Source organism: Sardina pilchardus, chromosome 23, assembly GCF_963854185.1.
Source record: "Sardina pilchardus chromosome 23, fSarPil1.1, whole genome shotgun sequence".
Lineage (NCBI taxonomy): Eukaryota > Metazoa > Chordata > Actinopteri > Clupeiformes > Clupeidae > Sardina > Sardina pilchardus.
Window position 1 is genome coordinate 5,052,644 of NC_085016.1, and position 62,662 is coordinate 5,115,305.

A 62,662-nucleotide genomic window follows, 5' to 3' on the forward strand; every position below is an offset into this window, starting at 1 on the left:
AATTCACAGATGGGATAAATGCAGAAACCAAATTCCTTGTCTACGCAAATATACATGGCCAATAAGACTGATTTGATTTGATTTGATTTGAGTACAGGTATGCTGATGGAGGAGACTTCTGAGGAAGTCAGAGTTCAGTGGTTCAGTGGTTCAGAGTTCAGAGTTCAGTGGTTCTCTATGAGATAGGACACAAACACTGACACATTTCCCTTTTCACTCTCATTCACAGATGAGTGAAAATCCACAGATCTTCATCGGGACTGAACTCTTTTTGGATCCGTTTTTACGGGAGATGTTAACGGACCTGAGAGCACAGTGGGTCAGAGAGACTCCAGAGTCCGTTTGACACAATAAAGAATTTCAGCATCATCTCTGTGTTTTTAATTCTTGCGTATTCATTGGGCTGCCACTTTGATCCACTACGACTAACATACAGTACATCAATCACTACAAGGGTCATGTTAGTATGTCCTTTATTTAAATTATTCAACAAAATGTCTCAGGTACAATATTTTGGACAATAACAAATTATCTGTTTAAGATGGGTTATTGACTATGTACTACACTTCACGGTTGACTCTACAGTGTGTGCTTACTCTTCATTTAGTTAAGCAGATGTGAATTTGTTAATCATGTTTGTACACTCCACCATATTCAGACTCCCGTTTCCATCCACGTCGCTATTTTCAAACAACTCTGCTGTTTCAATGTTGTTCTGTAGAGGGAGACAGAATTAGAGTTTTAGAATCCTCGGGCTGATTGGTTCATCTCAATCGGAAAACATAAACCTACTACCAGTCATAAAGGATTGAGATGGGTATACACCACCATGGCTAAACTGGTGGACACACACACACACACACACACACACACACACACACACACACACACACACACACACACACACACACACACACACACATACCAGCGTCATCTGCGAACTTCTCCTGGAGCAAGGAGACAAAGTCTGCCAATTCCATTTGGCCGTTTGTTGAATATTGATCACACAATGGTGTATTGGCCTCTAAAGGAAGAGAGAAAGAGTGAGATTATTTTTGAATAATTTCTCTTTTTTTTCTAAGTATATTTTTTGGGGCTTTTTATGCCTTTAATTGGATGGGATGGTAGAGAGAGAGACAGGAAGTAAGTGGGAGAGAGAGTCGGGGTGGGATGTGGAAAGGACCACGGGGCGGGAATCGGACCCGGGTCGCCGGCATGTGGTGCAGGTGCCCCAGCCAGTCACACCACGGCTGGTGCCATAATTTCTCTTTCTAAGAGCTTATTTAGATGTCATAATTTGTCAAGTACATTTTATGTGAACAAAAATATGTAGCATGACAACAGTAACGTTGTCAGAATGTATAGAAACCTATACCTGTGCAGTACAGCAGACAGAACAGGCTCAACACTGCCACCAAGGGTCCGTAGCCAGCCATTGCACGCATGTCTCGGCCAATGTTGTATTCACACACACACCTGCCCAAAACACAAAATGATTATTCGTTAGTGGTCTAATTAACCCATGAAACACTTGTTAGGGAGACCCAAAATCTTTTTCAGCAAAGACTGGGCAGCGAAGTTTATAGCCTCGGGCGTGGATGGCCAAACTTTCACCTACATAAGTTCCTCAGGTGTGCTACATGTCTGGACAGAGAACACCACTACCTGTGTGTGTGTGTGTGTGTGTGTGTGTGTGTGTGTGTGTGTGTGTGTGTGTGTGTGTGTGTGTGTGTGTGTGTGTGCGTGTGTGTGTGTGTGTGTGTGTGTGTGTGTGTTGAACATTGCCATCATTACTTGCAGTTCCATATTAGCTCTGTATGGGTCATTTCAAGTCAAATCAACAGGCAGGTGCCTCACAAATGTCACACATCACATTTTCATCACTCACTGATATCTGTAAAGACAGCAATCTTATTGGCCACCCCAGAAGAACAGATTGCAGAATTGTTCTTCAGATATTTAGGCCATCAATCATCATGACAAGTGTCAATGCCAGGTGTCAGTCCATAATGTGGATTGTTTGCATTCTGACTGAATACTGCCCGAGGCCAAAGTACTTGGTACTGAGATGAGCTAGTCTGAAAAAGGAGAAATCCAGGAGAAATCCAATCTTAACACGGAGCTCAGTTGATCGTGATCATACTGTCGTCGGTTACAAATATGTGACGGTATAACCTAGCTGTCTGGCTGGGCTTACAATGAAATGCAATGTCCGGAAACGCGAGCAAATGGCTTGTCAGCTACCTGAAAACTTTATTTAAGCTAACATCTACACTGGTCTGTTTGATGGTGTGTTGGACCTGAATAAGTTTGTGAAACCACAATCATAATATTTGAGGCTTTCACCTATGGTAACACTGACATTATTATGAATTCATTATGAGTTCAGTATGAACACATTAGGAATTCATCATTAATAACATAGGAAAACACACTGATAACGCCTGCTAAGTGAGACTATTAATAGGAGAAGCACATTGGTTAATCCTGAAGAAATGAGAATCATGTTTTGACATAAGACCTCTAAGTTTGTTTTTTTAGGTAGTAGAAAACGTATTTATAGTTATTGCTTTCATGTAGCTGTTGAAGATAACTATCAATTAAGACGCCAAGATTTTTGACATTATCCTTTGCTTTAAGCTCATTCATGCCTTCATTTCATCCCGTATTGACTACTGTAATGCTCTGTTCTTTTCACTCAACAAATCTGTACTCCACCGTTTGCAATCCATTCAGAATGCAGCTGCCAGACTCCTCACCAGGTCAAACAGACGCACCCATGTCACCCCTCTCCTTCATTCCCTTCACTGGCTCCCTGTGGCTTACAGGATACAATTAAAAATTTTAACAATGGCATATAGAGCCCTCCATGGTCAGTCTCCTGCTTACCTCCCCAACCTCATTCACCCTCACTCTGCTCCCCTCTCCCTCCGATCCAACAACCACAACCTGCTTGCCATACCCCGCACTCGCCTTAAGACCTGTGGCTATAGGGCGTTTACTGCTGCAGCCCCTAAACTGTGGAATGCACTTCCAATGGAGGTTAGGTCTGCGGGCAGTACTGACCTTTTTAAAGGGAGGTTAAAAACCCACCTCTTCAGGATGGCCTTTTTAAACCTGTGACACTACCTTTTTAATTTCTTATTTTACTTATGGCCTTTTCTTTTATTATTTCTGTCTCTTTTTTATTCTCTTTAAAACTGTGTATTTTATGCCTGACTTTTATTCTTGTTTGTGTATTTTATTATGTACTGTAAAGCACTTTGTGATCTTATCTGTGAAAAGCGCTATACAAATAAAATACGTACTTACTTACTTACTTAAGCCTGTTTTTGCCAGGAAGAGTCCAATCCAATCCAATCTACTTTATATAGCGCAATTTAAACAAACACAAGGTTTCCAAAGTGCTGTACACCACAACAATAACGGACAACAACAGTAGGATAAAAGTGATCAAATAAAATCAAAAAGTAAAAGTATACAAGTAATGAAGAGTGGCAATCCTAAGTCCTTCCTCTTGCAAAATAAATCAGCTTTTTCTTTGTTTAGCTAAAAAATATGACATTAACAACTGGAGGTCTTAATATAAATAATGGGAGGGAATTGGAGAGAGAGGAGAGCTGGCGTGTCTTACCTGGAGCAAGTGGAAGGATGCGCTGCTTTCTCTGACAAAGTCAACAGTGATGGCGAGGAGGGTGGAATGGAGGGATATTTATACCTCCCAGATAGGGAGGGTCAGAGGGTGAGACCGTGTGTGTGTGTGTGTGTGTGTGTGTGTGTTTGAGTGGGTTGGAACCCCTTGGGGTAACATTACTGAAGAATCCTGCAAAACTATTACAAAGAAAGGTTAAAATCGCAACAGGCTGTGCAGGTTCAGAAAAGATCCTCAAGTATGTCTCATGTCTGGACAAAGAACACTGGTGATCACACCACACCACACCAAGTGTGTGTGTGTGTGTGTGCGTCTGCTGAACATTGGGGGTGTGTGAGCAGCATTACTTGCAGTTCCATATTAGCTCGGTATGTGTCATTTCCAAGGCAGATCAATTGGTGCCTCACACTTTTCCCATCATATTTTTCATTACTCACTGATATCTGTAAAGACACCAATCTTTACGATACGATACGATATATGATTCGATACGATACGATACGAATATGATACAACTTTATTTTGCGCTGAAATTCTTTTTGCATCCCTGAGTAACTCATTTAAGGATTGGAGGACAGAAACAATACGAGGATGAGGATGCTGGGGTTCAATACCCAGTTGTGCAACTGGGTGCTCAGTTTCCTCACAAATCGCCCCCAAGTGGTCAGAGTGGGGGGTGGAGCTACTTCAGGGAAGCTGACACTCAATATAGGCTCTCCCCAGGGGTGTGTCTTAAGCCCGCTGCTGTATAACATCTACACACATGACTGTACAGCCACCAACAGTTCAAACACCATCATCAAGTTTGCAGATGACACTCTGGTGCTGGGTCTCATTTCAAATAACAATGAACAGGCCTACCTGAAGGAGGTGGCTGACCTAGCACTATGGTGCCAGTCCAATAACCTGGCCCTGAACGTCAGGAAGACAAAATAAATGGTGGTGGACTTCAGGAAGGTGTCCAGCAACAAACACACCCCAGTTAACATCAGTGCTTCTACCCACAGGCAGTGAGACTGCGTCTGAATTCAGCCCCCCCCCCCCCCCCCCCCCTCCAGTGTGTCAGTGCATAATGTGGACGGTTTGCATTCTGACTGAATACCGCCCGAGGCAAAAAAAAAGTACTTACTGAGATGAGCTAGTCTGAAATTACTGAAATGGCATAAAGGAGAATTCCGGCCAATTTGAACAGGTGTGCTACATGTCTGGACTAAGGTGACCAGATGTCCAGTTTTTCTGTATTTTGCCAGGACAGGCAACCAAAAACACAGACTGTCCCCTGAATCCAGGGATGTCTGGTCACCCTAATCTAGACAGAGCACACTGGTGACCACACCACACGTCAACACTTGTGCCGACCTGAACTAGCACATGAGAACCTCCATGACAGGTGAATGCAGTCCACTGTTCAGACAATAGCAAACAGGTCTGTCCACAATATGGAGCATATAACAGGGCTCAACAGAACCTGTTCTGTGCTGCTTTGCATATACAGCCAGGGCTGTACGCTTAGATTTTTCACTAGGAGCACAGGTGCTTCTAAATGAAAAAAAATTAGGAGCACTATGGCTATATGATACAGCGCACATTTCCAATGAAAATGTTCCGCCTTTTTTAAGCAGGTGTAGCCTACACCGAATCGTGGTTAAATCCATCCTTTAGACAACAGAATCAGTAGGATACCATTTTTGTTTCATAGAAGTCTACCAGGCCTATGTCAAATGCAGACTTGGGTGAAGCTGAGAGGAATTTAACACACGGTTTCCACACCGTGTTTATCAACCGTGATAATAGTAGGCCTAGCCTAATATTTGAAATGAACACGGTCATTGTTATAGTCAACATTTTTATCATGGTTTACCGTTTCACCGGTAATCTCTACAGTCACCAACGGATAACGAACAGATTGAAGAAAAAGAATGATGGATTTGGAGTGACATTTCTTGCGTGTGTGTGAGAGCGCGAGGTTGACTCTGAAAGCGTGAGTGTCCAGCCAGGTGCGTAAGAGTTGTCAACTCTGAAATTTGTATACAGGTGCGCGAAATTGGCTACAGGCTACTTTGATCCACTTGGTGTGGATTCATTTTAGGAGCAAAATGCGAATAAAAGGGTTGAAATCAGTAGGCCTACTCGCACGTGTGCACGCATTTTAATTTTTCTACTCACACTAATGTATGTCTTGCTCGCACTGTACAGCCCTGTATACAGCCAATGAACACCACTCATAACAGCCGTTGTCCTGGGGGTTGACATGCAACCCCCGCTTCTTAGATCCTGTTCTGAATTACTTGATGAAGGGTCTGCATGGGGGAAAAGCCTCTCGCTTTAGCCAAAGCCGTCCTCAACATCTGCTGTGTGCCGTGACCACAGCACAGCCTGCTGGATATATGACCATCATCAAATGGTCAAAGGGTCATAAGGGCAGTTGCATCATCAAACTAGAAAAGCACTCAGAGAGCGCAGCTACCTCCGCCTGCATTGTTCCTCCTAGGTTGTCATACATTTGAACCTAAACTACTCAGATTGCCACCACGTGGCCATACCATGCCATTACACCACTAAGCGAAATGCATAAACGCCTCTGGAATCCCGACAGAATTACGGATCAGTCCCAAAATGTAATAGTTTCTTCCTTAGGTCATGTCCGACCTTCCCTGAAAATGTCATCGAAATCCATCCATCACTTTTTGAGTTATAACAGACAGACAGACAGACAGACAAACGCCGGTCCCCAATGAAAACATATACCTCCTTGGCGGAGGTAAATAAATGATCAAAAGGTCACATGGGCAGTTGGTTGACCAGGTTTGTTGTGATCAAAGGCTGGGGTCGTGACTAAAGCAAATTATGAAATATTTCTACTACAGCAGCCAAAGCCAACCACAACATCTGTTCTGTGTGCCGTGAACACAAGACCCAGCACTTCCAGGGCCTGCTGGATATAGCGTGTGCACTCCACACCTCAGCCCTGTCCTCAGATGCTGCTGTTGGCCTACCACCTTAGTATTAGCCTGACTCCCTCTAGAGAAAATTGCTGTTTGCCTTCCTAAAACCAACAACAGGGCATGAACTAACCAATGTTCTAAAGATCCTACAATCTATCAGCCTGTCTAGCGACTATACCACTTCTCAAATGAGACGTGGTCTGGTAACCAAACATTAATTTTCTTGTATTTGAAAAAATGCCCAGATCCATTCATTGGGCACCACGGATGTCTATTCATTGATTTCCTAGATTAATTAGAAATGCATACTGTAGGAGCGCACGCTGAACTATAACGTGTTCAGTTCACGTGTGTATTGAAAGTGAAACTGTGTTTGTATCTTGTTCAGTGTTCAGTAAAGGACGGAGCGAACACACTGTTTTCTACCATCGTTAACAGCAAACACACGTAGAGACTCATTCTTTCCGTCTGGAAGTGGTTAAATGAATTAATAGTTTAAGAAATAACAAGGAGGGAACTTTAGCCACTACACTTTGCGCGTAGCCTACCTGCACTCCGCCTTTTGTCAATACAGAATAACAAACAAACAAACTGTTGTTGACATTACACCAAAGATCCTCGATTAAAGCAACTCTAAAGCACTTTTCCTCTGTTGCACGCACGCTATTTGTTTATCCACCAAATAACGATGTCCACAGACAAGGTAGAGCATGTTTTACATTGCGACATCGAAGCAAGTCAAATGTTTGGTTTCTTAGGTCTCATTTAATCGAACCACAGGTACTGTACGCTATACCCAATCTGGTAAAGATACATAGTGCGGTTATAGCCGATAGAGGGCCGCAAAGTGAATGCAGAACTGCCATTCACTCTGTTGCAAGTTGAGGAACCACAGAAATGATTTTGAAAACATTATGTTAAGGTACAAAAAACTCTTTATTGTTGCTTTAAGCTCCGCTTTAACCCTCTCTGGTTACATCCTGAATCAACAGTGTGTGAGTGTGTGTGTGTGTGTACGCTCAAAGAGGTTTCATCCGTACCCTTCCCTTTCTCTTCACACCCATGTGTTTCCTGACTTGGGAATGACTGTGAAAAGGAAAAGCTATTTATACCGAGGCCAAGGCATCACGCAGACCCACAACTGCTTTTCTAAAATTATACCTGCTATTTATAAATCAACTGCTCAGCAAAGCAAAAAAAGACACCAAAGCAAGAATTGATGCTTGCAAGAAAACTCTGCACCATTCACTACAAAAAGACTGCATTCCACTGCGCAAAGCAAACACACTTAAATTCAATCATATCGAAGGAAATTAAGTTTAGTTTAGTTTATTGAGTTTCATTGCAGGTTCATAAGGACCTGATCAATCAAGACCTGATATGTGATTATACAACGTACTTAACTGCTTTTAACACAAGGAACAATAACAAACCCTCGTATAGGCTATACAACTTCAACCTTATACTAATGTATCACTCCTACTTTCAGTACTTTTCAGAGTTTTACATGACTAATTGCCATGAACCAAATTGTTATCTTTCAATCATTATTATACATTAGATAAAAAAATGATAAACAGACCAAAATTATTTTAAATAGGTTAATTTTGTACATTTTTAAACAAATGCCTTACACTGATAGTAAGCCCCCTATACATCGAGGCAATAAACCCCCAAGTGGTTATTTTCCATTGTGTACAAAGGTGAACATGACCATGGATGTGTAAGCATTTTACTTGGCTGTAGGTGTCGCGTTCTCTACACCATCCACCAAGACCAGTCAAGATAGTCAGCATTCAGTAACTGCGTCTCCCAGTAGAGGGCGCTGTAGACACGCTAGCGTCCACTGTGTACAAATAGCACATGGTGCCCCCGCTGAGCTCTGTGGCACATCACCCCCCCCCCACACACACACACACACACACACACACACACACACACCACCCGCACTGACCCATTTTTGGAGGGTCAGCTGCTGCATTCCATCAGCCAGAGTTCCATTCTATTGGGGGATTCTGTTGGGGAGAGGGGAGAGGAGACATCACATCACTGGAGCATCACCTCAGTGCTGACATGGAAATACTAAGAGACATGGAGCCAGAGCAAAAAGAGACCAAGAATGACACACTGGCAGAGACAAACGGTAAGGGACGGTTGCTCGCATAAATGATTTGAACTTACTCACAAATGTAGCCAGTTAAAGTGGGGAATTAAGGGGCCACACAAGTCAACACAGAAATACAGAGATGTTCCATTGATGTAAATATGGCACATAAGTTATATGTGTTTTGGAGTATTAAAAAGGGGTTTTTTATTCCCCAAATGTAATACTTTCCAATACTCTCACTGACGTATTTTCTTTTAAAGATGGTGCGTTATAAAAGATCTGCAGTTTGACTGCACTGCTTGTGTTATCTGTCACTATCTAGGATGCTAAGATGCAGTAGTACTGCTACACATAAGATTCAATACTAGATGTAAGACTCTGGCCAAGGAAACTGATTATTATATCAGATTTCAATGGCTTTGGCAAAACTTTCCAATGCAGTTAGAACAACAATCTACAGTAAACTTCATACTCAACTGTATTTTGCTGCTTGGCATGGCTTGGCTCTGCAGGCAAGGATCCCTGTCAAGGATACAATGTCAAATACACACTTACAACTGTAAATATAACATATTAAATGTTCTATTGTACATAATGTTGGTGCACTACTTAGTAGATAGGATGTCAGGATCTAAAAAGTAGCTTTAGCCTGTACTGCCAGATGCATTTTAGACATTTAGTATTGCGCAATATGTGTTGGTGCGTTTGATTCGTGGAATGAGCTGCACAGTTAATTTTAGACCAGTGCTTTGCAATGAACACCTTGAGTCACCAGAGGACAGGAGGAAGGAGATCAGCCAGTTATCTGCTCCCAGTCCCAGGAGGAGCTACACACACAGTCCTCCCTCTATGGGCGAATAAGGAGGCGAGTCCGTTATCTGTTCCTAGGAGGAGCTACACTCTCTCCTACAGCCCTCCCTCCCTCCCTCTATGTAACCCCCCCTGCTCTTTCCCCACACCTAGAAATGCAACCTGACCATACAGGATTGAGTAACGTATGGACTTGAGTAGCTCATGGACTTCAGTAACCACTGTAGGCTTGAGTAACTTATGGACATCAGTAACTTATAGGCTTGAGTAACTTATGGACTTCAGTAACTTATACTGTGGGCTTAAGTAACTTATGGACTTCAGTAACTTTAATGGAGCTTGTTTCACGTTCAGGCATTCATATATCAGGAATATATCATTATGAGCTACACACAGAGTCTTAAATCCCCCTGCTCCCTTTCCAGACCTAGAAATGTGACCATATGTACTTGAGTAACTTATGGTCTTCAGTAACTTATGGGCTTGCGTAACTATTGGACTTCAGTAACTTATGGGCTTGAGTAACGTATGGACTTGAGTAACTCATGGTCTTCAGTAACTTATGGGCTTGAGTAACTTATGGTCTTCAGTAACTTATGGGCTTGAGTAACTAATGGACTTGAGTAACTTATGGACTTGAGTAACTCATGAACTTCAGTAACTTATGGCCTTGAGTAACTTACAGTATGGTCTTCAGTAACTTATGGGCTTGAGTAACTAATGGACTTGAGTAACTTACGGTCTTCAGTAACTTTTGGTCTTGAGCAACTTATGGACTTGAATAACTTATGGGCTTGAGCACTTATGGACTTGAGTAACTTACGGTCTTCAGTAACTTATGGTCAAATATCCCTCACATATCACATATAACACACACACACACACACACACACACACACACACACACACACACACACACACACACACACACACACACACACACACACACAAACACTATCTATGATCCATGGTGTTGAATGGGCTGAATGTAACCCAATTCAAAATGGGAATGACTTATTATCAGGTTAAACATAGTTGCCACCTTGAGGGGCCCATTGTACATTTATACAACTGTCACTATTTCCCCCCCAACTTCCTGGAAGGTGTGAGGTTAAACAGTCTGTGTAAGGGAAATACTTTTTCCAGTTGTAGTCCCAATTCTAAGAACGCTTCATCTATTATTCAACCAGCAGTGAAGAGTTTTTGTCAAGAAGTAAAAGCCAACAGAAAGTCGAAAAACGCTGACACTAAAGAAAGAGAGTCAAAGCCAGCACTAATAATAATAATAATTAAAACAAAACAAAAAAAACAAGAAAAGAGGCAAGCTAACTTACGCGCAAATTACATATTTATGTGGTACTGGTGCATTTGGGGATATGTAGTGTGACATATTTTACTCCAGCCCAATTGAACACACCTGTGTACCTTAAAACTTGGTCCCCATATGAACACACTGATTGATACTCTGTGGGCACTTTGCTTCAAAATCCATTTGAATCCATATAGTAAATTCTAGTTCTATTTCTAGTAGTTTCTATTTCTAGTTCTAAATTCTATAGTAAAAGTAAATTCTGCCTTTCTTTTGCATCGATATTATCAGAGACAATGCTACATTTTGAGGACCAGTGTGTTGCTCTTAGGCGCTTGGCTAGTGTGTGTTGCGCTTTGAGATACAGTAGGATTTGTCCACCAGAATTATTTCAGACTTCAAGATTCAAGATTGTTCCTGCTTGGTATACCTCCGTTGATAAAATGGATGACTTTGTTGTATATTCTTTTGTGAAACCAGTTCACCGTTGTTTAATGGCTAAGGCTTAACTGCGGTGATGTTGTGCCCAGGTGCTGTTAAGGATGCAGAGTTGGCAAAAGCCATCATGGAGAGGCACTTCCGGCCATCTCTCATCACCACAGAGGCCTGGGAGGGCTACAACTTTGCTGGCCTGGAAATCCGCATCAAAGAGTCCACAGATCTCTATGGTGCCATGCTCTGGCCTTCAGTAAGTGTACACACACACACACACACACACGCACACACGCACGCACACACTGGGAGGGCTCATTTGTCACTCCAAAATCCAGAAGTTTATTCTCAATATGGCTTGTATATGTTCAGAGTTAGTTTGTATCATTTTCATCCATTATCATTTTTAGATGGTGATGTGTGAGACTGTTGGTCCACCAACAAGTGCAGTATCCAAGCTTTGTGTCCATTTCCTCATGGCAGTTATTCAAATGTTCACAAAATTTTACTTCATTCAGGATTCAGCCCTTCCTTTGCTAGATTCTTTACTGTATGTTATTGTCGTCACTAACTAACTGAAGCACAATCTAATAATAATAATAATAATAATAATAATAATAATATGCAACATTATTTCTATTTTTCATTTCATTTCTACACTGTCTATACAAATATCTGCCTGTTAATAGCTGGTACATTGTCTGCTGTGAACAAACAATCTATTTGTTGTCAATTGTTTGAAGGCCATAGTGTTATGTCATTTTCTGGATTGTCATCGTGAAACGTACGACCTGATGGACAAGAATATCATTGAATTAGGGGCTGGGACAGGTCTCGTCACCGTGGTAACCAGTCTCTTAGGTAAGGATGAGTAAGGCCTTCATTTTAATAGAGTGAAATTCCTTTCAGTTTCAGGTTGGAGATGATCACATGTAGTATATTGCTAAAAAGCATTGGGTCACCTACAGTATGAACACGTATGAACTTAAGTGACATCCCATTCTTAATCTATAGGGTTTAATATGACGTTGGTCCATCCTTTGCAGATATAACGGCTTCAACTCATCTGAGAAGGCTTTTGTCAAGGAAAGAGCCATCCCCAAACTAGACTTGGCCCCTTAGTTCCAATGAAAGGAACTCTGAATGCTTCAGCAGTAACCAAGAGATTTTGAACAATTTCATGCTCCAAACTTTGGAACAGTTTGAGAACAAAGCAAGGTCCACAAAGACATGGATGACATGGATGAGTTTAGTGTGGATGAAGAGACTGAGAGCCTCGTCCAACATCAGTGTGTGACCTGACAAAATAAGCTTCTGGAAGAATGGTCAAAAATCCCCATGAACACACTCCTAAACCTTGTGGAAAGCCTTCTCAGAACAGTTGAAGCTGTTATAGTTGCAAAGGGTGGACCAACATCATATTAAACCCTTAAGTTTTAATAATTTAGGTTCATATGCGAGTCAAGGTAAGTGACCCAATACTTTTGGCTATATAGTGCATATTTGTATAGGCTATACATATAGGCTGTCCGTATGGTACTGACATTAAGTTAAGATACTTCAATGGCCCTGAAGAACATTTAAGTATGCACCCAGTGACTGAGAACTGGACTGTTCTGGACGGCATTTAGTTACTCTCACAGCTAAACAGCTGCTGACCTAAATCACATTGCCCTGTCTGAACTTCCAGCGAATTTGGATTTCGCCCAGCAGATCAAGCTGGAAACCTGTACATCTATCTAGTCTGTTCCCTGCCAGAACCTTTGGCTCCAATCAGAAACTAGCTTATCCAAAAGACGCACCGGATCGTTGGTCTGATTGGTTGAAGGACTATCCAAGCGTACAGTGTCATTTGAACAATGCTCATTGATCAAGCCTCTTGTGCAGAAGAAACAAAGCGCAGCCTCCCCATACTAATCTTAAAAGATTGAGCTTAGTATGGTGATAGCCAGACTAGATGGAAACTAGCCTACATCCAGGAAATTTTGACAATATCATACAAATGGATTGTTTGTGTCATGCCATTATATGAATTCATCCAAATCTACTGGAAAGGGGCCAGAGTGATTTCTACATCAGATGTCACTCTCTGTTGGATGGTGATCATGTGCTCATACAGTGTCATCTGGCGGGGACCCCAATGACCATATATGGATTTCCAAACACATGTGGTTATATTGGTCTGAGTATTTTAGATGACTTTAAATCTGTTTCACTACAAGATTCAAACTTATACTGTAAACTATGTGACAGATGGCAGATTGATTGATTGATTGATTGATTTATTGATGTCAGACACCTTCATGTAGAGTCCGGGAAAATCATACGTTCTCAAGATATACAAAGAAATCTTGCAGTGACACCTCCCGGGGTATTTTACCAGCTAACAAATATAAGTAACCCATGCCTAATAATCACATTGATCTTACATTAGTTCCATATATTGTTTTACACACACACACGCACACGCACACACACACACACACACACACACACACACACACACACACACACACACACACACACACACACACACACACACACCATCCAGTTTTTGCGACGTTTTGTTATCGACAAACAGAATATGCGTGACAAAAATTGTGCGATATTTGCTGTCTCCAGCCTATTTCCATCCAACTGGCTTTCTGTCGATAAAATGCTGTGCGTGATGACGTCACACACCCCTAAAACGAACTGTCGCATAAGTCTTGGTGTATCGCCAAAAAAAATCTGCCTTTGAGCCGTTTCCATACAGAATTTTGGGTATGTCGCAAATTAGCTACCTTTTAATTTCCACGTGACATCCCCTTCCACCTGCTTCCACCCCCTTCCACAAACACACAAAAATGGAGAGATTAGTCAGACAGTTTTTAAATTTGCCAGCTAACAGTAATTTCAGTGTCACAAATGTTGTAGCATTCCTTTGCCGTTTTCTATCAAAAATAGCTGTCAATTAAATTGAGGAAATACCGGCAGGTCTTCTCATCTGTCCATGCGAACCGCTCGCGATATTTGTGTTATTTCAACGTGATGATAATGTATCATGGGATACATGAATGTGCGATAAAGCCTTTTTTCCCGACAAAAAATGTTTCCAATCTAATTTTTGCGACATTTGAAGAGTCGATATGGTGTTAATGCGCTAAAGTTAAACGGAAAAATATTCTGTCGACATTTGCAAAATTCTATCGATAATAGCGTTTCCATCAGCTATATCGGTAAAAAATAAAAGCGCTAACATATTTTCTCGCAAAAACGCCTTGGATGGAAACCTGACTACACGCACGCAACTTGTCTGACTTTTTCAAAGGGGTGTAATATCTTTCAATTCACTACACAAACCTACATACACTAAGCGCACACACACACACACACACACAGTTATTCGGTTTTTAAGTCCGACGTCACGGACCCAACAGCTATTTTGTGAAAAGACGTTTATTAGCGCAGCCAGACGTTTTTTGCTACTTGTAAACTTTGTCATCACCACCTTCGTTTTAGCGGTTTTAAAATAAAATCGCTAAACTCTCTTGCTCTCTCCCCATGTGAACTAGGAGCACAGGTGACTTCCACTGACCTGCCAGACATCTTGGGGAACCTTCAGTACAACGTCAACCGCAACACCAGAGGGCGATGTCGCCACCCACCACATGTGACGGAGTTGACGTGGGGCAAGGACATAGAAAAGCGATTCCCCCGCGCCTCCTGTAATTTCGACTACATCATGGCAGCTGACGTAGTCTACGCACACCCATTCCTGAACGAACTGATGGAGACGTTTGACCACCTGTGTCAGGACCACACGGTGATCTTGTGGGCTATGCGCTTCCGACTGGACCCGGAGAATAGCTTTGTAGGCCGCTTTCAGAAGCTCTTCGACATCGAGGAGCTCTACGACCTGCCCAGCCTCCAGATCAAGCTCTACCGTGCCACCAGAAGATTCCCTTGGTCACCCAGAGCCAAAGACACAACCTGATCAACACACACACACACACACACACCTACAGTAATACACAGTAGTCACAAAGACTCAGTAGCCACGACATGAACTTCAAACTTGTCCTGGTGAATGTGTGTATCTGTCACTGAATTTCCGTCTTTGTTTGTCTGGTTTACATCTACTGTGACTATATTTCTGTGACTGATTTTGTGGCGTACATACTGTATCTGGGACTACTGTTGAGATAGACAGCTACAATTATATTAACAAAGGTTTGATATATGCATTGCACTGACAAAATCTATGAATTTCTTTTGAGCTGGGTTTTTTGGAACAGTCAAACCAGTTGGTCAAAAGTTCCAGTATTTTATATCATTTGAAATGTACACAATTCAGGTACTTTGGTATTTTTTCCACTAAGAACACATAAAATGTGTTAAGGTCACAATTTATGTTGACTGAATGACAATAACATACAGCATGTATAATACATGCTGGTGTATCTGTCCAGAATTTTTGGTGTTACAATAAACTTTTGGTGATGTTGGACACTGTTTTGGACCGTTAGTTCTGTGATATCCAAAATGTAATTTTGTCCAATTCCTCCTTTAATCATTTTGCGGTGATGATGCTGGACATGCTATTTCATCAACCAAAATGAAACATTGTGCCCTTACATACATTAGCAAATCCTTGTTATTCGTTAATCGTTAATTCATTCAATGACTACATGACTACGTAAGGGGTTTGTTAGTTAGATAGATAGATAGATAGATAGATAGATACTGTAGATACTTTATTGAGCTAGCTGCAGAGAGACTCCTGATGTAACCTTATGGTCACACTCTACAAGATTCAGTCAGTTTGTTTTACAGCTAATTGACATAAACACTTTATATTAGCACACACATATTCAGCAGTAATTAGCTGCTTACTAACATGTATATTAGTAGCATACTAGCCATTTGTTAGTCATTATAAGTCACTAATTAATACCTTATTCAGCAAGACCTTATTCTACCCTTACTAGACCCTTAATTAAGAATGTCCCCTATGTAAGCTCCTAATTACCCCTTATTCATAGTTATTAAATAAGTTGCTGCATATGAATTATGACCTAAATATGCATGGCTCAGTATGGGGCTTGTAAGGTGGTAGTACCACAAGAACAGTTATTCGCACCGAATAGTACTTATCAAAGATGGTCTATTCAAATGGAACTAGACACTAAACCACCAGTGCTAATCGTGTACAAATAACTAATAATTAAGTCTTTGTAATGCCAAATATGTTCCCTATTCTAAAGTTGTGTCTTTGTTCACATTTAATTCACAATTCATTTGGCACTTATTAACCCCCATGTGTTCCCTAAACTAAAGTTGCCTCCTATTCACACTTATTAACTGTATTACAGCACATAGTAGGCTACACAAGAAGCAGACAGCTAAGTTAGCACAAATACAAAATATATAATGAATACGAGATAGCGAGAAAGGCGAACCTGGATATATTTGTATGCTAACTTTCTTGGCTCCTGAGTACTCAAAAGTCTCAAACTCAAAACTATTTTTTTAAGTGTGAAGGGTCACATAAATAAGACTTCCGGTGTGAATAAGTTGTGGGTTTGCTATTTGGTCTACTGTATGTTGTATCAAATTCTCTGTTCTTTTCCTTACGGACAGCATCTTATTCTTCTCAAACAGCAGAGCTAAGGATTGAATCACACCAGATTTCTCCTTTAGTATGAGGCAGTATACATACATGGGGGTTAATAGTGCCAAATTATTTGTGAATTAATAGTGAACAAAGATCCAACTTTAGAATAGGGAACATATTTGGCATTACAAAGACTTAATTATTAGTTGTTTGTACACTATTAGCACATGTGGTTTAGTGTCTAGTTCAGTTTGAATAGACTATCTTTGATAAGTATTATTAGGGGTGAATAACTGTTCTTGTTGTACTACCACCTTACAAGCCCCATACTGAGCCATGTATATTTAAGTCATAATTCATATGCAACAACTTATTTCATAACTATGAATAAGGGGTAATTAGGAGCTTACATAGGGGAAATTCTTAATTAAGGGTCTAGTAAGGGTAGAATAAGGTCTTGCTGAATAAGGTATTAATTAGTGACTTATAATGACTAACAAATGGCTAGTATGCTACTAATATACATGTTAGTAAGCAGCTAATTACTGGTGAATATGTGTGTGCTAATATAAAGTGTTACCATATATAAGTCGCTTTGCATAAAAGCGTCTGCTAAATTAATAAAATATTGCTTCAAGGCCTAGCCTAGACGCCAGCCTGTATTTAACCCCTCCCACAAAATTTGAGGTGGGGAAGTTCGGTCTGGACTTGCCCCATTGAAAAGCAACTATGCCCAAACCAGAGGAGTTTGAAGCGAACACACCAATCAAATTGTCTGGGCGGGCTATATCCAATGATGGACAGGTGAGCAATAGTGGCTGGTCTATCACTTCAACTTAGCGTATAGTGACTTATTGACAAAAAGCCTATCACTAGAGAAGCTAGACTTTTTATTTCACTATCGCATCTGTTATACAAGACATTAATAGCGCAATAATAAAAATTAAAAAATTAAAAACCATCAGAAAACAGTGTCAAGGAATTTGTCGAGAAGAAGGGTGTTTTGGCTGTTTCCCCTACAGGATTAACGGTAGGCTATTTCCTTACTCTGTTTGGTAAAGGTCTATCCAATTGATTGCAGTCAACAAAAACAACAACAAAAAGGTTAAGAAGGAAAAAGAAAAATGATGAAAACACAACCCCATGACAGCACAACAGACACCACAACATGCTTAACCCACATTGTACAGATAAAAAAAAGGACGAAAATATGATGACATAACTCTACGATAACATAACCGACACCACAACATGCTTAACCCACATTGTGGACAGATAATGTTTCCTGACATGTGGCAAAATACTCGGTAATGGATCCGGTCAGATGTCATCTAGGTCACATCAGAGTTTGCTTAATTTAGAGGAAATAAATAGCATAGGCCAGGGCATATGTCATATTTGAAGTGCCAGAGAAGTAATGATTTAAGTATGATACCTGAGTATGTTGGGACTTGGCTGTGTTGCTGAGACGGTGTGTAAGAGCCAGTGTGAGATGGCAATGTCATATTGGAACTCAAATGGGAGTGGACTACATGGCAAGAGGAGTGCACAGAATACACACACACACACACACACACACACACACACACACTCTCAGGTATGCACACACGCATGCACACACACACACACACACACACACACACACACACTCACACATGCACATCTATGCACACTGGCACACACACTTGCGCACACACACACACACAAGCGCACAAATATGTAGGAGAGTGAATTAAGTAAAAAACAGAAAGCAATACATAAAAATGTAAGTCGCTTTGAATGTGGTGCGATTGAACAAAAGTTGTTCCTGGAAATAACAGTGATTCTAGACGTTCCTGTAATTTTTCCTTATTCAAGTGGAGCCGCAGTGCATGTGGCAGCATTGTGACCATGCTTGCAAGTTCCCACAGGGACAGGGGTTCAATTCCCACGCGAGGTCAACCCAGACCCCATCCCCAATCCCCTCCCTTTCTCCCACTCACATCCTGTCAGTCTCTGCTGTCATCTTAAATAAAGACAAAAAGCCACAAACAAGTTATATTACAAACTAATAAGGTTATCCCCACACCCAGTACTATGTTTGAGAGTGGAGGGTGTCACAATTATTGGCATCCTTCGAAAATTTTACAGCAATATTAAACTGGACCATTTGGACTTTTCTTTTGCTGTTGTTGCTGTAGATATTCTTCCATATCTACAGTACAACAACAATTAAGAAGTTCCAGCTGACTGGTGGAAACAACTTCCGTCTGTCCTAACCTTCTCCAATGTCTTTGTTTACTCTCTGAGCAGATTTTGGCTCCTGAGCAGACTGCACTCAGCTCGCTCTATGTGAATGCTCGTCTTTGGAAGTATTTGGGTGCGTACGTGTTTGCTCCGGGGTGTCCCTTGGTGCTACAACCCCCCCCCCGCCCCCCCCCCCCAACCCACACACACACACACACATATTTCACCCCCTACAGCTCTTACTGTTTACCCCCCCCCCCCCCCCCCCATGCACTTTAATGCTTTTTGCACTTATCCTGCCCCTCCCTACTACCCCCCACCCCCACCCCCCACCCCAATATGCACAATAGGCGATGGAACTGACAATTTCACAGCATTCTTTACATTAGTAATCACATGCATGTGACAAATAAACATCCTTGTGTCCTTGTATCCTTGTGTTTCTGGGGGTCTCATCAGTCAGTGGCTATAAATACACTCTGAACTGCTCTGGGTGTGTCTTGTCCAGATGGATGATGTTGGATTACTCTCCAACCGTATTTGCATGAAGTCTCATGGAACACTTTTAACACACAAATTCACAACAAGACTTTCACTGGGCAATTTGAAAGCGGGAAAAAAAAGAAGAAAAGGTGCAGGACCATGAGGATGTGAAGGTAGAATGTAATCAGAGGCTGGACTTGCACTGGAAGGAAATCCGAGCTAAGGTTAGTTATGAAGTTAAATAATTATGCTAAAATGAATTGATATGGCAAAGCAATATTTCATAAAAGCTCTGTAATAGTAACGATAATTGTATCATTTCTATAATATTTTTTTAAGCAATGGAAATATATGGTAATCAGAATATGCATTTCTCTTAATTGCATGCACTAGCTTTATGAGTATACTAACAGGATAATGCTTAGACCATTAATTAGGTCTAAGCATTAAGCCAATTAGAAAAAAAAAGGATAAGCAAGTTTTTCAGAAATGTCTTTCTTTAACAAAAAGGTAAACATTCAAGACCTCTCTGGTGCAGATGAACGAGTGTCAGCCACAGCCCTGCCAGAGACACTTGAGAAGCAGAGATGCGATTTGTTAAGGCACACCAGGGGGTGCTGTGAGAACTCCTCCAAGCAGCGCGGGGAGGAAAGATCTGGAAACAACATTTGCCCAAGCCATTCATCATCCTAATTATAAGGTAGCCGTTTGAGTTGTGTACCACCATGTCTATGCGGAAAAGCTACCGGCCATCATGCTCAGTTTCTTACTGCCAAGTTCCACCCTGATCTGGGCAAAGGCAGACAGCTGGGCAGAGAGACGGTCACGGAACTCAGAACACTCAACGCTCACCAGACAGTTGGGCAGAGAGACGGAACTTAGAACACTCACCGCTCATCAAACAGTTGGGCACAGAGGCGGAACTTAGAACATTCACCGCTCATCTGATCTGTCATTTATATAGAAAGTCGACAAAGACATTAAAAGCTCACTTCTGGTTGAGCAAGATGTGATCCCCAAAGTCACACAGGACAAAAACACAACCATCTGATATACCCCAGGAACATATGAACACAAACAGAATATTTTGAAAGCAAGAGTGTGAATAAAAAGAGTAGGCTAATACAAGACATTTAAATAGGAGATGGTCAACAACGATATGAATCACATCAAGGACACTAATGAACAGACACTTAAGGACATGTTGAGACAGAAACTGAAGGTAGACTTAAACACAAATCTATCATGTCCAAATGGAGACTGTTTGGCAAAAAACTTGCAATGCGACGAGGACACTAACAACACAGTGAGGGATGTTTGCGGCGAGGATGGTGTGTATGAAGCAGAGCAAGTAAACGATGATGGAGATGATGGCAAAGAACAGATAAGTCAGGAGAAGGACACCATGACAACTTCAGGTGAGTATCATGTATCATAGCATAATTTCCACATATTCCAGTCCCTTTTCTGATTATATACCATTTATATTATTAACGTTTTGTAGGCCTATTCTATTATCATAATATACATACATTTACACACACACACACACATACACTGCACATGTATGTTATATAAATAGTGTGTGTATACTGTATATATATATATATATACATATACAGTATATATGGCCTTTTTTTTTATAACATGCTAAAGTCTCAAGTGGCACTCACCAGCATCTCTTTCCTCACCCAAAGCAGAGAATCCTGACACAAAAGCGCCATGGAAAAGTGTATGGTCACCGAGTGTCTTCTACAGGCCAGAGAAAGAAACGTTCAACTTTGCTGGTTATGAGATCTGCATTTATGAATCCGTGGGTTCTTACGGTTCCATGATCTGGCCAGGGGTGAGCTCTGAGACTTTGCAGACACAAGGACAAAAGGCCATTTTTAATTTATTGTGATGGTAAAAATGTTACTTAAACAACTGTAAAAGTTATTTACAATCACAACGTCGACAAAAATCTCACAGACACCTCCACGGCTCCATACTATTCTATATTCACGATATAAAAATAAGTTCACCATCTGGCTGACAGCAAAATTAAGGTAAATGTGTTTGACCAATGTTATTTAAACAACTGTAAAAGTAATGATCTCTGAAACCCGCAGGCGGTCGCTCTGTGTACGTACCTGGACACACCAGCAGGCCGACAGCAGGTTAATCTACTGGAAAAATCAGCCATTGAGATTGGAGCAGGGACTGGACTATTAGCAATTGTGGCTACTCTCCTTGGTAGGTATACACTTATTAAGTGTATAACAGGCTTGAAAGAAAAAAAGGCAAATCTGTTTCATTTCATAAACGGGTTAAAGGTAGAGTGAGTGATACTGGATGATGTTGAATGTCTAAAGCAGTTTAGATTATTTGAACCAAATTCCAGACAAAACACACCACCCACTCCTCCGGTTAGCGCTCCTAGAAAAACTCCACACAGTCAGAATGGAGCCAGCGGATCTTTAAGAGATATTTGCAGAATTTTACGAAAAGTGCCTTTAAAATGAGCTAATGTTCCGTAGGTGCCAAGGTAACGGCTACTGACCTGCCAGAGGTTCTGGGGAATCTGAGATTTAACCTGTCACGGAACACCAAGCAGCACTGCCGGCACCCAGCCCAAGTCGCAGCTCTCTCCTGGGGAGTGGACTTGGAGAACAGCTTCCCCCGCTCCACTCATCAGTATGATTTCGTGCTGGCAGCTGATGTGGTCTACCACCACGACTACTTGAACGAACTGTTGGTCACCATGCGCCATTTCTGCCAAGCAGGAACCACCCTCGTTTGGTCCAACAAGATTCGCTTTAAAACCGACTTGACTTTTATCGAGCGCTTCAAAGAGGCCTTCCACGCCACGCTGCTGGCTGAAAACGATGAGATACGGATATACATGGCCACTGCACGGGAGGCACAAGCAGATTCTGGCCAAACCATGCAGACCGTGGGGCAGGAGGAGGAGAAAGAGCAAACTGTGAAAGAGGAGATAGATGTGTGTCCTGTCGAGGACGTGTCGACACACACCGAGATAGAAGCACTTGAGGAAGAGAAAAGGCACAGATGTTCAGAGATAGAAGCATTTGAGGAAGAGAAAACGCAGGGATGTTCAGAGATAGAAGCACTTGAGGAAGAGAAAAGGCAGAGATGTTCAGAGATAGAAGCATTTGAGGAAGAGAAAAGGCAGAGATGTTCAGAGATAGAAGCATTTGAGGAAGAGAAAATGCAGAGATGTTCAGAGATAGAAGCAGTTGAGGAAGAGAAAAGGCAGAGATGTTCAGATGATGAAGTGGAAGGTAGAGTGCAGCAGGACAGAAATGCAGAAAATAAACATGCGGACAAAAATATCCATGAGAATGCAGAGAGGAGAGGAAGTGAGAAAACAAAAATAGATGAATCTGATGGTCAGCAGGGAGATGTTCTGGGAACAGAAGGGTATTGTACACCAGAGGTGAGCTATGACGGAAATCATGACCTGAAGGAGACGGTTTGTGGAGATAAGGACTCAGACAAACGTGAAGAACGACCAAGTGGAGATGAAGGTGATCGCAACAGCTCAGCACAGCAAGTAGAAGAAGAAAACATTTTGACAACCTCTGGTGAGTAACAAGTACCAGTGATATAGTTATAATGTCCTCACTGAACATGACATGATGTGTTAAGACCTCAAGTATCAAACACCATCACTTTCTCTCTCCATCTTACACAGAGAACGCTGATACAAAAACGGCCTCTAACAGCGTATGGTCACCGAGTGTCTTCTACAGGCCAGAGAAAGAAACGTTCAACTTTGCTGGTTATGAGATCTGCATTTATGAATCCGTGGGTTCTTACGGTTCCATGATCTGGCCAGGGGTGAGCTCTGAGACTTTGCAGACACAAGGACAAAAGGCCATTTTGTAATTTATTGTGATGGTAAAAATGTTACTCAAACAACTGTAAAAGTTATATACAATCACAACGGCGACAAAAATCTCACAGACACCTCCACGGCTCCATACTACTCTATATTCACGATATAAAAATAAGTTCACCATCCGGCTGACAGCAAAATTAAGGTAAATGTGTTTGACCAATGTTATTCAAACAACTGTAAAAGTACTGATCTCTGAAACCCGCAGGCGGTCGCTCTGTGTAGGTACCTGGACACAGCAGCAGGCCAACAGCAGGTTAATCTACTGGATAAATCAGCCATTGAGATTGGAGCAGGGACTGGACTATTATCAATTGTGGCTACTCTCCTTGGTAGGTATACACTTATTAAGTGTATAACAGGCTTGAAAGAAAAAAAGGCAAATCTGTGTCATTTTATAAACGGGTTAAAGGTAGAGTGAGTGATACTGGATGATGTTGAATGTCTAAAGCAGTTTAGATTATTATTTGAACCAAATTCCAAACAAAACACACCACCCACTACTGCGGTTAGCGCTCCTAGAAAAACTCCACACAGGCAGAATGGAGCCAGCGGATCTTGAAGAGATATTCACAGAATTAAAAAAAAAAAAACCTGTTACTAACTTTCACCTTTAAAATGAGCTAATGTTCTGTAGGTGCCAAGGTGACGGCAACTGACCTGCCAGAGGTTCTGGGGAATCTGAGATTTAACCTGTCACGGAACACCAAGCAGCACTGCCGGCACCCAGCCCAAGTCGCAGCTCTCTCCTGGGGAGTGGACTTGGAGAACAGCTTCCCCCGCTCCACTCATCAGTATGATTTCGTGCTGGCAGCTGATGTGGTCTACCACCACGACCACTTGAACGAACTGTTGGTCACCATGCGCCATTTCTGCCAAGCAGGAACCACCCTTGTTTGGTCCAACAAGATCCGTTTTGAAACCGACTTGACTTTCATAGAGCGCTTCAAGGAGGCCTTCCACACCACGCTGCTGGCTGAAAACGATGAGATACGGATCTACATGGCCACTGCACGGGAGGCAGAAGCAGATTCTGGCCAAACCACGCAGGCTGTGGAGCAGGAGGAGGAGAAAGAGCAAACTGTAAAAGAGGAGATAGATGTGTGTCCTGTGGAGGACGTGTCGACACACACCGAGATAGAAGCACTTGAGGAAGAGAAAACGCAGAGATGTTCAGAGATAGAAGCACTTAAGGAAGAGAAAAGGCAGAGATGTTCAGAGATAGAAGCAGTTGAGGAAGAGAAAAGGCAGAGATGTTCAGAGATAGAAGCACTTGAGGAAGAGAAAGGGCAGAGATGCTCAGAGATAGAAGCACTTGAGGAAGAGAAAACGCAGAGATGTTCAGAGATAGAAGCACTTGAGGAAGAGAAAAGGCAGAGATGTTCAGAGATAGAAGCATTTGAGGAAGAGAAAAGGCAGAGATGTTCAGAGATAGAAGCACTTGAGGAAGAGAAAACACAGAGATGTTCAGAGATAGAAGCATTTGAGGAAGAGAAAACGCAGAGATGTTCAGAGATAGAAGCACTTGAGGAAGAGAAAACGCAGAGATGTTCAGAGATAGAAGCACTTGAGGAAGAGAAAAGGCAGAGATGTTCAGAGATAGAAGCATTTGAGGACGAGAAAAGGCAGAGATGTTCAGATGATGAAGTGGAAGGTAGAGAGCAGGACATAAATGAAGAAAATAAACATGCGGACAAAAATATCAATGAGAATGGAGAGAGGAGAGGAAGTGAGAAAACAAAAATAGATGAATCTGATGGTCAGAAGGTAGATGTTCTGGGAACAGAAGGGTATTGTACACCAGAAGTGAGCTATGACGGAAATCATGACCTGAAGGAGACGGTTTGTGGAGATAAGGACTCAGACAAACGTGAAGAACGACCAAGTGGAGATGAAGGTGATCGCAACAGCTCAGCACAGCAAGAAGAAGAAAAAAGCATTTTGACAACCTCTGGTGAGTAACAAGTACCAGTGATATAGTTATAATATCCTCACTGAATATGACATGATGTGTTAAGACCTCAAGTATCAGACACCATCTCTCTCCATCTAACACAGAGAACGCTGATACAAAAACGGCCTCTAACAGTGTATGGTCACCGAGTGTCTTCTACAGGCCAGAGAAAGATCGCAACAGCACAGCACAGCAAGAAGAAGACAAAGACATCAACGCAAACATATCCAGTGGACTGAGGGAAGGGGAGCATCACTTGGAAAAGGATGACAAGAAATATGAGAACAAAGTGGATACATCGCCAATACCATATTGTAGAACAAGTGAAAAGAGTGGATTAAACTGTAAGTATTTTCGTCTGTTATGGTTGTGAAAATGTCAAAATTCTGTCAGTTAAATGCAATTGAAAATGTCATTGACAGTCTACGTAATCAGGCATTATTTCATGTTGAATACATTTCTGGAGCTCAGCTTTTCATCACTGGTCTTAACATAATATTGAATTTATTATTATTCTTTTCCTTTTCAGTGGAAGCTCAGAGTAAACAGGCAAATGATGAAGAGATGACTCACAGGTCCCCTGTCCATTTAGACTCTGAAACGGAGATCCATCATTTCCTTGGATATGAAATAACTGTACATCGCCTCCTCAGCTGGAATGGGGGAAAACAAGGGCCTGCTGTGAGAACTATTTTAAAAATATATAATTCTATAAGAGAGAGTATGTATTACTACAAATAATTATTTGCTCTTGGTCTGTTCCTTGTTCCGTTTCAGACATCGGTTCTCTGTAAATTCCTAGAGAAGACGCAGCAGATCAGTTTACGAGGAAAGTCAGTGCTGGAACTGGGAGCTGGTACTGGCCTGGTGTCTATTGTGGCCAGTCTTCTTGGTAAGTAGTCTACTCAAAAACATGCCTGAGATTGAGTCTTATCATTTCACACTACAGTCATACAGTACATGAGAACACTTGATAGATGGTAATGAAAGGCAGTATAGTAAGGGAGTAATATGGAATATGTAGTAGGTACTGTAGTTATGTAAACAGTAATACATACCGTAGTAACATACTGTATACAGTACAGCTCTGGAAAAATTATGTCATCCTACGGTTGCTGAGTGGCATTTGAATGAGTTGACGGTCAAATACTGTATGTGGTGGTCTCTACATTTTTTCCAAATAATAATAATAATCCAAATAATTAAATATTAATTAGAAAATGGGCACATTTCCAATCTGAGTTAGGGTTAGGGTTAGGATCAGGTGCCTTTAAGTCGATGGTGGCAGGGCTGCAACACCATTGAGCCATGGAAATGTGTCACTCAAATAATGAAGACATTCTTAGAACTGATCATTACACTGGTCAACCCTAAAGGTGGCTGGGTAACCGCGACTGACCTGCCAGAGGTGTTGGAAAACCTGACTGAGAATCTAGACGCCAACACCAAAGGGCGCTCGAAATACGCACCGCAAGTGGAAGTTCTCCAGTGGGGCCGCAACCTCGCCCGGTCCTTCCCGCTGTCCATTTATCATTACGACTTCGTCCTCGCAGCGGACGTCGTGCACGGCGGTCACGGCTGCCTGCACGAGCTGCTGGACACCATGTGCCACTTCTGCCACCGTGGCACCACTACTCTCCTGTGGGCACACGAGTTCCGCCGCAAGACCGACCTGGCATTCAAAGCCCAGCTCAAGAGGGCCCTCCACACCAAGCTGCTCCTGGAGAAAGGGGATGTGAGGATCTACATGGGGTGGGGTAAGAGAACAAAGAGACCATCTCACTGGACCTTTTGACTGTGCTGACACTGTTACAGACACGCTTACAGTCATTTCCTGTGTATAGGATAGTGTTTTATGCAAGTGAAAAGAAACAAAACCATATTAATACCACATTAACTCCCCCTGTGTATTAACCTCATACTGTAGCTGAAGAAATGCATTGTAAAATCAATGTATAAGCCACAGCTAATAGTTGGGAAATGACGGTAGGTTTCACAACTGGTGTGTCAATATGTCTGGAAAAACAAAGGGTTTCGGCCATTTCAGAGCATGGATCACACACAGCGATCCATACTGTGAAATGTGTGAAAAGTGATCTGTTCCTTTTTCAGAAACTGTCTGCTTTCCACTCCTTGTCTGATAAACAAATCATTGTGTTGAATTGATTGATCATGTTTCCTCCCTCAACATACGTTAATAGAAATGGTCTACTAAAGATCTAGATATTACATACATCCAAGGCTTAAAACGCTGTCTCTTTTCAATTTCATCAACAATCAATCAACCAATCTTGTGTGCTAATGTTTTAATATTTCTTCCTGGTGTGTGAATGTTTCAGCTTCCTTCTGAATCTTTCATCTCATCATCAGTTCTTTTCCAACTGCAGCACCCCCGCCAAGCTCATGGACTCTCATTATGGGTCCCCATTTGCTATTTTTAAAGGCTTCTTCCTGTTCAAAGGGACTAGTGCCATCGTCACTTGTTAATGCTTGCTCTACGGAGTAGACTCCCTAAAGCCCAATTCACACCAAAGATTCCTGACGTGACGAGACGGAGTTTCAGCAGTGTGAATTAGAAGTTGCACGTAGTTGCAAGCCGTCGCAGAGCATTCAACATGTTGAGTCGCAGTTGCAAGGTTTTAGAACGTCCCGGCTCGTCGGGAATCTTTGGTCTGAACCCTACTTAAAGAAAAGCTTCTTGAGATTTTTTATTGTATTAGTCATGCATAAATAAAGAAAACTAAAGCTGAATTTAATTTACTCCGATCAAATACTGGACAGTCACAAGATGATATTTTGTGTGATATTTTGTCTGTTTTATTTTCACTTTGAAATAATTTTCTTCTGAATATTTAACATGACATAATTCTACACATTCAGTGAGATAACAAAAGAGTATGACTCATTTTCCGAGTTCATAGGAAACAAAAAAAGTAAAGTAACACTGGTACATTTACAACTAAAATGTATGCATGGACTAGGTTTTATTTTATACTTTATAGATACAATGCTTTAATAAATATTTATGAGGTCATGAACATCAAACCTGTATGTGATATGAAACCTGTGACTGAAGTCAGATGAGGACGTCCGAGTCAAAGTGTGAATATTAAGGCATTCGTAAAAGGACCTGCTGTAAACAGTAAAGTCAGCAAAACCGTAAAACCCTGAACAACAGCAACAACAACGACAACAACAACAACAACATGATTTGTTTAGAAGATACTGGTGAGGGGAACCAAAACCTTCCTCACACCCAGTACCTGACAATCCAATGCTGGAGCTTCACTGGGCTGCACAATAGGATATCTCATATACTGTATATACTGTAGTAGGAGTCTATATGGTAACTTTGGCATTGGTGGTAATGCATACAAATTCTATCTGACACACTAAAAATGTATGGCTACATGAAATGTGTGTGTGTGTGTGTGTGTGTGTGTGTGTGTGTGTGTGTGTGTGTGTGTGTGTGTGTGTGTGTGTGTGTATATTTTTTTTAATTAAACAACACAATTAAGGGAGAACAGAACATTCACACATGGCATGCACACACACACACACACACACACACACACACACACAGTCACACGCATGCACACACACACACACACACACAAACACACTCACAGTCACAGTCACACATACCACATACACACACGGTCACACGCATGCGCGTGCGCACACACACACACACACAAACACACATTTAGGCACAAACATATGGAAACTGATAATGCATCACTCTTGATTAAGTACAAGACTGAACCTGGCCTTTCTCAGCTGTGTGAATAAAAAGCCCAGTCATATTTATTCTGAATTTACAAAAAAACAAAACAAAAAAAAAACTGTTACAAAACATGCATACATTTTACATAAATGTCAGAAAATAATAAGGATTAATTACATTTGATATTGCCTTGGTAACTGTTTGTGATAATTCACAACTACAGATATTTTAACAGAGAATGGGCTGACGTTTCAATTGTGGCCTCCATGTTGGGATTGGTTAAACCACGTCATGACATATACCATAAACCAGCCAATAGTCATTACGATAGTCGATCTGAATGAGACGGTATCATGGTGCCATTCTTAGAAATTGCTCTCACAGCGTGCAATGCTATGCTATTCATGATGTGAAATATTTTGAGAGCTGTCATGACAAAACACAGACAACGATAACTAGGCATTGTTTTATTACGGGCCATGGACGTTTATGACACGTGTGGATAAGCCATGACAGGTTTATAACATGTTTATGTTGATGTTGCGATGAAAGGTTTATGTGAGGCGTCATTGACAACTGTTCCTGACTGTCCCACAGGCACACTCAGCCTCCCCCACACAGTCTAAATGGCTATCCCTCGTAAATGGTTCGCATATACAGAGAGAACACCACACCACACCACAGCTGAGAGTGCCGGGTTTTTTTTATTCTTTTTTTTGGCTAAATTCAGAAAGACATTTTTCTCAGCATTACAGAGAAAAAATAGTCTAGTCTTTTGAAATGACAGTGAAATGTGCCCACTGCCTCTATCTTTAAATGTGCTCGAGCATTTAATAATCGTTTCGTAAAAAAAACACAGTGCAGTGCGCTGAGGGGTGCACATACTGTGAGGAGTAATTAGATCATTCTGTGTGTGTTCCGTAAAAGAACTTAGGAACTCAAGTTCCATTCCAACTTGGTATTTCTACTGCATTTATCAGGGTGAGAGGTCTGCCTGTTTGTCTTCAAATGTGTCTGTGCATTCTGCATATTGAACATGTAAGCAGTCAGTCTATAGGCAGCCAGTTAAAACGACACATTTATCGTAGGCCCCTTAAAAGGGTGTGTACTCGGAAGGGTACATGATGGGAAGCCAGCTGTCAGTAAAGTTGGCACAATGCATCCAATCCAATGACCGCATCAGCTGCAGGAAACAGAGATAGATAGTTTCATTAGTTTGTTTTAATGAAAAAGGTCTATGACAAGACACCAAGTGACAGCATCAGTGTATCTGAAGGAAGTACAAATGTCGGTGGTGTTTTGCAGGTGTGGGTGCATTTGTAATTTCTACATTTTAGAATGAAATGTCACATTAACATAGCCTTTAAATCCTAACAGGCCAAGTCATTCTCACTTATTCCTTTGATCAGGATTTTGATTACAACTGATTTCTTGCTGTGGGGCCTGGTTTGCTGCTCTACATGTGGCTACCGTGGAAACCACACAATGACAACAAACATTGTCGAAATACCATGGAAACCACACAATGAGATTAAACATTGTCAAAAATGTATTGACATGTTGTGCGGCATAATAGCAGAAATTAGTTAGGTAATTTGTAGTGCTTTTATTTAACTAGAGAAACATGACAGAGGTTGACTTGAGGGAGTTTGTGAGTTTATTGTTAATGATTGTTTTCAAGTTTCAAGAAAACCAGGTCACTTTAAACAAATTCACGTGCTGAGAACTTCCTCATATCTGCACTGATTCACCGGTGTTTGTGTGTAGTGTGGTGTTGCATGGTTTTAAGTTACCAAAATATTTTGCCCAGTGAATTTAACCAGCAAAGGTTTGTGTGAGTCAGTATTACCACACTTGTGCACTGCATCTCATTCAAATGTGTGTCAATGTAGAAAACCATTTTGCTTCAAGAACAAATCATGTGACCTACCTGAGCACAGTTCTTCCAGTTGTCTTTGCTGGGTCTGTCCTCGACGATCTTAGATGCGTACTTCAAAGCCCTCCCATACATCTTGTTCACAAGTGCATGCTTGTAAGAAAAGCTTAAAACCTGCGAGTAAAACAAGACAGGTTCAAGGACAGCTCTTGCATGGTTAACATGCTAATGTTTGATAGTAGGTAAGAGACAGACAAGTACGCAACACTTGATTTCCACATTTCCATCAGAGGACGCGTCATGATCTGGCTCAGGATCCTGAGATCCTGTCCATGTTTACCCCGTGTTCTGCTGTGTGCTGTTGTGTTCTATTGCGTTCTATTGTGTTCTGCTGTGATCTGTTGTGTTCTGCTGTGTGCTGTTGTGTTCTATTGTGTTCGTAGTGTTCTGTAGCGTTCTGTTGTGATCTGTAGTGATCTGTTGTGTTCTATTGTGTCCTGTTGTGTTCTATTGTGTTCTGTTGTGTTCTGTTGTGTTCTGTAGTGTTCTGTAGTGTTCTGTTGAATTTGATTGTGTGCTGTTGTGTTCTGTTGTGATCTGTTGTGTTCTGTAGTGTTCTGTTGAGTTTGATTGTGTGCTGTTGTGTTCTGTTGTGATCTGTTGTGTGCTGTGGTGTTCTGCTGTGTTCTGCTGTGTGCTGTTGTGTTCTATTGTGTTCTATTGTGTTCTGTTGTGTTCTGTTGTGTTCTGTTGTGTTCTGTTGAGTTCGATTGTGTGCTGTTGTGTTCTGTTGTGATCTGTTGTGTTCTGTCTTGTGTTTTGTGGGTGCCATGTTCCCCTGTTGTCCGCTATGTGTTTTGTCCTGTTGTTGCACTTCCTGGTTTCTGTTGATTTATTTATGGAGTTATTCCTGCACACCTGTTCCCAGTCACTACATGGGAGTCTTTGGGTTGGTCAGGAACGGAGGGCAGCTGCCTGCTTTCAGCTGTCTAACGAGTCACTTCCCTCAGTAGGCATGAAGGTACCAGCTAATAACAGTCTCTCTGTCTCAAATCACAAACATACTTAACCTACTTAGCTTAAGTATATAGTGTAGATTTTGGGACAATACTAACCATCAAAGAGTGGGAACAATGCATGTAAGTGATCAGTACACACTAGCAGTGTACTGACGGAAGTATGCGGTTTGAGACCCGGTCTATGTTTTGGGCAATCCATCCATAGAATATATGATTATATATATGATTATATATATGATCATTTCCCTCAAGGGATCAAAAGAGTATATATACTTCCAAATTCCTTGTATCCGGAAGTATACTTGGCCTGATTTACGATTTACATGAATGAATGAATGAACGAATGGCAATTACAATACAATCTACAAACACACACACACCTTAGAATCGGTGAGGTCTGCCCATTTCTGCACCTCCCAGAACGTGTCGGTCAGGGCCTTGCCCACATCCTGGGCTCCGTCGTCAGAGCTGCCCACTACGCGAGCGCCAGCGCCCGGGGCAGCGATGGCTCCTTCTCCTTCTCCTTCTCCTTCTGCTTCCTCCTGCGGAGCCTGAAGCAGCTGGTCAGCCAGGGCACTGCCTTTCCGACACAGAGCGTCCAGCAGAGACGACTTCTGCTTCTCCATGTCGCTAGTACACACACACACACACACACAGAGACAGACAGACAGACATCCAACACACACACACACACACACACACACACACACACACACACACACACACACACACACACACACACACACACACACACACACACACACACACAGAAATATAACATAAATAAGCAACAGGTGAAAGCTTGCACTGTGAACCTCAGAATTTCCTGTGAAGGGGAGCACAGTGCTAATAGCAGTAAAGTACGGATATCGTTTAAAAACCTCTTGATGGTGGCAGCATCAGGCCTGGGGTCGGTCTTCAATGAAAGGTAAACTGCGAGGGCCGTCTGGTCAATGTGTGAAACGACCACATCCGCGGCATCTACGATATCTACCAGGCGTTTCAATCGCTCCTGCACAGATGATAGGACGCAGTTAGACAAAGCCAATCGTCTGACGAAAAACAGCTCAGGTATACAGCATCTCTACACACTACACAGAAAGATTAGTCAGGAAGATTAAAAATAAAACTTGTTTTTGTTTGTTTTATATCAGAGTAGATGTTGACCTTCTCTGAATCCAGCTGGTGCAGGCGTTGCACATGAAGTGGCAGATAGGTGGTGAAGGTCTCTTTCAACTCGTCGTAGATAGCGCTGTTGTCCAACCTGTTGAGAAGTAAAGAAGTAGAGAAGTAGAGGAGAGTAAAGTAGAGAAGTAGAGGAGAATAAAGTAGAGAAGTAGAGAAGTAGAGGAGAGTAAAGTAGAGAAGTAGAGAAGTAGAGGAGAGTAAAGTAGAGAAGTAGAGGAGAGTAAAGTAGAGAAGTAGAGGAGAGGAAAGTAGAGAAGTAGAGGAGTAGAGAAGTAGAGGAGAGTAAAGAAGAGGAGTAGAGGAGAGTAAAGTAGAGAAGTAGAGAAGTAGAGGAGAGGACAGTAGAGGAGTAGAGAAGTAGAGGAGAGTAAAGTAGAGGAGTAGAGGAGAGTAAAGTAGAGAAGTAGAGGAGAGTAAAGTAGAGAAGTAGAGAAGTAGAGGAGAGTAAAGTAGAGAAGTAGAGGAGTAGAGAAGTAGAGGAGAGTGGAGTAGAGGAGAGTAAAGTAGAGAAGTAGAGAAGTAGAGGAGAGTAAAGTAGAGAAGTCGAGGAGAGGAAAGTAGAGAAGTAGAGGAGAGTAAAGTAGAGAAGTAGAGGAGAGTAAAGTCACACTGATTATCCCACAGTACAATTGTTGTGAAAAGCATTGCCGTTATTTCCCGCCTGTTAACCGAGGTTCACACACTGATTGTGCAAGTTTCTCACACTGCAAGGTTAATGCACAGAGACGGGCTATACATGGGGAACACATTCCTCGTGCTATTCTTTCTGATAAAAGCACAATCTGATTTGGAGTCGTTGGGCTATGGGGCTCTGTGCATGTCGCTTACTTTGGAAGTCGGGAAAAAACAGTTTCCTGTTTGTTGACGTGGCTGTCGACAAGCACCTGAAGATGAGTGCTTTAGTTGTACCAAAATGTAAGAAATGTACGCAAATCTTAAAGAGGAATAATGCAGGATTGGCGATTTCATCTCTGGTTTCGGTTTCGTTTTTCGTTTTCGCTCGTTTTATGCTTGCATATTTCTCTGCAGAGCTTCCCCGACAGCTTTAGCGTGTATATTTATACATATATAGGCTATATATAAATATATAAATTGCAAGCGTGGTTCTTCTTGTTCCTTTCGCGTCTCTGACTTCCAGGTGTAAACAGCAGACGATCGTTTATCAGAAAGTTGCAAGGTTGTTATAGCGGATAGGGACACTAGGGGCGGGAGGAAATGTGACTGTTTTCGATAAAACTGGTCAGTCTAGCAAAACAACGATTTCTAAGCGATTTTATGACTATGAAAAAGTTGCATAGGGTCTCTTTAATGTCCGTGGGAAACTCAAAGGAGCACTGCGGTGTGCTCTGCTCTGAACAGAAAACTGATTTGCCGACTTCAAGTAAGCTGGTGCATATACTGTAGCCCATTGGCCACTTTGGTTAATAAACAGGTGTAGCCGACAGACACTTCGGTTAACACCCAATACAGAGTCTTGCATTTCATACATAATGCAGCTAAAACGGGGAATTACTGTAGGTTTAGCTTATTGCTGGGTAACATTATATTGCAGAGAGATGTGAGAACACTCACTTCGTCATCCACTGGATTTTCATATCCCTGAGGGCTTCAGAAAACTCTTCTTTCACGTCCTTCTCTTTCTCTCCTTCCTTCTCTTTCTCCTTCCCTCCATTCTTGGCTTTGTTGGGAGCAGAAATCAGGTGATAGACGAGTGGCACCACATCCTGAAAAGTCCACAAGAAAACACAACATTGTTTTACTGGAGTGTGCGAGCTTATATGCAGTGTGCAAGACCTTCCCCTTCTCTCCCTCTGACACGTTCTGTCTGACACCTGTTACAACATACTTTTGGATGTGCGCAGCCGTCTCTACAAATACTCTCCTGAAACGTGCCGAAATGCCCAATGTTGGTTGAAGTTTGTGTTTATTGGATGGAGCATTTGGGAGGCACTGTGAGAAAGCTTCAAATAACCATGAATCAAAACACTGCTGGTTTACTTAACCCTTCGAACCCTAACTTAAACCATTGTCCCATTGCCTTTGTTGTCGGATTAGAACATCAGCCTGACCTACAAGAGGCTGTGTGTCATGCTGTACAGTCATTTCTATGAGACAACTACCTACTCAACTACCATTATTCAACTGGAACTATCAGATTTTTTTTATTTCTATATGATCCCCTTTATGAGTAAAACATTATTTTACATTTTTTAAACTGCCATAGTGTACAAACAAATAAGTTGTGGTCGTAGCCGTGGTCCTCTGCATTTCATTAACATAAGATCTATTACTGTATATCATAATATATTAGCATTTAGAAATAACTTTAAGTTATACAGTTTAATGAAACTACAACAATGACAAACATGACTAACAATGACATATGTCTGACAGTAATTAAAAAAAGAAAAACGTATATTCTGAAACACTGAATATACAGCAGTGAGAACAACGTGATGCAGCCTAGCTCCGCCCCCTCCAATATCCTTCGACTCAATTTTCATTTCCCTTCAGTACGTCGTCTAGGTCTGCGGTAGATTCGCAGGTTTTCTCAAGACACAAATGTGCAGGTCCAATCAGCGAACAAGGGAGAACGATGACGTTGTCAAAATTACAAAGTGAAGATTTAAACCAATGGTTACTTATCTTTCGAGGAAATAGTGTCACAACAAGAGTGGTGTGTTCAGTGATATAGGGTGCTCTAAATGGATAGTCAGAATCGCGAAAGGTAAGTGCGTTTAGGATGCGTCTGAATCCGCTTTTCCTATTTTGCCAGCGGGACAAATGTGACCATTGAAAGCGAAATCAGTCGTTTTGCGCACAACGCTATTTTGAGAAAATCAACAATAACAAACTTCCGGGTTAGAATGTTGAATTTCACGTTTTCGCATGATTCGACTGTATACAGTCTACAGTTTCATATCGTGAACGCATTTCACGGAAAAACATACGTTTTGACTGTTAAACCCGGCGAAGATTCAACACATTTGCTGTCATTCCCGTTGTGCATCTGGCATATCGTGACAGGAGAACCATGTCAACTTTGGATGCTGTTATCTTAGCAATAGTTTGTGTAATACCCTCGATATACATATCGTTGGAAAGCTTAGTTTATGGCCGTTCACGTGAGCACAATAACTTAATTTAATACATTTGACCGAAAAGACTGGTTCCGCTTTACAGGGTCACAAATAAGCACCACACCAGGCGCATGGTTCAAAAAGGTAGCGTTTAAGCTTGTTACTTAATCAAAAGAGTGTTTAAGGTGTAACATGCAACAATCCAACGAGTGCCATTTCCCATTCACTTTGTACAGTGAGTCAAGTAGCATGACTAGTATGGAGTTTACAGGAAGTGACCGAAAACAATAGGTGTGTGACACACTGGTGACATGCATGCAAAAAAATGATTTATACAGTTTCTTTTATGTTTCTTATATGTTTTTTTACACATACAATTATTACCAGATAAAAGCACCTGCTGAATCCCAGTAACTTTGCTTATGCTTAATGCTTTTTTAGAAAAGTCACATTTTCCAATTGAAATGTATTACTGTACATGTACGTCACGTTCCATATTAACAGTGCATCCAGAAAAAAAAAACAAAAAAAAAAACGAAACAGACTTCGATACTAAAGCAGGGTTCAGACAGTCAAATGTATGACTTTTTAAGACCTATTTATAACCATAATAATTTAAATATATGACCTACAAGAATTAAATAACTTCAGTCATGAAAATTCGTTTCAAATAATATATTATTATTTATTATATTTTTATTTTTTTAAATAAACACACTGTTTTTGAGCCATAGCTTGCTAAATATGCACTTCCCCATCGTAATAGAAATGACCAGGAGGATTTAGTTAAACTAAGCAGCGACTCACTGACACGGAATAATAAGAGCTTAGGGTCCGACAAGTCTATTTGCTGCACTGCTGCATGACCTTGTAGTTCTGGAACACTGTGACAACACCCAGACTTCTCAGATAGAACTACAAGAGGAATGAATGAACGAATGGAATGAACGTATACATTTAAGACGTGACTAAATGAGCTTGTATAGAAAATCCTAACGATTTTATGACTTTTTAAAGGCCTAACATTCTTAAATTTATGACTTTTGATGACCCAGTGAAAACCCTGTAAAGTGGTCGGTGACGGTGTATAATTCTACATGCCATATACACACCAGGGTTTGTTTAATGTGACAAATCAAGGCTCCTGCAAAATCTGTAAGCCAGCTATGTTTCGATTAGGTATTCAAAGCTCGTTTAAAACTGCTCACAATGTTTCAAATGCAACTATCACCTTTCTATCTATTTGCCTATTGACATGCCTATCTACTGATAAGGCCAGGATTGTCTCAAGATTCTTTGAGGGCGTTTTCTGACACCTCAACAGAATGAAAAGGCCATCTAACTTAGAGAAGGAAAAGTTCATAAAGACATCATTCATGTCAACGCATATATATGTCTGGACACAGCCACCATTCACCACCTCTTCACAGATATCGATGTTCAGTTGCAAAGAAACAAACAAATGATCGTCACGAAAAGAAATAATGGACATTTGTTTACAATTACACCAACTATATGCAACACACACAGATTTCTTTTCAATGTTACACCTGTAGGAAAAAAAAATATTGCTTTGCATCACAAATGGGCAACTTACCATGTACATATTTTGTGTTTTCAACCGACATTAATTTAAGCTAGTGTCTTTACAGAGCACAGTGACCTAGTTCAGCCATTCAGTACCTTTTTAAACTTTCCTTGTCGCTTTGCTGTGGCCTGGCCCTGGTGGTTAGAATGACACATCATGAGAAGGAGACAACAGGAGCACACTCGTCAAACATTCTTTCTCTCTCTCCGTCGCTCTCCCTCTCCGTCTCTCTCTACATTCTCTCGTTCCAACTTCATTCTTCATTCTATTACAAAGTTGCATCCTCATCCAAGTGACTACACTGAAAATACATAATATCTTCATGCATTTCAGTAGATAAATCTACATAAACTTGAGTCTGACCATTTTTGTGTGGCTGTATCAACTCAAAACTACATTTCTTTCTGTTATTATTTCTGCTGCTTCAGGAAAAAAAAAAAATGTTGACAAGCGCAGCAGTACTGATGACTGTTTGAAAAGCAATGATCAAGGGCTGCAACAATTCATCGATTGATATGTTTTAATTGTCAACTATCGAATTAATTGCTAACTATTTTAGTAATCGTTAGTCAGCTTGTGTACTTTTTGATGGAAACTACCTCAAAATTATCTTGGTTTTACCTCCTAAAACCAAATATTGTCTTAGGTGGAGCTGAAGAAGCAGGGAAGCGAAACTTGTGGCTAGCTTCTAATGAAACAATCGGCAAATTCTAGTGTGTGGTGGCTACTTTGACTTTTTAAACATTCTCTGCTTTACTTACGCGTCTTTGACTGTGAACTAAATATCTGTGTGTGGACTAAACAAGATATTTGTATAGACATTTTATCGATTAAACAACTACTTGATTAATCGAGAAAATAATTGACAGATTTAGAAAATAATTAAGCTAGGCAAGATGTAACACCATCAATAGAACTACGTTGTTCATACAAGCACTACGTGTTCTATGGGGTGAAATATGAGGATATGACGATCGAACTGTGTCCTCTCAATCAATTACGTTATGTCTTACACTGTCCACCAAATCATCGGTTTGACATCTGCTTTTTTTTCAGTTTCAGAATCAGATTCAGATTCTGATTCTGATTCTAAAACAAACAGATGCCATGAAGGCAATTCCAAAACTCCTATCCAAGTGGGGGAGGGGGCCAAGTGGAGGGGGGGACGAATGAGCACTTCACTGCTAAGCTTATCCTACAAAGAAAGACCAGACCACAGGAAAAACAAAAAAAAATGAATAAACTAAACTTAGAATTAAACTTAACTGATACAAACAATTTCCTCCTTTCTTTGATGTTCACCTGAATCTGGTTGTTGCCTTGACGTCCAAACAACATTAGAGCTGAAAACCCCTGTGCTAGCCTTATGGTATGGCAAAAGGCAGTCTAAACCCCTGTTACAGCCTTATGTTGTGGTAAAGGATAGTCTAACAACTAATCAGACTGGAAGATGTTACCTCAGGGAGAGACCTAATGAGTATGCATAAGCACTAACTCAACAGTACTCAAATATGAACAGTAGTCAGCCATGACAGTGAAGGTTATCTGAAGGTTATCTGGTCATCGCAGTGGATGAGTCCCACAGAATACTGTATTACCAATGGAGATCCCAAAGAAGGAAGGAGTTCTTTTAAAATAATAATAATAATAAAAAGAAACAGGGCAACTCACTGCTTTCTTTCCGTACTCGCCCTTGGGTACAACCAAAGATCCAGTCAGATAGCAGCCGGGACCGGTGCCTTTTGGGATTCTGTAAAAAAGGAAAAACACAAACACAAAAAAACAAAGACAAAACAAAAGCAAGATTACTTTAATGTGTAGGTAAAAGGACTCTCTAATGCATTCCTCTTATGCCAGGAATCACCAATTCAGAAAACAACAAGGAAGTCTGAGATTGAGAAACTCTGCAAGAATTAATGAGTGAGATAACAAAATCCCTGCAAATGTTTCTTGTGTGCGAGTAACATCGGCAATAGTCCATGTTGAGAGATTGACACTAATAGTTAACCAGACATCTTAAGAGGTGATGTTGGTTAGCCGCACATGTCGCATGTTCCATGCCAGAGGGCAGTTACGGATCCTGGGTACATTTTAACTGCCGCCAGCCAACTGTGCGTTGTCGCTGTCTCCCGCGTCATATTGTGTAATGTTAAATAGGTTTGGCTGGTGATTGGCCACTCTGGGAAACCCCCTACTTACAGCACAAGGAACCCCTTTGCACAGGGAGAATGAAGCCAAGTGTTGCCGCGTGAAATGTAATACAAACTAATGAAATATAATTGTACACAAAATATGAACATAAAATTACAATTAACCATTTTAGTAGCAGCTATTAGCAGTTGGGCTGCTTAGCAAACCCCACATAGTGCACTGATGCCTGCTGGGGAGATCACAGAATTGAACATTTTACTTTTTTTTTTAGTTTTTTTAACAAAGTTAATTTTATAACTTTAAAGGTATTTTTTTTAATAATAAAAATAAATGTTGGACTTTTTGCCTTTATTATTATTATAGGACAGTGAAGAGGTAGACAGGAAACAAGTGGGAGAGAGAGATGGGGTGGGGTGGGATCGGGAAATAACCGCAGGGGGTCCCCCTGGGTCCCTGTGGCCACCATCCGTATATGGTACGAGCGCTGTAGCCTACTGCACTACAATGCCCCCGAATTGAACATTTTTGAAGCAGGAAATTCCTTCACAATATTCACTCTGATTCATGAACACTGGCTTTTAGGGTACAAATGCCAAAAACAATACCTGAACTGACCTGTCACAGAACGAGTGTTTTTAGACCTTAAAGGGCCGAGTTTGTATGCTTTTGCACAACTCTGAAGATCAGGCAAAGTGTGCTTTCTTCTCTAGAGGGCACGTACTTGTCGTCGGACAGGGCGGTGATGTAAAATGGCTGACAGGCTCCCGGGGAGAGGGTGAGGGAGTTGGCCTTCTTCTTGGACAGCATGGCGGCGCGGTGGCTCTCGTAGACGTCCAGGCTGAGCGTGGTGGACAGGCGGTGGGCCACGATGAAGGGCAGGTCCTTCAGGCGCTCCAGCTCGGACGCCTGCTCGTGACGCACCTGCAGCCGCACGGTGTAGTCGCCCTTCTCCAGTTTGAGCGAGTACTGTGTCCCACGCAGCAGATCACACACGCGCACACACACACATACACACACACACACACACACACACACACACACACACACACACACACACACAAGCATTTAAAAACATCATGGAGACTGTGAAAACGGCTAAACGCTATGAATCCATTTCTGAAAACATAAGTCATGTTATTTCATGGTTTATTTCAGGTAATATCAATAAAAGTGCAGTTGTGTTGTTTTGATTGGGTAAAGATCAATCAAATAACAATAACCAAATTACAGTTCCACTGAAATTACTTGGAAAACAAATTAAAATATATATAAATAACTTTATTTATCAATAAATTAACAGTGATATAGTAGTCACCTTTTCCCTATGAACAACTGCCAATCACGGTAATGTTCACATCGACATAAGGCCATTTTCTGTGTGCACGGAGCAAGTTCTGTTTTTTTTTCCGTAACACACTTCTTTTTGTTGCTGTTGTTTTGGGGTTACTACCTGGTGTGGGTAGGCATCTCCTGAGCCGACGAGTCTCTTGTTCTGGTCGAAGAGCATCCACAGCTGGCTGTCGAACTCCGATTCATACAGCAGCTCACAGAGCAGTGGGCAGCTAGGCGTCACCTCCCCGCTTTTGGGCTGTGTGAGAGGAGTGTACAGAACAGTGAGAGGTATGTAGTACACATAGGCGTCACCTCCCCGCTTTTGGGCTGTGTGACAGAGGAGCGTACAGAGCAGTGAGAGGTATGTAGTACACATAGGCAGCTGTGTGAGAGAGGAGCGTACAGAACAGTGAGAGGTATGTAGTATACATGTACATAGGCGTCACCTCCCCGCTTTTGGGCTGTGTGAGAGAGGAGCGTACAGAACAGTGAGAGGTATGTAGTATACATAGGCAGCTGTGTGAGAGAGGAGCGTACAGAACAGTGAGAGGTATGTAGTATACATAGGCAGCTGTGTGAGAGAGGAGCGTACAGAACAGTGAGAGGTACACCTCTGTCCAAAAGTATTAGAACGCATGCTTAAAGTTAAATATAAAATCATCTTTTGGAAATGTATCTTAATGCCTTAAATGAAATAATGAGTAACTATGCAACCTTTAAGGACATTCATTTTCTTTGTGAATGAATAATGTATTGTAAATAAATAAATGTTTTCCTTAAATACAGGGGGTCATAAGTATTGGAACGCCCATGTTAAATTCCCATAGAGGATTTTTATTTTCATTTTTAAAGGCCAGTTATTTCATGGATCCAGGACACTATGCACCCTGATAAAGTCCCCTTGGCCTTTGGAATTCAAATAACCCCATGTCAACACTATACACTTAACATACTAAGAGTTTGGTATGCTTTATGTCAGTTATTAGCTGTTAGCTAATTAGCTGGTTTGAATTGCATTGAGCTCAATGAGAATGAAACCAGCTAATTAGCTAACAGCTAATAACTGACATAAAGCATGCCAAACTCTTAGTATGTTAAGGGTATAGTGTTGATATGGGGTTATTTGAATTCCAAAGGCCAAGGGGACTTTATCAGGGTGCATAGTGTCCTGGATCCATTAAATAACTGGCCTTTAAAAATAAAAATAAAAATCCTCTATGCGAATTTAACATGGGCGTTCCAATACTTATGACCCCCTGTATTTTAAGGAAAACATTTGTTTATTTACAATACATTATTCATTCACAAAGAAAATGAATGTCCTTAAAGGTTGAATAGTTCCTCATTGTTTCATTTAAGGCATTAAGATACATTTCCAAAAGATGATTTTATATTTAACTTCAAGCATGTGTTCTGATACTTTTGAACAGAGGTGTATGTACAGTAGTATACATGTACATAGGCGTCACCTCCCCGCTTTTGGGCTGAGAGAGAGAGGAGCGTACAGAACAGTGAGAGGTATGTAGTATACATGTACATAGGCGTCACCTCTCCGCTTTTGGGCTGTGTGACAGAGGAACGTACAGAACAGTGAGAGGTATAATAATATATATTTATATAGAGACCGTCTCAAGAGAGTTCTATTATCACCGCTGACATCAGAAAAATGTGCAGTAGTCTCTTAATTTGCTGTATATATACCATAGACTGTAAAAATATATATACATACACGTACATACATATGCATACATGGTTATGGTTATGGTTATGGCTATGTTGCAGACACCTTTGTCCAAAGCGACATACAAATGAAAATAAATACATACATATAGCATTGCATAAACATACACAGAGGTGGTACGCACCTGGTGAAAAGTGTATGTGAGAACAATCTCGTAGAGCTGGCGGTTGTTGGGCAGAACATCTCGAGCACCCAGAGCTTTAGTCTTAGCACTAGTCGGTCTGGAGAAAACATATACACACAGAGCATGTGTTGATACAAATGTGAGTTATTACACGTGTAACATTTGTAAGCAAAACCAATGCAAGAACAGCCAATATAATGATTATCCTGGAACGTACATTTCTAAATATATCATTGTGGAATTCACTGTTATTGTTTAAAAACACAATAATTATGCTTGTTTACTGAAAAAAAAACTAACTAAACTAACTAAAACTAAAAACAAAGACTGGTTAAAGGGATACGTTTCTTAAAATGTAAAAGTATTTGAATGCACCACTGTACCTAAGAGGCTGGACCCAGTTCTTTAGCGTTATATTGGGCGAGATGTCTTCATAGCGCAGCGGTGACGTCACCTCAAAGGAGGATATACCTTCAGAGGCATGCTGGGAAAAAGAAAGCCATAACGACAGTCAGTGATGCAGAAAAAGGAAAAGAGATAACGGGTGCGTTCATTTTCTTGCGGCCACTTACAGCGCTGGCTTAAAGAAACGCGTGCTGGACTTCATGCGATGCATGTTTGCATTCTGCAAAAAAAGCCCAGCATGCACTGCTTTTAAGCCAGCGCTGTGAGTGGCTACATGAATGCGGACGCACCTGAGGAGCGACTTAAAGGGAGATTTGATTGGATAAACTCACTATGTGCAAGGAAGAGGGCGTGGTCATCAGCCCGTGGAATGAGATGGTGTAATTTATTGTGACATCACCCAGGCTGGCCCACCATCGCGCTACACACACCTCTACTGTCCTCCCTGGCTGTCGTCACACACACACACACACACACAAAACAACAACAAATACAACAACACATGAGAATCTTATTAGAGAACAACTGTGTGTCTGTGTGTGTGTGTGTGTGTGTGTGTGTGTGTGTGTGTGTGTGTGTGTGTGTGTGTGTGTGCATACCAACACAGGAAAGGCTTCGGTCAGAGAGCCCTTCTCCAGCAGAGAGGAGAACTTGTAGAACTCGTTGGCTCGGTAGGCCCTCTGTTTGACCAGGTGGACGGCGTGCAGCACAAACTTAGACGACACGTCTCCCGAGTGGGACGTTAGCGTGATCTCTGCAGAGGAGAGAGACGAGAGACAGAAGAGAAGACAATCCTGTTATTGACCGCAAGCATGAATGAAGTAGTCTGGCTATCACCATACTAAGCTCAATCTTTTTACATTAGCCTGGGGAGCCTGCGCTTTATTTCTACTACACAAGAGGTGTGATCAATGGGCATATGTTCAAATGACTCGTATTTGGATAGTCCTTCAACCAATCAGACCAACGATCCGGATGCGCCTTTTGGAGGAGCTAGTTTGTAATCGGACCCAGAAGATGTGAACAGGAAGCAGGAGATAGATGTGCAGGTTAGGCCTGAGCTGCAGGGCAAAATCCAAATCGCCGGCAGATCAGGCTGTGTTTACCCAGTCTAGGTATTAAGCACAGCTTCTTAAACTTCACTGTGACACAAACAACACAATTCTAAGTGGTCGTTCTAATCAGTGATCAGCCTGTCATTATTCTAGAACACCCTGCTATCGTACAGACAGACAGACAGACAGACAGACAGACAGACAGACAGACAGACAGACAGACAGACAGACAGACAGACAGACAGACAGACAGACAGACAGACAGACAGACAGACAGACAGACAGACAGACAGACAGACAGACAGACAGACAGACAGACAGACAGACAGACAGACAGACAGACAGACAGACAGACAGACAGACAGACAGACAGACAGACAGACAGACAGACACACACACACACACACACACACACACACACACACACACACACACACACACACACACACACACACACACACACACACACACACACACACACACACACACACACACACACACACACACACACACACACACACACACACACACACACACACACACACACACACACACACACACACACACACACACACACACACACACACACACACACACACACACACACACACACACACACACACACACACACACACACACACACACACACACACACACACACACACACACACACACACACACACACACACACACACACACACACACACACACACACACACACACACACACACACACACACACACACACACACACACACACACACCTGCCCAGGAAGCCCCCTGAGGTACAGTGATGAAATGCCGGCGGATCTGGCCCGGCTTGAAGTGGACATCAGTGAAAGAAATTTCTGGACTATGGCCATTTTGAACTCTACACAAGACAAACACAAAACAGGTTACATAACAACAGACAGCAGATCCCATGTCCTTCCCAAAGTGAGTTTCATATTTAAATCATAAATATGTAAAACAGGGCTCAACTTTAACTTTTCAAAGCGGTTGCCAGCTTGGCCACTGTGCATGAGGTTTAAGTTGCCAAAGCCAACCAAATCTGGTGACCACTTGTAACAACTTGGTAGCCAAGGGCAACCGGGCAGCGATTAATGTTGAGCCCTAATGTATACTGTAGATTTAAATGCTGGGTCTTACTTTGCAGGGATGATTACGGTGATGGGTACCCTAAAGAGAGGGCCTGCGCTTGGGGCTGTTGTGTCATATCCACACACCTACAGGAGATAGGAGATACCGCAATGTCCCAAATATTAGCCACAGCTTATACACTGATTTTGCAACATTTCTTCATCAATGAGGTTAATACACAGGGGCAGTTAATATGTTAGCAATTAATGTTTTTGTTTCTTCTTTTAACTCTTCTTTTAGATTTTAGATTCTTTTTAACTTGCATAAAATACTGTCCTGCCGCTTATACACAACGCGACTTATGTTGAACATCCAGCTTGATTCATCCTCATTGACTCCAACTAGATCGGCACGTAACTTGGGTGTCATAATTGATGACCAACTTACTTTCTCTGAGCATGTTGCCTCAATTGCAAAGTCATGTCGGTATACCCTGTACAACATTAGGAAGATCAGACCTTATCTGACACAAGATTCCACTCAGCTTCTTGTACAGGCAATGGTTATCTCCAAGCTGGACTACTGTAATTCCCTGTTAGCTGGCCTACCTGCTTGCGTATTAAGACCACTACAGTTGATTCAGAATGCTGCAGCACGACTGGTCTTCAATCAGCCAAAGAGGACACATGTAACCCCTCTCCTAGTTACTCTCCACTGGCTCCCTATAGTAGCCAGAATTAAATTTAAATCTCTCACTCTGGCCTATAGGACACTGACTGGATCTGCTCCTAGCTACTTCAGTTCTTTGATGAAGATGTACATTCCCAACCGCCCATTGCGATCTTCTGAGGAGCGTCTGTTATGTCGACAAACCATACATGCTAGGTCAATCTGTAGATCCTATTCTTCAGTGGTTCCGTGTTGGTGGAATGAGTTGCCCAGTGCTCTCCGTTCAAGCAACAGTTTTGGATCTTTTAAGAGGGGTCTTAAGGCATATTTGTTTAATATGCACTTAGTCTTTTGAGTGTTTGTTATGTGTTATGGTTTGTATAATAGTTTTGTTTTGTTATAATTTGTCCATTGTTAAAATTTTACATTTATTCTGCTATTGTCCTTAAATTTAGCCATACCTTGCTATAGTTATTGTTATTAGATAATTAACTGAGTGACTTATTTGATTGCTTTTGTCATTTCATTGTTTTATTTCTCATTAGATTAGTGCTTAAATGATTGTTGTATTGATAATATTGCTATTCTCCCTTTTTTGTAATTGTTCACTGTTATTTAATTTGTATTGCTATTTATTTGTATGTCGCTTTGGACAAAGGCGTCTGCTAAATAACCATAGCCATAGCCATAGCCATAGCCATGTTCTATTAAGAGTTCTCCAAGAGTTCTACTTTATGAACACAAACCTGGACTACGGTGAGAACTCCTACAAACAACTTAAGGGTAAGGTAAGGAGGGTCCTCATCAACTGGGAACCTGTTAGTTCAGCCGTCATCACAGCTCATGCTACCAAGAAGAGAACCATCAAACTAGAGGTGCCTCTCATGTAAAGTTTATATGTCCTCCCTCGCTCCTCGGGCCTCGATCCTCACTGATCTACATAAAGAATGATGGGGCGGCAACAACGATAGACTATCCCTTCGTCTATGTTTCTTTATGTAGATCAGTGAGGATCGAGGCCCGAGGAGCGAGGGAGGACATATAAACTTTATATGAGGCACCCTAAACCTCATCCAACACCACCAGAGGACGAAAGGAGAGATGACCTCTACCGCCATCTACAGGCTGTGATTGACAAGGCCCAAAGGGCTCCTCAATAATCAACACCAATATACACCAATATCTCTGTATGTAGCTCAGGAAATGTTTTTACACAGGAAATTACTGTTATGTTTAACATGATAAAAACACAAACCATAACTTACAGTATGGATGTATAAGTGATTTATTGTATATGATGTACAGATAAAACAGCTGCCAAAGGAGACCCTAGCCAGCAAGTCACACTAATATTTAATCAATAATTCATCCGTACCTCTGTGTAGTGCAACCCCTCCCGCAGTCCCTGCGGATCCACACGCACGTTGACATGGCGACACTGATTCATCAGCTCCAGGTGGGACGGACAGTGTACCCATGATGCATTGCACGTGAGGGCTAGGTGCAGCTGGAGGGAGATGCGCACTGAGTTTTCTACAGGAGACAAAAGCAATCGATTTTAGAACTCAGAAATCTGACGAGTACACTGATACACTTCCTGGTGCTCTGAAGAGCAAGAGTATATGTATTATATTTAAAGAGTTCAGATGCAAAAACAGTTAAATCAATCTTCACATATTTACAAAATGTGCATGTTGTTTTAATGACAATTCCAGGTCATTTCTATTAAACCGCCGTTTGGTCGTTTTTTCTTAAGCGAAAGTATACATTTGGCTAACACTTTTTAACCAAACCGACTTACAACATGGTAAAAACATTTAAGCTTTTAAGAGCAATTCTAACGACATATTAAAAAACACAATAAGTGCATCAATGAGTGTAATAAGTGCATCAGTGAGTGCAATTGTCTGTAGTAGAGCTATGAGAGGAGATGTTCTCTGAAGAGCTGGGTTTTCAGACATTTTTTGAAGATGGCGATGGATGTCCCTACAGGTAGTGCGTTCCACCAACGCGTGACTTGACTATTTAACTTACCTGTGTTCTCGGGGAACACGGGTTCGATACCCACGCTGTGGTCAAACGGAGTGGCCACCTGGACGATGTCCCTGAGGTAAATGCCTCGCTGCGCTCCCACGGAAACCGTGAAGCCCAGATTGGTGGTAGGCAGAGAGGCATGCTGCATGAGGTAGTCAAAGGCTTTGTCCACCTGTGTATGTGCACAGAGGTTATTACATGTATCAGTGTGAGAGTGTGTGTGTGTGTGTGTGTGTGTGTGTGTGTGTGTGTGTGACTGGTTAAAGAGTAATTAGAGTGTGTGGATTGTGTGTTATCCAATCATGGAATTATTCTTTAGGGTTTGGAATACACCTTGTATGCGGACAGTGAAACTGGACTTGCCTGAATGATGCCATGCCCCTGTGCGAACACCTCGATATCGTCAACCTTCAGAGCAGTATTCTCTAAAGATCGTCTCACTGCGGGAACTGAGGGGCGAATACCATTCTGCTTCAAACCTACACACACACACACACACACACAGGCGGGCAGAAAAAAAAATATCACATTAAAAATATACATCTACATATGTCTCAGCACTTCACCAGATTACTACACATTCAACACACATGCGATTACAACTTACACCCAAACATACTGTATGCCATCATCGAGTAGAAAACAAAATGCCAAACGTGTGACACAATAAGAGAAATCAGATGTGTAACGCTACCTGACAGCACCAACGCAATGCCACCACAGGCATTTGGAGAAGACATAGAGGTTCCGTTCATGAGTTGGGTTCCACGCAGCGTCCAGTTGGGCACGGAAGCAATAGCGCCACCTGGTGCACTGATGCTGACTCCGAGGGCACCGTCTGTGCTGGGCCCCCGAGAAGACCATGTGTACTGGTTGGGCGGCAGCTTTTCCCTTAGCGAATACTCGGCCACCATCATGTCTGGGGTAACATATGCACCCACACCTACAGGGACAGAATAGAAAACATACACCATGAACATGCAGATCTTTATATGAAAGTCCGAGTGGAACAAGAGGATGACGATACAAAAACTAAATTGTTACGACAACCTTCTGATTAAGTCCTGGTTAATATGGTATTAATATGGTTTTGTTTCCTTTAACTTGCATAAAACACTCTCCTGCAGCTTATACACAATGCGGCTAGCACACAGGAAATTACAGTAAAAAGCACGCACACTGTAGGTATTTAGACAGACGTTTGAACTGACCTATCACAGAGCTCGTAGTCCCCCCGGGACAACCCACAGTGGAGAGACATGGGCCGTTGTTTCCGGCACTTGACACAAAAAGCACGTTATGCTTTTGCACAGCCTCGTTGATCACCTCGCAGATCCTCCTGAAATCCACACGCACATCCACATTACAGACATGGCACAACTCAAATACGGAACTAATAACAGAAAAAGCTGATCACATTACATTACATTACATTACATTTCATTTGGCTGATGCTTTTTAACCAAAGCGACTTACAACATGAAGAAACATTTAGGATTTTAAGAGCATTTCTAACAACAAATAAAAAAACACAATACGTGCATAAATGAGTAAGTGCATCAATGAGTGTCTGTAGTAGTGCTATGAGAGGAGATGTCTAGTAAAATGAATCCCAGTGAGGTACAACCAAAGATTGTTAAGGCGGAGCAAGATACTTCATCAGAAGCCACTTCCGGGAATCCAGAGAACACAGGGAGAACAAGCAGAGCAGAGTTCCATTGAAGTCGTCATCTTGCTCAGCGGCCTTAACAATCTTTGGAACAACCATACAACTAGACAACAATAAATGACAATGGCATGATCGCTTATTGATTAAGACTTTAGTGGGGTGTCCTACGAAGCTCGATTAGTGGCTTAGCGAGGTGTGTTGCGCTCAAAACCAGGGTATGCTGTCATACGAAAGTGGATTTGTTTTAGCGTCGCTGTATCACCATGGTATCTTATGCTCGCAACCAAACCTGGTCGGGAGCGGGTTATGTGCTTAGTTATAGCTCAAATCGTGAAATATCACCGCCCTCTGACCAATTCTAACCAATCCATTATCTTGAAAAACGAAGTTATCTCACGTGTGCTAATCTGTCATACTTTGAACAGGTTCAGCCCCGCCTCTGCAAACATTTTGAATCTCGAAGGCGCTTTTAACTATGTTGTGCGTGCAAATATGTCACTACTATGGACATGCATGCCATACAATATCTGATGACCATCGACTTTTTGATGTTATAGGTTAGACACTAAAAAAGACCACCCTAGATTTCGCTACCGCTCATAAATGCGGAAGTAACCGTTTTTAAACCTAGGCTGTCTTGTGCGTCTCCACGTTTCCCGATTGGTCAAAATCACCCCAACCACGAGAACGCGCACAGATCTGAGCTGAAAGCCTAGTTTGACACATTTATCACATACCTGCTGTCGTAGGATCACTTAACTTAATACCCGAGTTGAGGCTTTGTGCAGCCTCGATATGTCTAGATAACCTAGATTTGTCTAACTTGCTTCGTAGGACACCCCACAGGACAGCTTTTACATGTTGATTCTCACCCTGAGTTTGAAAACTGTTTCAACATGTTGACACTCAACCTGAGTTTAAAACAGTTTTAACATGTTGACACTCAACCTGAGTTTAAAACAATGTGAACATGTTGACACTCAACCTGAGTTTAAAACAGTTAACATGTTGACACTCAACCTGAGTTTAAAACAGTTAACATGTTGACACTCAACCTGAGTTTAAAACAGTTAACATGTTGACACTCAACCTGAGTTTATAACAGTTAACATGTTGACACTCACCCTGAGTTGGGCCAATGGGTGGCTTCGCCGTAACTATAGTTTACTAAGTCACACTTGTAGTTGATCACTTCAATCATCTGTGGATAAAAAAATAAGACCCTCAATCAGATCTTAAACTCATGCAGTAGTACAAATGAAAACATTTTCTGACATCCTATACTAATCAGTTGTATTAAATCACTAAATCATCAACACATAATTATTTGAAGTCTTCTGGATCTTCTTTGCCGTGTTGGACATCACTGAGATCATTGAAAACATGTAAACAGCATTTCATTTGTTTGCTAGCTCTTAATGGCTGAAATGAGCTATTCAGCACTCAGCCAAAATACAAACGCCATCTTGGTCCGTCAAAAGCTGTGAATAAAACTTTTGGATATACATTCACACCTAGTAAAGCACACAACTAGCTGGCCAGCTTACAGTAATTTCCCCGCATATAAGCCGCATTGTGTATAAGCCGCAGGATAGTGTTTTATGCAAGTTAAAAGAAACAAATCTATATTAACACCATATTAACTGCCCCCCTGTATCAACCTCATAGCTGAAGAAATTTAGCAAAATCAATGTATTAGCCGCGGCTAATAGTCTGGAAATTACGGTACAGCTAATGGCTCCAGGTCATCTCATGTCCTCTATATCAGGGGTTCTTAACCTTTCTGATCTCGAGGCCCAATTTTTAAAGTACAAAGTGGCCCGGGGCCCATTCAATATTACCCCCCCCCCCCCCCCCCCCCCCCCTATGAACCATAACCATATGATGGTTATGGTTAGGATATGATGCTGTTTAATTCATTTATAAATGGTGCACTGTCACTTTAAGACTCTTGCCGGCTCCATTCAGTGGCTGCAGTGCCCTCTCATAGTAGATTGCTCAGGAGTGTTGTCGTCGCGTTTTTCGTTTCTTACAAAAAGGAGATATCAGTTATCAACAATGACAAGCCAGCTGGTGCTCTCTCTCCTTTTCATGCGCGCTCAAACGCGTTCCCAACTAGCTACGTTTTGAGTAACGTTATGAGTAACATAATTAGATTTGCTGCAATAGAGATATATAGTGATGGTTAATGTGGTTGACCCCTGACTGTGAAGTGCTTTGGATGCCTTGAAAAGTGCTATATAAATGCAATGTGGTGTGATGTTGTTGTTGAACAACATGGATGACATCTCAGTCATGAGGATGTCACATACCGCACGGATAAGGCCTGTCCCCGTTTCCATGGTGCTGAGGCGAGTGTCCCCGATCTTCAGGGCGAGGATCTGGGCGCCTGGAGCGATGCCGTTCCTCTCCGGCTCGTCAGGGAAGTGTCCAGCTGCAATACTGGCCACGTGGGTCCCGTGAGCACCTTCACGTAAGATAAGATAAAACGTTATTTGTCTGTAAAATGGAAATTTGGTTTACATAATCTGCCAGATGACAAGACACAGACACACCACATATCAACATACAGTCAACATTCATTATAAAGGGTAGTCTGTAATCTATTTAAAGTGTTTTAAGTGTTCAGATGATCTCCTCCGGTTTAGGAGTGTGATGGAGTGTGGCACAAAGGAGTTCTTGTATCTGTTCCTTCTGTGGTAAGGCACCCTAAAGCGCCTCCCAGAAGGCAAAAGCTCAAACATGCCCAGAGAGAAACCATTAACTGACGGACAAGTTAACAATATGTAAGGGATGACGGCCGACGAGTGGAATGAAATTATATTCTAAATATTCAGGTGATGACTACAAACGGGAGATAAGCGGGATAACCGCCTTCGAGGTGACCTGTTCGATGGAAATAATGTCTCTGCTGCGCACGTCGCCAGAGTTCTAAACCTCCATCTCGCCATCATTTCAATCGAACAGGTCACCTTAAAGGCCGTTATCCCGCTTATCTCCCATTCGTACTCATCACCGGTATATCTAGAATATAATTATATTCCACCGTTGCCCCTTGAGCATAATGTAAACGTTTACATCGCTAAAACTGTCTTGATTGTAGAACTACTTTCCGCCACATATCAACTTTCTAAACTTGCAGGACAAACTATCGTTACTAGCTCTAAATGGATGGTTGCTATGGCCAAAACCCAGTCATTAGTTCTATCTCTCCCGTTGTCAAGCAGGCATATCCCAGGATTCTGATGGACGTTAACTTTATAACAGAAGTTTTAATGCGGTTGGCACTGATTGCGCTCAAACTGTTCTTTTGTCCAAGAGCTCATACTGTCCGTCAATCTACACCACTCATGCTGTCAGTAAACAGAGGGATTTAATAGCGCTTTAGATTTCATAGTGCAAGTGCTGTAGGCTTACCTCCGCTAGTGACGATGCAAAGCGTGTTTCCTTCATCATAGACGTTGACGGAGTAGTTGAGCATCTCAGCATCACCCAGAGTAGCAAACTCTTGTCTTTCTCTATAGGAGCTCAGCACCGTGCAAGAGGCCAGGTCTCCGCTCTCTGTCGTGTCTACAACAGCTCTGATACACACACACACACACACACAGACGCAGATGAAATCTCATTAACATGAGAAGTCACACTTTGATTAAGTAAAATTTCAATCCAAGTCACAGAATGTTAATCAAAGGCACATTTTGATTAAGCACAATTTCAATCAAAGTCACACTATGATTAAGCCAAAATTTCAATCAAAGTCACAACATTTCAATCAAAGTCACACTTTGATAGAGTAAAATGGCTGCGCAAACACTACGAGAGGTGATGACGCAATAGCTCTGATATCGACAGTGGCTGCGGTAAACAGCAGTAGCAACACCTGCAAATATCAAAAATTACATTCGTAAGAATGTGTACATTTATGTACATCAAAGGTAGGTCTCCATACATTGTTTCCTGACTGCTTATGCAATTTATCATCAGTTTGTAAAGGTTAGGGCAAAGTAGGAGGTAGAGTTGATCAATGTCCTAGAACCTAGATCAATGTGATTGATTAGGCTGGACCAATCATTTCAAAGTTAGCGCAAGTCTACGCCTGTTATGATGCTAGAGCGAAGCGTTTCCCAATTGTGAGAGGCTAGTGGGTCAGTAGTGGGTCTGGTATTACCAGACTAACATTTGAGTACAAATAAGAATGACGCCAAACTTGGTTATGTTTGTTTTGCTCATAAAGTCGCGTAACTAATTACCATCGTTCAGAGTCGAATTTACCATAATTTCCACCACTATTAGCCGGCTTATACATCGATTTTGCAAAATTTCTTCAGCTATGAGGTTAATAAATGGGGGACAGTTAATATAGTATAAATATGGTTTTGTTTTTTTTAACTTGAATAAAACACTGCACTGCTAGTCTGGCTATCACTATACTAGGCTCAATCTTTTAAGCTTGAGCATTAGTATGGGGAGTCTGCGCTTTATTTCTACTGCACGAGAGGCGTGCTCTCTCGGAGGAGTGGCGGGACTGTCAAGCTTTATTAGCAACGTTCAAATCTTGACTTGGATAATCCTTCAACCAATCAGACCAACGATCCGGGTGCATCTTTTGGATAAGCTGGTTTGTGATTGGAGCCAAAGGTTCTGGTAGGGAACAGAGGGGATAGATGTGCAGGTTTCCAGCCTGAGCTGCCGGGCGAAATCCAAATTCGCCGGCAGCCGGTGAGGCCGGGTTCACCCAGCCTACTGCGCTGCGGCTTATTCACAGGAAATGACCGTACCTCCAGGTGACCCCATCGTGCCAGAGCACACAGTCATAGACGGGACCGGGGTCGCTGTACTTCTTCTCTAACATGGCCAGCAGCTCCGCCTGAGCCTGTAGCTCCTCCTTCTGCAGCTTCTCCATCTGAAGGGCAAATGGAGGTCACACACCAACAAAACACTTTTTCAACTTTTTGGAATTTTCACATACAGTTCAAGATGAAGTTGACTAGCATCTAGCAGATGCCTTTAACCGTTTTTCAACTGTTTGAATTTTCACATACAGTTCAAGATAAAGTTGACTCGCAATAGTCAAGGACCAGACATCATACTAGCTGGTCTGGAACTATCCATTTAATAATAAGCAATTCTAGTCACTGTAAGTAATACACTCTTTTGATCCCATGACGGAAATTTGGTCTCTGCATTTTTACCAATCCGTGAATTAGTGAAACACACACAGCACTTAATGGAAGTCATAAATAATCACGATTAATCGATTCATTTGATTAATTGCACAGCCCTGGTGTGTGTTCATGTTTCTCACCTGTGAAGGGTTTGGGTGAGCTTGGTCAAACTCCTCTATCCTGCGGCTAACTTCTGCCTGAGCAGCTCTGTGTCCTGGATCCCACATCTTCTCCTTTCGTTCTTTCTGTGACAGGCAAGGACAAATGTACACCTCATGACTTGTGAAACGGACAAACGGACTTGTGAAACGGACAAACGGACAGATTGTCCATCTCGGTTCACTGTATTACACCGAGTTGGACAACATCTCGCTCCAGCAGGAGAAGTCTACACCTCCCAGTTAAAATAGCAGTTATTGTGATGTGAAAAACATACACTTACAGGGGAGCTACACCAGACGCGTAACTGAAGCGTTCCGTTCGCGACGCGTATGTTGCAGCAGTTAATAATCACTATAGTCAATGGAAGTAGCTACCCCAGACACGACAGTGGCGCGTACATTCGAAAAAAATAGACCAGTCTTCTACAGTAAAATGTATTTTACGCGTCACGAACGGAGCGCTTCAGTTACGCGTCTGGTGTAGCTCCCCTGTTAGCATTATTTAGCGTTTACAATACCCAACACAGTGCACTGTATGAAATACTTTTTGTATCACTTTCTGCATGAATTCTACTGTAATCAAATTAGCATATCCAAAATAAATGAATATTGCGTAATGATATACTGCCATCCATTACCTGTATTCTTTCCTTGAGGGCCTTAGGGAAAAAGTCAAAGCCATTCTTGATGCCTATGTGATACTTTCCAGATGGATTAACCCACGCAGTAGGGATCTGTGGGAAAATAATTATGTTTGTCAGATAGGGTAACACGGCTCATGCAAGGGAAAGACGTCAAAGATACACCAGCGTACATCCACTAGTGGAGTTTGATCAGAGTCGCCAGAGCGAGGATGTACAGTAGAGAGAGTTTGGCCAACTCAGGAATCAAACTGATTGGGTTGAGGCAACAAAATCAGTAGTAAGATGACAATTTTCTTAAAGGCTACTCAGAATAGGGAAAAAATAGCTTATTTTACTGTCTATGGAGAAATACAAGCGAGTCTGAAAACCGTTGGACCCGGAAAGAGACTTATTGTCCCATTATTACATCATCACTTAAAACCCGAATTAGGCTGGGTAAACCCAACCCGATATGCCGGCGATTGGATTTCGCCCTGCAGCTCAAGCTAGAAACCTGCACATTTATCTCTTCTGCTTCCTGTCCACGTTTGCTGGAACCAATCACAAACTGGCTTATCCACCAGGCACACCCGGGTCGTTGGTCTGATTGGTTGAAGGACTACCCAAATACTTAAGAGTCATGCCTCTTGTGCAGCAGAAATATAGCACAGACTCCCCAGACTAATGTTCAATCTTACAAGATTGAGCTTAGTGTGGTGATATTTCTGTAAGGGTCTTTTACATATTTGAACATTTCAAATGTTGACTTAAATATTGTTAGGAAAGCTGTGCAAAAACACTATCAAGATATCTGCAATCTCATTTTGGATGTGTTTTTATATGGGGTGGTTTAATCTCACCTTAAGTGTCTTCCCCGACAGACCCACCACCGTCTCGTCTTTTGGCTCCACAACTGTCGACATATTGACATCTCCGCTGCCTGTCGTGTCAATAATGTCTACTACCTTTGGTTTCCCCTCTGTTGTCGTCTGTGTATAAAGGACACATACATACATGATACCAGACACATACGTATGTGCAAAAACATATACAATATGCAGGTGCAAAACAAGGAAAACTTGTGACAGGTGAGCTGCTTTCAATGGCAGTTAATAAACAGATTGATTTGATCAGAGTATGTGTGTGTGTGTGTGTGTGTGTATTTTGCTCAGTACTCTAAAGTCTATTGAGCCAATTCATATAATGGCCACAGACATACAGATGATTTTATTCCTGGAATCTCGAATCTGGACCAAATCAAGTGCCGGTTACTTATATAAGGCACTACCACACCCTCTGACTACAGAGCCGCAAAGATGTACACTCTTGACTCAGACCAGAGGTTTAAGACCAGCTGTTCAGCCCTGTAGCACTTTTTTCGAACACATCTACATTCAGGACAATGGTTTTGTACATGTGTTGAAAATATATTACAAGTTTAGGCTGTTCGAGCTCACTAAAAGGATCTTTCATTGTTTTACGGTTCACTGATTCAACGATGTATGTCTTGGAATGAAAGAACCATCCGAATCACTACCCAAAACACTGCCCCGCGCATGCGTCGAAAGCAAGCACAGTATGTTCTGAAAAAACTACATTAGCGACCTAGCGTTACAGGTAACCCGGTAACTCGAAATATTTTTGACCCAGAAACTACATTTCCATCTAAGCCATCATATCGTCTCTCTAGGGCCACGTGTCAAAAAATTTGTCTGTCCAACACCTCATTTACGACGTTGACCACAGCCTGCGTTGACAGGAGTTTGAGAGCTGTGACAAAGAATACACTTGAAGATACAGAGGGCCACTAACGCTAGCGATCAGACTAACATGACCATGATGATTCTCTGTCCGTGGCAACCGAGAGAACAGTCAGAGTGTTAGCAATGAGCTTGCAATATTAAAATGTTCAAACGCCACTACGTCCATTGACATTTGATCTTTGACACTGTGCGATGGTCGTACATGAAATGAAGAATAAAACCATGTAGTTGCCTGACGCTAGTGTAACGTTACCGTGCTATTGTTAGCAATCATAATAACTTAAACGCAATTTAGCTATCTAAATGGTTAGCCATAGCTAACTGACAACTGTATAATGCTCGCGTGTGTATGCTAACTGATATGGTGTTATTCATGACCCTATCACACAATGCAAACACTGAGTAACATTGTGTTCTTAAACCATTCCGTGAACTGGTGTGTGTTCTGTTTTCCATTGACCCGGTATAGCTAACAGCACTTAGGGTCCGATGCCGTTCATTATCGTTAACATTTGTGCGGCCTAATGCTAATAGTGAAAGCACCGGTCTTGCATTAGCTAGCTTGCTGTACCTGCATACCCGGGGCCCCTGGGTCCACACCGGTGTCGAGTATGGCGATAAGGACACCCCTTCCATCATACTCGGGAAATCTTGTAAGGAAAGATGCAGAACCAGTCTCTTTTTTGGGAAGCAACCCATGAAAAGGGAATGGTTCTTCAGCGGAGTGAGAAGCCATGATCGGACAAAGTGACGATAAAAACAAAGCTAAACCAGTGAAGCAGGAACGCCGGTACGGACACAGTGCAAGAGACAGGGGAGTTTTTTTTAAAGGAACAGCGCATCTTTTTTTACAGTGTGAATATGTCATTACTAGTGGCAGTGCTAGCTGTAGATCAAAAGCCCCTGGTAGAATAAATCTTAATTCGAAACGCTGCGCAAGGACGTTGATGATATTCTGCAACTAGGATTGGACGTTACGAGTTTTAGAGGTCACAGAGATGGACGTTGCTGATTTAGTCGTTGCATAGTAGGCCTATGGACAAATATGGTTTGGGGGTGTCAAGGCTATTGACAGTAGCCTACCAAATTAAACATTCAGCAAAGCTAGCCTGACTGTTAAGGCAGATATAGGCCTACTAGTTACTCAGTACACAAAGTTTATTTGAGACTTGTGGTATGGGATTGATAGAATACACGAGCACTAGTAGCCTATTTTTGGCCACACTGGGGGGAAGGGGGTGTCTGCTCCACCCATGATGGCCCCCCAAAGTAAAATGTCACCAAACTACAGAATTTGTTATGGTGGTTGTAGCTCATTGTAATAGGCCTACAACTGGAAGATTGGCAAGCTTGATTTAGGGTTTGCATAAGAAACAAATACTATTGAGAGATCTTCTGACCCATATAGAATATTTTAATAGTGTGAGTAGTGAGAGTAGTTGTGATTTGGGGTGTTTTTGGAGAAAAAACTGTGGACAGCAAATGCTGTCTGTAGCCTACAGCATACTGGATCCAGGCAAGGAAACCGAACTCCCATATTAACGGTTGGGACATACTGCCTCAACACGTCTATTCCGATTGTGTTGCATTGGTGCTGCAGCGTTGCGTGACAGTGTGTGTGTGTGTGTGTGTGTGTGTGTGTGTGTGTGTGTGTGTGTGTGTGTGTGTGTGTGTGTTCACACCAGGAATGTCAACACCTTTGGGGAACTGCTACCATCTTTACAAAAGCAGTGATGCCTTTGAATTTCAGTGACTCATTCTCAAACAGATCGCAAAGTCTGTGAAAACCCCAACAAATCCCCCCCCCCCCCCCCCCCCCCCCCTTTGTACCCGTAATTCCCATAAAAAAGGGAGCTCCACCAGTTCTGCCACAGTTCAACCAAATATTTTACTCTGAGTTGCGGTGAGGATCTGGATTCTAAATGCAACTGTTAACTTTTACCATGTGCTGTAGGTGGGAGAATATCGGTTAGAACTGTATCAGGCAACAGTCTGGTGCTCAAACATTCATAGGGACAAGGGGATAACATATACTGTGCATTCATATGATATAAGATCACATTGGAGCTCTCCCTGGTGGACCACAATATGTCTGTGTGTCTCAAACTGAATGCATAATTTTAACAGCAGGTTGGAAAGCCTGAAGTCCTCTTTGTCTAGTAGTGTTAATATTTCCAGACACATCCGTGGTCATTGTCCTCACCAAACAAATGTGTAGCAAGTGTAGTCAGAATGCTTGACATATTTATTTGGTATGTGCTATAGGGTGAGATTAAATTAGATAGTTGAGCTTTGGCACAGTGTATGGTTGTAGTCCTGTCCCCCTACCATCACATGGTTGTACTACACTACACAGACAACTGGCTGCTATGCTCCCCACCTCAGGAGCAAAGTAGCATCTGACCTTTGACCGATCAAAGTTGCATACTTTCTATGTTAACATCAGAGAACAAAATAAAATACTATATGTTCATCCATTCTATGTTGTCTCATTCTCAGTCATTCACACAGGAAATTACCTTTGTGAAATTACCTTTGCATCTGAGTCCGACCCAGGTCATTTCCACCCCATCTCTCTCACACTCCCGTCCATGTCAATCTCTCCACTGTCTTATCAATAACGGTAACAAAGCCTAACACATACTGTATGGCATAGCCCTTCAGTGCAGAAAGCTAATAAATTAATCACAGACATTTAAATCCCCTATGATATGAAGTTTTAATGTCCATCAAGCAACAGAAATACTTGAGATATGAATGAAAAATAAACAAGACTCCAACTGAAATCACACGGTGAGGAGCTGTGGAGCTTGCATCTGTTGCCTCACCATCTCTCAGCGATGAGGAACGAGAGGGGAAACTCCTTTTGCAATATGTAGCCATCTTTCATCCAAGAAAAATCCAGAAAAGTTTATTGCAGAGGGTAAATTCATGTCTGCAATTGAATTAGCCCCAGTATCAGTTCACCTTCACTCACACCCTCATCCCCAAACAACCATAGCACACACAATGCATTGCCTATGCCTATATACTAAAATAATAGTGGAAGGATAAAACAGGATAAAACTGAAAAATGAAATGCTTATTATTAATTAGAATTTAAGGCATACAAAATTACCGTGGATGCACTTGATTTTAGTGGACTAATTTTTTGTATTTATTTTATTTAATCTGGAGTGAATGCTGATATCATGTGAAACAGGAAGATGTAAGGAATTGGTACAAATATTACAAAATATCTAGGCCAGAGGGGGTTTAAATAGCGCTCAAAATATGGGCTATATTTTAGTGAGCCAAAAATATAGACAAAATCATGCATGCTACATTAGATGGTTGATGGGTATTTTAATCCTTCTGAAAATCACGGAGATCAATTAAGTAATAATGTGTATTTGTTTATGTTTATGGTATTTGGCATGCTTTTGTCCAAAACAACTTACAGTGTGGACACTAGAAACTAGTTGAAAAAAGATCAATTTGAAAAGCCTACATTAAGCATAATAATAATAATAGGAATAGCAACAATATCAATAACAATATCAAACATCAATCATGAAAATAATGAGTCCATATAAACAAAAACCACAAACCATAACTCAAGAGAATTGATTCATTAAGTTATTAATTCATTAAGTAAGTTTAACAGATAGGAATATTTCTTGAAAGTCCCAAAACGAACGTAGAACATTAGGTAGGTAACTCATTCCACCAATGAGGAATCACTTAGTATGAAATACTGTATGTTGGATGAACTGATTTACGAACTGAAAGCATACTGTGTAATCAAACAAGTTAAAGTTCGACATGTTTCAGTGTCTCTGATATAACCTGCCTTAGATCTGTATTGCAGCATACTGGTTAAAATCAGCAATACATTTGGTTATTGCAATGAATGACATTTGCTCTTGAACGGGTAAGTGGATCCCACACATTAGGCCACATTGTAAAGCAACACAAAAGCTTGAATTTCCCCTTGGGGATCAATAAAGTATCTATCTATCTATCTATCTATCTATCTAAAAGGTTGCAAGGTCAGTAATCACCTGTAGAGGGCCACTGAGACAATGGCAAAAGTGCCGTTCGTCATGTTCGTTATGTTAAGGTGAACAAAAAAAAAAAATCTTAAGGAGGCCTTCAATGCCAGATGTGCCTTTACTGTGTTGAGAACGTTAGGAATGTACTGCTGCACTGCCCTCAAATGTGCCTAATTTCATGAGCCCACAGCACACATAGAGAGAGAGAGAGAGAGAGAGAGAGAGAGAGAGAGAATGCAATGCAAAGAGAACCCAATGCCCCTTCATACAAGGATACAAGAGAGAATGATTTGTCACATACATTGAAATACTGACGTAAAACATGTAGAGAGATTTTGCTTGGTGTTCAGTTTTTTTATGTGCAAGTGTGAAGAAAGATCAAGACATATTTTAATAATAGAGAGAGTGTAAAACACATGTGTGCATAAGTCCATGTGCAAGTGTGTAATAAGCATAGGCGCAGCTTATTTATTTAGTCTTGTGGTGCTGGTGTTTTGCACTAGAGAGACTAGGTGAGAATAAATATGCTGTAATATGCATAATACCAGCATCTTTGAGTTCAGATTAAATGAAGCGTACTGAAGTCATCATAAAATTGTATTGGTTCATTAGCTATGGAATTTGTTTCCTTAATAAAGGGGATCATGCTTTCACTATATCACCACACAACCACACATCATCAAAATGTCTTGAGGAATAACCTAAGATAAGCCAATAATAAACAAAAATAACAAAACAAGAAATTGCAATAAATACAAGCTTAT

The 62,662-nt window shown here is 41.6% G+C and overlaps 4 protein-coding genes across 5 annotated transcripts; 3 read left to right on the top strand and 1 right to left on the bottom strand.

The window, feature by feature from the left end:
* The first annotated feature begins 8,642 nt into the window (after positions 1 to 8,642).
* Positions 8,643 to 15,342, top strand: LOC134070792 (protein-lysine methyltransferase METTL21E-like). Its single transcript, XM_062527233.1, has 4 exons — positions 8,643 to 8,740; positions 11,354 to 11,511; positions 11,999 to 12,116; positions 14,810 to 15,342. The coding sequence occupies exons 1-4, from the start codon at positions 8,671 to 8,673 to the stop codon at positions 15,229 to 15,231; spliced, it is 768 nt and encodes a 255-aa protein (XP_062383217.1). The 5' UTR covers positions 8,643 to 8,670; the 3' UTR covers positions 15,232 to 15,342.
* Positions 15,343 to 20,965: 5,623 nt separating this feature from the next.
* Positions 20,966 to 25,788, top strand: LOC134071723 (uncharacterized). Its single transcript, XM_062528558.1, has 8 exons — positions 20,966 to 20,978; positions 21,258 to 21,406; positions 21,672 to 21,795; positions 22,080 to 23,147; positions 23,258 to 23,403; positions 23,670 to 23,793; positions 24,099 to 25,415; positions 25,520 to 25,788. Exons 1-8 carry the CDS (start codon positions 20,966 to 20,968, stop codon positions 25,786 to 25,788), a joined length of 3,210 nt encoding a protein of 1,069 aa, XP_062384542.1.
* A 162-nt stretch (positions 25,789 to 25,950) lies between these two features.
* On the top strand, positions 25,951 to 28,171 carry LOC134070793 (protein-lysine methyltransferase METTL21C-like). Its single transcript, XM_062527235.1, has 3 exons — positions 25,951 to 26,096; positions 26,193 to 26,307; positions 26,792 to 28,171. The coding sequence occupies exons 1-3, from the start codon at positions 25,980 to 25,982 to the stop codon at positions 27,208 to 27,210; spliced, it is 651 nt and encodes a 216-aa protein (XP_062383219.1). The 5' UTR covers positions 25,951 to 25,979; the 3' UTR covers positions 27,211 to 28,171.
* Positions 28,172 to 29,148: 977 nt separating this feature from the next.
* tpp2 (tripeptidyl peptidase 2) lies at positions 29,149 to 58,684 on the bottom strand. 2 transcript variants are annotated; one of them, XM_062527236.1, is made up of 29 exons: positions 58,436 to 58,684; positions 56,962 to 57,090; positions 56,117 to 56,212; positions 55,458 to 55,562; positions 54,931 to 55,055; positions 53,570 to 53,733; positions 52,465 to 52,619; positions 51,277 to 51,353; positions 49,695 to 49,822; positions 49,178 to 49,426; positions 48,847 to 48,962; positions 48,484 to 48,655; positions 47,825 to 47,982; positions 45,850 to 45,926; positions 45,465 to 45,571; positions 44,246 to 44,400; positions 43,979 to 44,095; positions 43,625 to 43,725; positions 43,242 to 43,338; positions 41,495 to 41,632; positions 40,766 to 41,010; positions 39,565 to 39,643; positions 37,989 to 38,027; positions 34,798 to 34,949; positions 33,205 to 33,301; positions 32,919 to 33,049; positions 32,418 to 32,667; positions 31,073 to 31,192; positions 29,149 to 30,325 (listed from the first exon to the last, which is right to left on the bottom strand). In XM_062527236.1, the coding sequence occupies exons 1-29, from the start codon at positions 58,598 to 58,600 to the stop codon at positions 30,236 to 30,238; spliced, it is 3,834 nt and encodes a 1,277-aa protein (XP_062383220.1). In that variant the 5' UTR covers positions 58,601 to 58,684; the 3' UTR covers positions 29,149 to 30,235. The 2 variants fall into 2 exon arrangements, with proteins under 2 accessions (XP_062383220.1, XP_062383221.1); XM_062527237.1 differs by lacking the exon at positions 37,989 to 38,027.
* Positions 58,685 to 62,662: the final 3,978 nt, after the last annotated feature.

Coding starts and splice junctions, on each gene's coding strand:
- LOC134071723 (XM_062528558.1), top strand. Junction 21,796..22,079: donor AATTGTGGCTACTCTCCTTG/GTAGGTATACAC, acceptor AATGTTCCGTAG/GTGCCAAGGTAACGGCTACT. Junction 23,794..24,098: donor AATTGTGGCTACTCTCCTTG/GTAGGTATACAC, acceptor AATGTTCTGTAG/GTGCCAAGGTGACGGCAACT.
- LOC134070793 (XM_062527235.1), top strand. CDS start 25,980: ATGACTCACAGGTCCCCTGTCCATTTAGACTCTGAAACGGAGATCCAT. Junction 26,097..26,192: donor GGGGAAAACAAGGGCCTGCT/GTGAGAACTATT, acceptor GTTCCGTTTCAG/ACATCGGTTCTCTGTAAATT. Junction 26,308..26,791: donor TATTGTGGCCAGTCTTCTTG/GTAAGTAGTCTA, acceptor TCAACCCTAAAG/GTGGCTGGGTAACCGCGACT.
- LOC134070792 (XM_062527233.1), top strand. CDS start 8,671: ATGGAAATACTAAGAGACATGGAGCCAGAGCAAAAAGAGACCAAGAAT. Junction 8,741..11,353: donor CACACTGGCAGAGACAAACG/GTAAGGGACGGT, acceptor TGTTGTGCCCAG/GTGCTGTTAAGGATGCAGAG. Junction 11,512..11,998: donor GTGCCATGCTCTGGCCTTCA/GTAAGTGTACAC, acceptor AATTGTTTGAAG/GCCATAGTGTTATGTCATTT.
- tpp2 (XM_062527236.1), bottom strand. CDS start 58,600: ATGGCTTCTCACTCCGCTGAAGAACCATTCCCTTTTCATGGGTTGCTT. Junction 43,726..43,978: donor CGCCCTCTTCCTTGCACATA/GTGAGTTTATCC, acceptor TCTTTTTCCCAG/CATGCCTCTGAAGGTATATC. Junction 39,644..40,765: donor ACCGCCCTGTCCGACGACAA/GTACGTGCCCTC, acceptor CCTTTTTTACAG/AATCCCAAAAGGCACCGGTC.